General features: G+C 37.5%; 5 protein-coding genes across 8 annotated transcripts; 4 read left to right on the top strand and 1 right to left on the bottom strand.

The window, feature by feature from the left end:
- The first annotated feature begins 7,132 nt into the window (after positions 1–7,132).
- Positions 7,133–8,179, top strand: LOC113032550 (chemokine-like receptor 1). The gene has a single exon (XM_026185531.1). The coding sequence runs from the start codon at positions 7,133–7,135 to the stop codon at positions 8,177–8,179; it is 1,047 nt and encodes a 348-aa protein (XP_026041316.1).
- Positions 8,180–23,327: 15,148 nt separating this feature from the next.
- Positions 23,328–24,304, top strand: LOC113032088 (chemokine-like receptor 1). The gene is given in 2 exon segments (XM_026184750.1): positions 23,328–23,483; positions 23,486–24,304. Coding segments are annotated over 2 exon segments (975 nt in total).
- Positions 24,305–31,790: 7,486 nt separating this feature from the next.
- Positions 31,791–36,996, top strand: LOC113032147 (chemokine-like receptor 1). 2 transcript variants are annotated; one of them, XM_026184841.1, is made up of 3 exons: positions 31,791–31,833; positions 32,487–32,572; positions 35,280–36,996. In XM_026184841.1, the coding sequence occupies exon 3, from the start codon at positions 35,294–35,296 to the stop codon at positions 36,389–36,391; it is 1,098 nt and encodes a 365-aa protein (XP_026040626.1). In that variant the 5' UTR covers positions 31,791–31,833; positions 32,487–32,572; positions 35,280–35,293; the 3' UTR covers positions 36,392–36,996. The 2 variants fall into 2 exon arrangements, with proteins under 2 accessions (XP_026040626.1, XP_026040625.1); XM_026184840.1 differs by lacking the exon at positions 31,791–31,833 and having other exon boundaries at positions 32,356–32,572.
- A 3,938-nt stretch (positions 36,997–40,934) lies between these two features.
- On the top strand, positions 40,935–56,644 carry LOC113032631 (N-formyl peptide receptor 3-like). Its single transcript, XM_026185644.1, has 2 exons — positions 40,935–41,035; positions 55,669–56,644. The coding sequence occupies exons 1-2, from the start codon at positions 40,935–40,937 to the stop codon at positions 56,642–56,644; spliced, it is 1,077 nt and encodes a 358-aa protein (XP_026041429.1).
- On the bottom strand, positions 43,910–53,804 carry LOC113032630 (uncharacterized). Of its 3 annotated transcripts, XM_026185640.1 has the most exons (6): positions 53,494–53,804; positions 51,420–51,471; positions 46,508–47,550; positions 45,478–45,633; positions 45,148–45,243; positions 43,910–45,021 (listed from the first exon to the last, which is right to left on the bottom strand). In XM_026185640.1, exons 3-6 carry the CDS (start codon positions 47,540–47,542, stop codon positions 44,704–44,706), a joined length of 1,605 nt encoding a protein of 534 aa, XP_026041425.1. In that variant the 5' UTR covers positions 47,543–47,550; positions 51,420–51,471; positions 53,494–53,804; the 3' UTR covers positions 43,910–44,703. The 3 variants fall into 3 exon arrangements, with proteins under 3 accessions (XP_026041425.1, XP_026041427.1, XP_026041426.1); XM_026185642.1 differs by lacking the exons at positions 46,508–47,550; positions 53,494–53,804 and having other exon boundaries at positions 51,420–51,675; XM_026185641.1 differs by lacking the exons at positions 51,420–51,471; positions 53,494–53,804 and having other exon boundaries at positions 46,508–50,686.
- Positions 56,645–59,296: the final 2,652 nt, after the last annotated feature.

Below are 59,296 nucleotides of genomic sequence, written 5' to 3'. Positions count from 1 at the left end.
GGAGCGTCCCAGGGATCAGCTGGTCCAGGTTCCAGGGTGTTCAGAGGAGAGAGATCCACCATTAAAGCACGGGCAGGAGGGCAGGCTGAGGAGATGGTGAGTATGTAGTCCTAGGGTTCTAGGCAGACTGGAGAACGGGGTGAAAAAAGAACCAGCTCTGCTAATGAGCACGACGGGTGATGTATCTGGAGAACACTGGAGACAGAGAACACATTAATCCAAGATCCAGGCAGACGGATGCCAAACACAGTGGAGATCAAGTTTACCACTAGTGGTAGCAAGACGAACTGGTGAGGAGTGGCAGGCAGCGCTGGCTTAAAAGCCCTCCAGATGGAGGCCCGGAAATTGGAAGCAGGTTATTAGCTGGCCAACTCAACCCCAGGGAATGGGCAACAGGAACCTGGACCACACCCGACCAGACACTCCCACGGCATATGACACCACACTGCTCAAGGACCCTGGGTCCCTCAGACCAAAGTTAAGCAAATAAGACTGAAAGTGTGGGTTGTACCACTTCTCTTTCTCTGACCAGCTCTGCTGTGAACTATGCCTCAGTCCTACCAGCCTTCACAGCATCTCAGAAGAAGCATTACAGAGATGCACAAAGCTAACAAATCATTTCTAATGTTACGATTGTTCGTCAGGAAAAAAAATTCTACAAATGGACCAGTAACACTACATTGGTGAAATATAAATCAAAAGTAAAAACACAAACTTTGCTACCCACTAAAATCTTTGTTCATGTGTCACTGAGAAAGACCAGTAGGGGAACACCACAAAAGGAAACTCTGCTCTTGAAGGTAAATAAGTACAGTTTGAACAAAAATAGTTAAGTGTTTAAAGTATAAAGCTATGTAAATGGACTACTTATATACTATATTTATTTGTATCAAATCCAAATTACCAGTCATGGTGACGTCACCATAGAAAAATGTTTAAACAATTTATGAATTATTATCTTGAGGACCAGATAAATGTTAGAAAATGAATCAGCACATGAAACATTTACTTCAAACTATTAAGAATTTAAAATTCTGCACATCAGCTGGTTGGAATAGCTCGCAAACTATAAGCGGACATTATACACGTATAAAATCTCACATAGTTCACTCAGGGATTAATGAAATATTCTGATTCTGATTCATTCACATGTTAAGTTCTTTAGGCTCTGTTACTGTAACCCTCAACTGTGATATGAGTTTAGCATACCAGGGATATATTTCCTTTTCTCTAATATTGGCAGTCAGGATAAGCGGTCACATTAAGCTAGTTATTAATTTGCTAAGTTAACCTGGGGTTTCCCCTGGATGTTACATGAGTCAAATGAATTACAATTATAGATGTACCAGTGTACCAGGGTTTGTTCCAAAAAGTGTTCAGCTGCCAAATAGTGATTTCTGTTTGTTTTTATCTGTAATATATTTGCTTATATTCGTAGACTACTCAGCTGTATTTATTAAAGGGTTATGTAAAATTAAAAATACCTGTTTTGCAAGTATCTTCATGACTTGGTGTTTTTGTACATGCATTGTAAACAATCCCATCCGTGTTGGCCACTAAAAATATCTTTATCCTCCTAAGACCCAGCAATAAATTTTTGTCTTATCTCAGGGACATACGTCTGAAACTATCAAGAAGCATTTATGCAATCTATATGAGTAATGCTGTACTGTCAATGGGTCATCCTGGGCTTTCTATTTATGCCACATTTGTGGGGGTGTGGGCAAACAGACCACATGGACTTTCTTTTCAAAATGATGGGGATTGTAACTTCTATATTTTATGGCCACAATGTAGGTTAAGTAATACTTTTTTGCAGCTGTATATGATTATATCGCTGAAACTGTCTTTATCAATTCAATTTCAAATGCACTCAAACTGAAACTGCTTATTTATGTAGTATGAAAGGTGAAACCAGGACAGTGCTGCCCACAGTCAAACAGGTGGTTGTCTAATTACATCACAAGGAAAACAAGAAAGCAGAGCACAAAAACCAGAGGAAAGGTCTCATTTATGAAGATAGCATGAACACCATACAGAAACTGGATTTAAATTGTTCTTTAGCATGAGGCATGAAAACAGGAAAAAGATGCACAACCATCAAACCAAATTACCTTTATGTCTCTGATTAGGGCAGAAATAATAAAGCCTGTTTGAGATAAGGCTGCCACCAAAAAAACAAAAAGCCGCCATAGAGGGAATGACAGACCACACTTCTTGTGGCAGCCTGAGCCCCCAGGACAATCCTGGGCAAAGACCCACACACAGCTGCTATAGCCAGGCAACTTTACAAGCAGACAGTTCAGTGAGCTGTCTGAAGCAATTCACTGCAAACAAATGCTGTGGGCAACTCCTGTGAGCAAAACACTATAAGTGAATACCACTGATAGAGCCCAAAAAAATAATCATGATATTCGGAAATCATATATTATATATTTTATTGGGTTCACTACTTATTTTGGAAAGTAAAAACCTCAGTGATTTAGAGGTTATTAAAATATGTTCAAGCTTGGCAAATTACTTATATATCACATAAATCATAACACACCACTATCACTTTTACTTACTTGAAATCAGATTGACACCAAAAATTGTGGAATTACATACCACTAACAGTTACTTTATTTTACACTCCCCTGATAACAGCAGACACACTGTCACACACCAGTAAGCCAAGAACAGTGACAAAGGTTTAATGGAAGACATAAACATTTATGCAATACAAATTGAGGTGTATACTGCGTGCTCTTCAAAGTTTGCATGAAACTACTCAGCAGTTGTGGCAATTCTGAGCAAAATAAACAGGTTTGTGTGGATTACAATGTGAATTTTTTTTTATCATATAGTAAACAGATTCAGTTACTTTGCACACAAAAGCTAGTAGAAATGTATGCAGTATATGTAAAATCTGTACTTCTACTTAGGTAAAGAACGTTTATTCTTTGTGCACCTCTGGCACTGACTGAAAAATTACAATTTGTCTTGATGAGTTGAGAGATTTAGATGAGACGTGCACCAAAACAGTTGCGAATGTCTGTAGCAGTGAACCATGTAAGAAACTAGTATTCACGAGGGAAACAGAAAAACTTTAGACCCCATCAGCGCACGGACGTCAGAGGAATTTTCCATAGATGCGCTATTTTCTGGAGAACTGATTAGCTAGTGGGCGGTGATTTCATAGCTATTCATCTTTTAACTTCAACATACACTGCCCCGGAGGAAGTTAGATTCCCAGCAAAAGTTACAGTGGTCAGTGGTAACGTAAGAAGTGAATGGCTTTATAAAGCTTAGCAGTGCGGGCTTCTGATCATCAAGACGGAGCACTGATTAGTTAATTAACAGACGGAAGATGAAGACATCGGGTATCTTGGGCTGCTGAGGTAAATACATTTCAATCACTTAAGTTAAAAAAAAAGCTATCGAACTGAAAGAAGGGCATATCACACAAACGCGATTTGCATGATTAACAGAAGCAATTTACTGCAAATTGTGTTAGAATTAATTCTGAAAAAGCAAAACTTATTCTGTGTCTCTTGCGTTTGTGATAGTTGCTGTTATGAGTGTTCACTTATGTTTTTATGGATGGCTCAAAGCTGTGAGCGCACAGTCGTATCTTTGGCTCTTATCCGTAGACCTTCCTCACCATGGATTTTAGATAAGACCCTACATATTTATGAAACTTAATATTACAGGTATTTCTCTGAAACAGGACAGACTATAATTGAATTTGGAGCATCAGAGGGACAGGAAGAATCCCGATACCACAACTTTGTGGATCCACAACAAGATGTGGATCAGAAGAGGCACATCATTATCATATCTTTTGGGACTGCCCTAACTTAAAAAATTACTGGCTGGGAATCCATAAAACTTTGTGTGAGGTTTTTAAGATAAAATTTGACATCAATTTTGTAAATTTGTACTTGGGCTCGGTTGCTGGCTCGGTCCGGGGAGGGGACACAAAACTCTTACAAGCGCTATTAGCAGCCAGCAAAAAATCAATAACCAGAAAGTGGTTAAATCCAACTCCGCCAACACTTGAGGATTGGTTTAATGTGGTTTTCGAAATATTTAAAATGGAAAAATTGACATTCTTTTTTAAAATTCGAAAAGACAAATTCTACAAAATATGGAATAAATGGATTAGCTTTGTGTCCCCCATCCACCCTGAATTTAGGTAAGACCAGCCCTGAATTGGTGTATCTCCCATGTATCGTACAATGTCAGGTTGACCATCAACTTCATAATATGTACCTAATGTAGTCTTTGTAAATAAGTTAAACATGCTGCAAACCACAACTTTGTATGCGTCGTGTACACGACGCATACAAAGTTGTGGTTGCTTCACAGACCGCCAATTTTCTTTTTTAGAGTGACCAGATGGTTTAGAGTCGTGCTTTTAGTCATATTTCTATGCAGCGATTATAACAAAATGAAAGCGCCTCTCCATTTCTTCTCTCGGCAGTGTGCGCACACAGAGTGAATTTCATTGACTTTTTAAATTCTTTCGGGTTTCCACTCCCAACACTGTTTTTTTTTTTTGGTTTTTTTGGTTTTTTTTGGGGGGGGGGGGGGGGGGGGGGTTCAAAGCTGTTTCACTGTAAAATGAATATAAAATGTCAGAGACTGGGCCCTACGTAAATGCTCCGTTTGGAGCTCAAGCTCGGGACGTCTGCACCCATAAGCTGTCATAGTTGATTTGTCGGACAGTGTCGGACAAACTGCATTTAACGATGCGCAAAAACTCCAGCGTCTGTGGTAGTGATGTGCAATACCACTGATTTCCTTTACGATCTAAATTAATCTGAAGTAAAATTCAGTCTGCTATCGGCGAAACTGACCCGATACTGATACTTTGTACAAAAACGTAATGTGTTTGGAAAATCAAAATCAAAAGTATTATATTTCAAACTATACCTTCATAATAAATACAAGACATCTGAGTATTTGGTCTTATTGTTTAATTATGAGGAATATATAAAAGTAATGAACATGAAAATTCTCTATCTAAATTTAGAAAGATTCAATTAACAATCAACATCAAATGTGACTGATTAAAAATAATAGCTCTGAGAAACATTTTATAGATGCATGTTATTATCTATGTTATGCATGAAATATTTTGAGTTGTATTATTTTAAGCCAAAAATGTATTGCAAGTACGCTGTCTATTTTAAAGATACCCAGTCTATATAATCCCCTTGAAATGCTCTACAATTTGAACAATGTATTTTAAAGGATGCGGGGAATTTCCCTCACTTTAACAAATAAACATAACCTAAGTGTATGTGAGTTCAAAAATTCAGCAACAATGCTACGCATCACCAACAGCTTCACACTTTCTCTCTCTGTACCTGGATAGTGCCTGCCTGCCTGCAGCACCAAACAAGTCCACAAGTGATGTTTGTGGAGCATCTGTCCCTCCCCTGATTCAGTTCAGCTTGTCATAAGTTCATCATCATATGTGTTATGATTTACTTTTGTTTGTGTTTGAAGAGGTGTATCTGAAAATTGTCCATTCAGACTCAATGTCCCCAGTCTCCTCCGTAATGCTCTTACAGCTCTGCCAGAAGTGGGAGTTGAAAGCTCGCAGACCGGGGTCTCTGTCATCATTCCCAATGCATTCTCACTCTATTTTCAGGGATGCTAGGTCTTTCCAGCATCCTCCCCAGCCACTTGATTTAACTCACCACCAGGTGGTTATCAGTTGACAGCTCAGCACCTCCACACCTGAGTGTCCAGAACATACGGCTGCAAATCTGATGACACGATTACAAAGTTAATCATCGACCTGTGGCCTAGAGTGTCCTGGTGCCATGTTCACTTATGGACACCCTTATGTTCGAACATGGTGTTTGTTATGGGTAACCTGTGGTTTGCACAGAAGTCCAGTAACAGAACACCACACAAGTTAAATTCTTGCAAGCCGTTCCTCCCAATCGCACCCCGTCATGGGACTCCAAGAAGGCCGGGTCATTTGGGCTATAAGCGCAGACAACAATCAGGATCCATTCCCAGACCTGAAGGTGCAGTGTACAAACCCTCTCTTCCACTTGGAAAAACCCCAATGTATGGCAGCAAGCCGAGCAGATACTAGGATAACCACCCCAGTCTGTCGCCTCTCGTTAAGGGCAACTCCAGACTGAGACAGAGTCCAGCCCCTCTCTAGGAGACTGGTTCCAGAGCCCAAGCCGTGCATTGAAGTGGGCCTGACTATAGAGCCGGTACCTCTCAACTTCGCACACCAACTCAGTGGGATTAAGGCTCCTTCCCCACCAGAGAGTTGACACTCCATGTCCCAATTGTTAGTCTTGGTAGCTGGGGTTCAGTCCACCAGGGTGTACACCTCTGGCCACTGTCGAGCACACTCTGCACCTGACCCTTAGAAAGACATCTATTTGATGAAATGTATTCCCTTATGAACTGTAATCCATTATCATAAATTTAAATGTTACTAGGAAACGATCTGACAAAAGGAGGGTTTAAAGAAGTTACAGTTACAGTTAAATGTTAAGTTTCTATGTCATATGTCAGAAAAGGATCCAGAGTGATGTTAAAGCGGTGGGTGAGTTCTTTTACATTTTGAGAGAAACCAATTGGGTCTAATAATAGATTAAATGCCAGGCTGAAGCTGTCATTTTCAATACATGAATGAATAAAGCACATGAAGTTGACAGCATAAAATAAGGCATTATCTAAAAGGTTTTCATCGAATGGTTTACACAGATAAACTACAGAATAGCACCACTAGGTGTTGTATTAGGAAGTGATACTGTGCTGCAGAGAGAGACAAAAGATGAGAGAGTACATTAGATAACTTAACTGATTTTAATTGTTTACATCAACTCATGAATTGAAATCATCGCTGCTCTTCTTGAGGTTCTTTTGGGCTAATCAGTATTGTAATCTACATCCACTTTAGTACCTCAATCTAAACACTCAACATTATTTGTGTTGTTTTAGCAAAATATGTTTTAAGTGCTCATATCAACAGGATTCCTTTTCTTTGTAATTTGCATTTGACATAAAGTTGTGATGTAAGAGTAATTAGATTGAGTATAAAAACTAAAACTGACTTTAACATACATTAATACTGTTCTTTCTTTATGTTAATACCGCAGGTCTCAAGAAAATGATGGAGGTGACCAACAGTAACTCAACCAGCAACTCTTGCATTCACATCAGTACAACTACTCCTGAGATTCGAAAGTCTCTCATCACTGTGTCTATCATTTTTCACTTCCTGATATTTCTCCTTGGTGTGCTCGGGAATGGACTGGTTATCTGGGTGACTGGGCTAAAGATGAAGAAAACAGTAAACACAGTTTGGTACCTCAACCTTGCTGTGGCCGACTTCATCTTTGTAGCATTTCTACCCCTCAATGTAATAAACCTTGCTTTAGACTTCCACTGGCCTTTTGGCAACTTCATGTGCAAGCTCAACACCATGGTACTTATTCTGAACATGTTTGCCAGTGTCTACATTCTGGTGGTGATTAGTGCAGACAGATGTGTGTCTGTGGTGTGGCCTGTCTGGGCTCAGAACAACCGAAATGTACGTAAGGCCTTGTTTGTGACTCTGGGTGTTTGGGGGGTGGCTTTGATGATCGGCTTTCCATATTCCATCATCATGGACACAGAGCAAGCGTGTGAGAATGAAAACAAAACTCTCTGCTTAAACAGCTACGCTATTTCTGATGACTATAATGCAGAATCTCCCAATATACTGCGACAATTTCGTTATCCACCGATTATCATCGCCCGCTTCCTTGTGCTTTTTGCAGTCCCATTCTCTATCATTGTCTCCTGTAATGCTGTAATAATCCATCATCTCAGAAGAAACCACACACTGGCAAGGAAATCAGGTCGCCCCTTTAAGATCATTGTTGCCATTATCATCACATTTTTTCTGTGCTGGTCTCCCATTTATATTATGGATCTAATTGTGCTGGCGAAAGAAATGGACACTTCAAGTGGTGTCATTGGGATCCCTCTGGCCACCAATTTGGCCTTTCTCAACAGCTGCCTAAATCCACTGCTGTATGTGTTTGTGGGCAAAGATTTTAAGAAAGAAGTCTGCAAATCCATTCTAGCTGCAATGGAGACTGCCTTCCAGGAAGAGGAGAAACGCTCTCAGAGTTATACTAAGTCAGTTAGCACAAATACAACTCAGCTTTGAAAACTGATGTGTAAGGCTGTTAATGACACAAAGAACCATAAGGAAACAATATTACTTCAGAGAAAATCTTTCTAGACCTGTGTTGTTTGAAATATGTGAAAAGGTTTAATAAATATTTATGCCCATTTCACTGATCTTACAATGTTAATTTAATGGAAATGGCTAATGTCATTTGTTTCTTAAGTCATACATTAAGTTTGCATTAAGTTTGTACCATTACAGAGCTGAAAGTGATTGTAAAAGGCCTGGAAAAAAAGAGCGAGTCAGTAATTTCAAAATAAGTATTACATATGTTTCTGTTTCCTGTTCATTTTACTGGTTCTTTTAACCTTTAACAAGTATGATTTGGTTAAGTGGAAAGTGACACTTTAAACACTATCAGTGAGTATAACGTATTTGGTCTGTATGTACATTTACAACAACACCATGTGAATAATTCGATTTTATGGTAATTATTTAGCATAACAGCTTATCTCCTATTAATGTACTGTATAAGATAAATGATATGATGTTACGTTTAACAAAACTGCAGCTTTGTATAATTATTTAGTCTTTAGTTTTATATAGGCATATTCTTATATACAAGTTAAATCAAATGCCATGTCTTCAGTTCCTCTCCTCACATGAATCTCTTCTTATATTTACATTTATTATAAAATATTTACTATTATATAGGACAGGGAGGTTGAACCAAAGTTTCTGGGTTCCAAGATTAACACTATGGCTGTGCTGTTGGGTACAATGAGACTAATACAGTCTGAGGAATTCAAGGAATTTTTTGTCTAAAGATAAACATTTAGTGTCCTAGTTACCATGGTGCTGGCTTAGAGTTTAGTCCTCTTTCTTTAGGTGTCTTTTGGCAACAAAAAGAGCATGTGTTTCCCTCATCTCAGAGTTAATGTTTTTACATTGTAGCCAAGGTTCTTGTGGCATGGCAGTTATGTTTGAAAGAGACATCACCACCAGCATATGGCTCCCATGTACACTCAGCAATGTGCCCATTACCACAAGAAGTACTTACAAATATATACACATCCAAAGTATTGGAGCAAGACACTATAAGGGCCAGATACTGAGATCACCTGACACTGGGTTGAAAGCTGCCAAGCTGACATACCAAGATACTTAGGTACCATTAAGGAAATTACATCATTCTGAGCCATCCAAGCCATAGGTGGTCTTGGAGTCATCGTCTTTTCTGCACTTCTTGAGATCAGCATGTATTCAATAAAATGACCCACGGAAACCACTTTCATGCAGCAGAACCTGATAAAAGAGGATGGGTTAGTCCAAGGGGTCGCTGTGCTCATCTCTAAGAAGGATGTGAAGCACCATAAAACCCAGACCCCTTTATTCTTAATTTAATTTGTAACTTAAATTATCTAAAAACTTGATTGATTACCAGTACTTGCACTATAATAACAAAGCATCAATTCAAATTTTTAAAGGAAAGAAAAAACATAGTATATGTCAGTAACTTGAAGTACTTATTAACTTTAGCATATTTTAGAGCATAGGTGTCAAACTCTGGCCCACGGGCCAAATTTGGCCCGCAGCCTAATTACATTTGGCCCGCGAAGCCATACCAAATTACTATTAGAGCTGGCCTACTGGTATTATACAGCTAATATATATATTGTTTAGTATTAAGCTTTGCTTGTTCCATATTCAGTTTTCCAGCAAAACTTATTTGAGTCCATAAGAAAAGATTCATTCTTATATCTGGAGGAAGTTTTTTTTTTCAATAAATATTAATGTTAGCCCGCGACTTTGTTCCAGTTTTGAATTTTGGCCCACTGTGTATTTGAGTTTGACACTCCTGTTTTAGAGGAATGGAAAATGTGTCATCATGTTACATACAGTTATTTTTTAGTGGATGTGATAATGATTGGTAATTTTGTTGCCCCATATTTGTCTATGTGTTTTGGGGTTTTATTAATATTCTTTGATTTGGTGTCATTCATTGTTTTGGTTCTCTTAGTTGTTTTCTGCTTATGTTATATTTATAGTTTCTATCTTTAGTTTTCTGTCACTGTGCCTTCCCTGTGTTCCAGGTTTCTTGTTTAGTTACTTTAGTCTCCATGATCCGTGTTCCCTTTCTGTCTCCCCAGTCACTCATGTCCCCTTGTCTGTTTCTTTCCTGGTCACAGTCTAAAGCCTGTGTGTCTTTGTTTTTGTCCTCGTGTTTGTTGTGCTTCCTGTTTTGTGTTGACACTCTCTCATCATGTGTTCATTGTGTTCAATTTTGCTTCCACTGCCCTGTTATGTTCAGTTCCTCCTGTGTTCCCCAGCTGCCTCATCTTCCCTGATTATCCTGCTGTGGATTTACAGTGTAAGTTTCCCTTTGTGTCTCACCTTCATCAGAATCAGAATCAGAATCAGAATACTTTATTGATCCCTGGGGGAAATTATTTTTTGTTACAGTGCTCCATTTTAAACCAACAAAACATGTTCCATGTACTTAGTGTTTAGCTGTTTCCCAGTTTTGGTTTTGTTAGTTTATTCTTTGTCTCCCTTTTCTTTGAGTTTGTATTTTATGCAGCCAAAAATAAAAGGCTTGTTTTTTGTTCTACTCCGTCTCCTTAGTCTGCATTTGGGTCCACTCTCTCCTTTCTATGCGGTCTGCCAGTGCAGACCTGACAATATTTAGTCAATTCTTTTGTTGGAGCAATTGAAATTATGATTATATAGCACAAATTTAACAGAAAACACACAGTCACAGTAAAGAAACAGAGTCATTTGTCTTCAACTGTCCCATGTCACCTTTTCTTTATGTCTGATGTCCCTAAAAACTGCAGTCTCCAATCTGTAACAAACCTAGCTAATGGTGAAGCTTATTGATTTTGAGTCTGTGGTTTATGAAATACCTGCATAAACCACAGGAGTTCCTATTACAGACTTTCCAAAAAGTCATTCACAGAATCTCTTAACCTGATAAGAGGAAGCCATGTTTTATTAGACGTTCCGTTCCATTACGTTCCAGTTGTTGGTTTTCTTGAGAACTAATAATCACGTTTGTATTGACTGTCATAAAATGAAGTAAAATGTCATGTCTCATTAGGTTTTAGAGAGAACGTGTCCATCCACCATGTATGCCCTATGAAATTCCGAGTTAACTTCTAAATGTTTACCAAAAACTATAAAAAACTATATTGTGAAAAGGAGACAAATTTGCTTGCTTACGTTAGTATTTTGTTTAATTGAAACTGTAATTATTATCGTTTTTGATTTTGTTCTGTGCCCCGTCTTAATCATCACCACACATTTAAGACGTTTTTTCCTGTTCTTGATGTTGAGTTTATCCAGCATTCAGTATAATCATTTATGTTCGAAGTTATTTGGCATATTTCTGTTTTTATCATTATTATTTTTATTATTATTAAAAGTTACTGGAAAAGAAACTGCCATGGCTCCATCATTATAAGACCACATGAACCTATGTCCAGCAGTTTTTACTGGTATTTGCAGATTGTTTTCTTCTGGCTTAAGCCATGCAGGCGTGCAAATTACTGTTGCCAAACCTTTGCTCAAAGGTAGCTGAGCTGGCTGATTGTTGGGGATCGAGATCACAACTAAAGGTGACTGTTGTTGTGATCTGGTGCTATATTGAAAAAATGAATTCAATAGAATTGAATTGAAACTATGTTAAAAAATAATATAATTCTAAGAAAAACATTATAATAATATGATTTTAATATAAACTGGAGAGACAGTATAGCTAGAAAGAAAGATTGAACAAATAACTGATCAATTTCATCTGATGTAAGCAATTGAAGGACCTAGAGGAATTATTACTTTGGCAAGTACACACTTTGGATTTGTGTTTAGTAACTGGGAGAATTTAAAGTATTTAAACCTGATTGCTGGATTGTCTGATCATAACCTGATACTGAAAATTAGAAGAATTATCTGGAATCCCCCAAATGGAGTAAGAATGCTTCCAAAATGCCATTTAGAAAATTACTTAGGATAATGTGTTACTAGTTGATTTGGATGAATGCAGCCCACATTTTTCCAGACCACAAGAGAATACTACTGATATTTTTTCTATAACGTTTGAATTAGAAATGTATTCCTTTGTTAAATGACAATTTATTGGAATTGATGAAAGAACTGATAAAGGATTGAAACTGATGAAAAATCGAGATAATACACCAGATAATAATTTCTAATTATCCAATAACATAACACGCACTAATAGTACTGACCAGCAGAGGGAGCTGTTTATATGCTAAACATTCCACAAATAACAGACCTCAGTCCTGTCAAGTAAAAATCAGCCCAGAATTGCAACTTCTAAACTTCACCTAAGCAGTAAATCAAGAGTTTATATACACGCGTAATTGTGACAGTTTTGTTCTTACTTCAAACTTATGTAATTTAATGATTCAGTGAAGCCAAATCATTCTGAATCGTCAACATTTTGCAATCTGTTATTGTTATTATTATTAATATATTATTTCCCCGGAGACACTCAATGTGCCTCAAGTAAGAAGAGGTACAGTGAGATTTTTGCTTATCTTTCTATAAATATGAAAGGTTCTAACTCCATTGGTCACATATATATTGGTATACTTCTGCATCTCAAAACAATACAATATCCAGCATGGCTTTCAAAGTTGCTTAAAAATATACTGTATAACAGCAGTGGCAGCAGTAAAGTATTGACAGAACATTTGTCAATGTTAAGGTGACCTGTACTATTGTGCACCCTTCTCCCACTGGTCTGTGGGTGCTTTCCAATTATCCATTTTGCTGAGTAAGGTCCCTAACTTAGAGCTGGAAGTATCTGTGTGGCAGCCATTATAAGAGCTGTTCCAATTTTCCAAATACTAAGTAAAGAAGTAGCCAACAACTATTCATGCAAACAATTAAGATGAGAAACAAAGTTGAGCAGATCATATAAATGTTTATTGTAGCTGTATTTTCCATTCCACGCCATAACCTCCTGATATATTTATAGCTTTTATAAATTTAACAAATGCAGTTTGTTAAATTCACCACACTGCTGGAATAAAATCTGCTTCTTGTTGAATTGCTTCCCTTGATAACGAACGGAGAATGCTATATCAGCTAAAGATTATGATCAATTCAATTCAATTCAATTCAATTTTATTTATATAGCGCCAAATCACAACATAAGTCGCCTCAAGGCGCTCAGTGTTCATTAGTAAAGTCCTTTGTTGTACTGCAGTATTTAGGATTAATTTTTAAAATGAGTACAGGACAGCTAGGATAAGTGATGGTTGGAGTGAATTTTATTGCTGTCATTGAAATCTTTAAGGTCAAATCCTTAACAACAGGAGGAAAGGAATTACACAGGACCCCAGCAGTAAAATATTTTTTTTAAAATCTATTAACTTTATATGATATTTATATTAATTTGATCTTTTTTTCTTATTTTTACATTATGCTCTAAAGTAGTGATGTGACGTTCTGTATCGAGGCTGTATGTCTGTGAAGGTTCTATCGAGGCTTCAAAGCTTGTGTCGAGTAATGGAGGAGGCGTTTCCGCGATGCGTATTTATGGGAGGAGCTGAAAATGATGACGTCCGAAGCCTCGCTGCCCGGCTGTACCACGTGACTGGTTCATGAAGTGGTTCGGACTTTGCCGCGAGCTATGACAGCGATATATAAACCCCTCAGACTCAGAAGAGAATGGAGCCAGCTAAGAAGAGGAGGATGTCCTCCCCTGTGTGGGAACATTTTGATCTTATTCCTCCCAACAAGGTATGTAAATTTCTACAGAAGATGTATTTTCATAATACTGATGGTGCAATACAATTTATGTTAAGCGGCTTTACTTTTGTACAGGGTGAAGTGTTTGCTATGTGCCAGGGAGCTGGGATATAACAACAACATCCATGCTTAGGCACTACAGAGCTTTGCATGAGGGGGAACACCGATTGTGGCGTAAGATCAGGTGAGCCATGAAATGCCATGATAATATAGCATGCAGTAATGTTACTAAATGATATAACAATATTATACAACTGTAATAAGTTACGTGTGTGATATTTATATTTGTGCTTTGTTTTTGTTGTCTTTCCTCAGGAGAACAATCTCAAATAGATGAAGACCTGGTTAGCATGGTGATTGAGGACTCCCAGCCATTTAGCATTGTGGAGGACAAAGGATTCAAAAGATTTGTTAAATCATTAAAGCCTACCTATGTTCACCCCACTAAAAAGGTCATAAAAGCAGTGAAAATTTAGTTTTTACAGAATAAAATGTGAACAGGCAGGACTGAGGCAGTGTGTAGCTGTCCATACCTCAACGTTACAAAAGCACAACCACTGTCCACACCCCAACCACACCTCACCTCACAGTAAATGATCATTCCCATTTTAAGCATTTCCAAATGATCATTTTCCATACTGCCAGTATAAATATACACAGTATACTGCCATCACTACAATATACATGTTTTACACACTCCTTTTGTTGTTGACATTTACAGGCTGTGTGCAAAAGGCCACACTCTTCAAATTCATGCCAACTAATATTTTTACGTCCAGTGGATGTCCTACTAGAGCAAATGAAGCTTCAAGATGCTTTGTGCTGGGGTGAACCAATTGGATGAAAAGCTACAGTGCTTCATGAAGCTTCATCTGCCCATCACTACCTGTAATGCATGACAGCACTAAGCTATAGTTAAAATGGTGGCATAGACTCTGTTTTGCATTGTTTGGTATTTTATATGGGTATATGTTATACTATATTTCTGTTCTTTCTGAGTTACCCGGCCTCCGCTCCAGTCCTTCCTGGTTTGGCTGAAACAGGAGGCTGAGGGTGGAGCTGGTTTAAATGCAGAAGCCAATCAAATGGACTGGACCATCTATTGTGATCATGTAGGGGGAATGGGGTTCTTCTTGAATGATGGTTAGCTGTTATCTCTCTAGTTTTCACCTTTGGTGTATATAATGGTTTATTCATTTGCTATATAACTGGAGCTGTTTCTCATTTGGGAGGTCAGTTTGTTGAGTTATGTTTTGTTAAGTAACTTTTGAGTAGTTTTGTCAAGTTAACTTCTTTTATGGGCCCACTTGGTTCTTAAAAAAAGGTTATTTTTTGTCATTTTGAATTTTTATAATCATCTTGTCCTTTTTGGTATTTAATAAAACCCATTTTTTTTAAAGTTTACATTTGTACCTGTGTGTTCCTGGCTGCTTGGTTTATGGTACACGGAAAGAATCAAGATGAGACACAAAAAGCATAGAATGCATGAACAAGAGGGACCTGTAGTACCGGTTAGCAGACAAACCGGTGGAGAGCAAATGAAGCCGCTGGCCTTAAATACTGCTGGCTGGTAATCCCTGGATTGCCGTCAAATCAAATCAAATCAAATCAAATCACTTTTTATTGTCACATCACATGTGCAGGCACACTGGCACAGCACATGCGAGTGAAATTCTTGTGTGCGAGCCCCACAAGCAACAGAGATGTGCAAACACAACAACACAAACGAGCAAAATACAAGAATGGCCAACCTGAAACTAATAAATATATGTACAATATATAATAGTGTATGCATTTCTGGATGTGTATACTAAATATTTTCCTACGTGTGTGTGTGTGTGTGTGTGTGTATACACATTTTTACAAATTAAATAGTAAAAAAATAAAATAAAATAATAATAATAATAATAATAAAATATATAAAATATACAGAGTTGAATATGTGCAAAACAAGTGGCATTTATATACAGTGTGGAGTGCATAATGTTGAAGTTCCAGTAGTGAAGCTGAGGTGTCTATGACGTGTTCAGCAGTCTGATGGCCTGATGGAAGAAGCTGTCTCTCAGTCTGCTGGTACGGGACCGGATGCTGCAGAACCTCCTTCCTGATGGAAGTAGTCTGAACAGTTTATGGCTGGGGTGACTGGAGTCCTTGATGATCCTCCCCGCTTTCCTCAGGCACCGCTTCCTGTAGATGTCTTGGAGGGAGGGAAGCTCACCTCCAATTATCCGTTCAGAGCACCGCACTACTCGCTGGAGAGCTCTGCAGTTGTAGGCGGTGCTGTTGCCATACCAGGTGGTGATGCATCCAGTGAGGATGCTCTCAATGGCACAGCTGGTAGTCAGTTGAGCCTACCAGCTGCGTTGATGAGAGCCTTGCCCAAAAGGTGGGACTGTGAGTGAAAACAAGGGAAAAAGCAGCCACTTACCCAGCCTATGACAACTGAAGCCTTTCATTGAACTACCAAATAAACAAAATGGTACTCTCTCTCATGGCAGCACTGCTATAATTTTGTTCATATTTAATAAAATAAACATGTAGACATAAGTGGATACATTGGTTTTGACTGCTAGTGAAAATTGTTTTCTTTACAAATAACTCTCTCACTGAACTAACACAGCCAGTCTCTCAACATGCTTGCACTCTCTGCTCATATTGCCTTCATATTAAATACATTTTTGCTTTTTAAAGAATTTATTTTAAGATAACAAACACTCCCTGGATACTCAGCTCAATGACTCAGCTTCACCAACAGTAAAGACAGCTGGAGGAAAAAGAAAACACCAGAAATGGAAAAGTAATATGATAAGTGTGTGTTCATTTCCCATCAAATTCCAGTTTCTCCAATTCATCTGCTGCAAGCTTTGAGTCTTCAGTGAATGACAGGAAAAAGAGCAAGAAGTGCCACCGTTTGGCAAATGAAGTATGCTATCTAGAACAGTTTTTTTTTTTTTTTTTTTACTCAAAAAGAACATTTCAGACTAATTTGGTGATGCATATTATACAAATGCATGTTACAATGAGGTCTGTCTTGTATGACCACTCTTTTGGCTAATTTAACATTTCCAGGCATTAGGAGTGTAAATGTTAGAATCAATTCAACACATTTGTACTTGTCCATGCCACTGCATGTGTTGTGATTGTATTTCTCTCTCTGATGTCCTTGTTTAGAAGCACTGATCTTCAGTCTTTGCTGAAACATTGTACTACATGCAGTTAGGCTCCTTCGCATGCTTGCTGGTTCACCTTGTACTTGAAAGAATACTTACCCGTTGTCTTTGTTTGTGCAGATTCTCTTTGGAATGACTTTCCCTGGAGAGGGATAACTCACTGCCTGTTAGCTTATCAATGTTCATGAGCGAGGTTTTGTGGAGTCATTTGGACCTGTGGGGTTACATTTTAAGCATGTGCATGATTTCTTATCTCTCTCTATGCCATCAGCAGCCCCGAGTCTAAGCTGGGCTCTTGCACTTGCAATTTCAACCTTCTGCAGGTATTCTGTTCTGTCAGCCATCAGCAGCCCCACACCATTGAAGCTCTTATTTCCTTTCTGCATCTTTCAGCCTCCACAGCTCTCTGCTCCCTTGGCCATCTGCAGCGCTGTGCCTTAACCCAAGCTCTACTTCTCTCCTGGCCTTGACATCTTCTGATCGAATGGCACTGGAAGGTGGCCACCAGGCCCAACATTCATGCTGATGCTCCAGACAGTCTGTTACTCAATCCAGCAGACTCGCCTTTAGTCTTGTTCGAGATCCTTTCAGACCTTCCCAGTTTCTCACTCTTCTCTGTGCTTATGCTTGCTATGCCTCTCAGTGCTATGCATTACTCCTAACGTGCAGGCCAGAACTGCCGAGCTTTCTTTCTTTCTTCGGCGCCCTGCTCTAATCCCTTTCACAGCTGAGGTTGCATTCCATCGAGAGGGGCTATCGGAGTCTAACCGCCAAACACCTCTAATTTCTGTTAATCAATAAACCATGTTCATTCTTTCTAGATCTCTCCTTATTGAAATGCTAGTTTTCCATTTAGCTAACTATTACCTTCAGGTGTGTTTAGGCTGTGACTAAGTTATTGTCATTAAACATATTAAACAGTGCAACTATGGTCATTTCATCTACGTCAGCTATTCTGTGATTGTTGAAGGGCTGATCAAGTCATTAGTGTGGAGGGAAAAGAGAAACTGACTCAGGACACAGCCCCGAGGTTCTCTGGTATTGGAGATGGCATGCCATAACATCCTGGGTCTTTCACTTTGGACAGGAGGAAACTGCTAAGGGTTTAGCTTTGGTCTGACATAGGAAACTGTCCATCCATGCATTCATTTTCTTCATCCACTAAATACTATGACATTAAAGTTGAATTAAGATTAAAAATAAGGTTAAAACTAACCCAGCAGTTTTAAGATGCATGTATATAATCTAGTCTTTACATTGCAGTAGGCAGACAAACTTCTTTAAATTTACTAATGATTTAGTAAAATCTAAACGGATGTGAATTTAGTTCAGGGACATCAAAATAAAGCTCACAAGTAAGCTTTAGATGGCAGAGAAATATCTTTGGTCAGTTAAAATCTGATGTGGATGCTCTTCATAGCAGAAACATCCGGAACAGATGGAACAAGCTAAATGGTATGTTCTACTCTATACTATTATGTCTTATTGGTTGTGGGTTTCCTCAAATTGATTTTGTAACTTTACACTGGTCAAAAACCAAAGCGAGACAGCTAACTGTCAAAGTTATATGAGCAAGATTGCAAAACAGGATGTTAGCAGCCCCACACTGGTCCCCTCTCTTCTGCTTGTAGTAAAAATTCTGTTTTTTTATTTATTTATTTATTTTTTTAATTTTAGCTTGTGATGGGTACATTGACTCTTATTTTGTTCTCTTATTTCACCTTTCCTTTGTTCTTTGTTTTTATGCAGTTTAGCTTGACTTATATTAATCTTTCATACTTTGTTCCAGGATTCTTCAAAAGTGGCTTCATCCACACCAACAACAGAGCTTTACTAAAGTTGTGTAATCTTTCTTTGATAATTTCCTGTTTTGATCTTGGAGAATTGTGAAATCATGCTGACATAACTCTGGTCGAAATAATAACATAGGCTTATTTATTAAGATTATATAAGTTAAACCACTGTGTTTAACAGAAAGTGTTGCTTTTGTGTGAGCTCGGGAGGGAAGTGTGGCAGTCCGTGAGCAGGAAGTCCGTGGGGATAGCGAATGGGCCAGATGATGCACCGAGCGATCTAGTTGAGCCGGAGGACAGGCAGGTGGCAGACGCCGAACGCCGGGTCGAAACCTGGACACAAGTAGACGGATTAAACACAGTTCCAACCAGAAGTGAATGCACGCTTTCGTGGAAGTCTAGTTACCACTGTGAGGTGATTAACGGACTGGCGTGGAGCATCCGTCAGCGCCGGGTTAAGTAGCTCTTCATGTAATCACCGCGATGGAGAGCAGGTGTGCCGGTGATGGCTCAGCCCGGGGGTGTGGCTACCCGAGCATCACGCATTCCACAGACACAGGACCACGGACCATGACACTACCTGTGAGAAGCTGGGGACACATCAGCTCAAAATCCACAGTGCAGCTGCTCATGGCGTCCCCATGGCGTCCCCAAGCCTCAGGCCTGGCCATTGATTTCTGGAATATGTTGTCACTGGCATTATTACAATTAAGTAGGGTGGCCCAATTGATAGGATAGTGACTTAAAGTAATTCACAGTAAGGTTCCTGGCATATTTGTAGCTTCTATAAACTGTTTGGTCAATGTTTCGTTTTTAAGACTGTGACTGATTTCGTCCATCTATCTGCAACGTCAAAAACAAAACACCAAAATCAAGCTTATGGTTAAGTTCAATAAAGAGAAATTCTATTCACCTGTCTTGCTGTATGCCTGCTTGTCTATTCTTTACATTATTTCCACTTTCTCACATGGTAAAACTCAGAGCTGACATCATTGCTCAAGTCAAACGATTTTATGCTTGCCTTTTGTGAATCGATCATCTTACATTCTGCATGTCTTAAATCTCAGTGCTTTTCTGTCAAAAAATCTTTTCATTATTGATTATTTAATTTGATTATTTTAGTATTTCATTATAAAATTTTAGTTTCGATAATACTCTTTGTCCTAGTGGATTAAAAAAGGGATCTTGTTACTTTTCAGTCAAATAAGCTTGTTCAACAACTTCAGTCTTAAAATTCACCCGCTCATCTTAGGGATTTATTCAAAATTGAAGGTACACTGAACCAGCATGGCTACCACAGCATTCTGCAATGACACCTGGTTTGCATTTAGTTGGACTATCATTTATTTTTCAACAAGGCAATGACCTTAAGACAATGGCCCCAATCAGAGTGCAGTGCTGTCAACAAAGCAACGGGTGGCTACTTTCAGGAATCTAAAAAATACGACATATTTAGTTATTTATCCATTTTGTGTTTGCTACATAATTCCATATATCTTGCATCATGTAATTGATGTCCCCACTATGTATCTACAATGTAGAAAGTACGAAAAATAAAGAAAAACTTTTAAATGAGAAGGTGTGATCAAACCTTTCACTGATAGTGTGCATGCACATCTGAAAGAAGAGCTTTGAAAAACAGACATTACAAAATGATTTAATTTTGTTGTTTCTTTATGTCATTCTTAAGACAGTGATGGAGACGACCAATGACTCGTTTGATCTAATCGGTACAACTGCAACTGCAACTGCACCTGATATTGGCAATGATATTGGGCTGATAGACAGTTTGGTACCTCAACCTTGCTGTGGCTGACTTCGTCTTTGTATCATTTCTTCCCCTGAGTGTGACATACGTAGCTTCAGGTTTCCTCTGGCCTTTTAGCAACTTCATGTAAAAGCTGAACACCACCATCAGCTTTCTGAACATGTTTGCCAGTGTCTACGTTCTGGTGGTGATCAGTATGGACTGATCATCAGTATGGACTGATGATCCATACTGTGTTTGTGATGTGGCTCAGAACTACCAAAATGTACACAAAGCATCCTGTGTGAGTCTGTGTGTGTCCCTGATTCGTGCCACCACATCATGATTTGCTTTAGAGATATAAAGATATATGAGTCAGCGTCGGCGATGACCCTAAACCCTAACCATTACCTTTATTTTTTGGAGAAAATGTCATTTTTGATGCATGTTAGTAGGAATCGTTACATTCTTTGCTGACAACGCAACAATTTAGAAAAAGCAAAACTTCGCGTAGGGTTAGATTCCTCAACAATGATGGCTCAGAACACACAGGCTTAAATATTACATTAAAAGTAACTGTGGTTGTGAAAACCAATTCTGGTGAGGCAGAGTGTGTAGGATGAACGTCATCCTGTGAGATCATAGAATATTTTAGAAATATTGCATTAAAAAGAAAAGCAAACTGACATTATTACGGGAAATCCTTCACATTTGTCCAAATCTGGTTTTGATCTGTTTGCAAAGGTTTATTTCAACAAATCTTTTTTTTTTAAGTTTAGCTTCAATCTAAATTCTTATGTTTCCACTAGAATCCGACCTTGATGCTGTTCATGTTTTAGTCACACGTTACTTTTTGAAGACACACAAGGTGTGTCAAACTTGTTTCACTACAGCGCCGTCTTTCACAGCTAATAAAGAGACTTCATTTAGATTAGAAAACAGGATGCTGACAGAAAACCTCTACGGTAGCCACTGGAAAATACAGATGATCTCATTTTGGTTTCAGACTTTTTCTGAAAGCCAAATTCAGCAGCGGTTTTTTTTCTCAGAATGGGTTTATATATAATCAATGTGTCACAGTTTGATCAGTGATTCTTCTGGAGTGGATTCATCAACAACCAACAACAGAGCTTTACTAAAGGTAAACAATATTTATTATTTTGCTGCTGTAAAATTGTCAATAATACTTTTTTTTTTTTGGTTTCACTCTGTCAGACATAATTGCTCAACTTCTTCTGAATCTGTCTGAAACCTCACCTTATCATCCAACAATAGTGTTAAAAATATGACGTATGTAACTGCCTACAAATGCCATATTTTGCACATATTCACGTTAAAGTACAGAGGGTGACACTAATTAATCTTTATTAAAAAAGTCACCCTGTGATTCTTAATTATTTTAGCTAACTGAGCGCTGACTTCTCATGGTTGTCAGTCAACACAAAGCAACAAAACTGACAAAGTTATAGATGCTGCTTCATGAGTGATACATCATGGCAGACAAAGAAATACAAAATGTCCATGACCTCATTTTCTTACACCTCTCACAGACTGATAGCGTCATTAGTGACTTTCAGTTCGTATATGTTAATAGGAATAATAAAGTAACAACAAATCGTCCTCTTTTTAGAAGTATAAGTCATGAACCTATCAAAACCAAACATAAAACTATCTAAACTACCTCTTTATGTGAATTATTAGTCTGCAAAACAACAGCTGTGCATCAAGAGTTAACATATGTTATAAATGTAGACAACAGTTAATCTGTGTATATAGGTCAAACACAACTTGAGCTTTTTAGTCAAATACTTAACATAGTGACACCATTGAATATGCTATCCCAGTGTATATATGTCATAAAAAAAAACACTACCTGCCATCTTTAGTAGGCTTGATTACTGTAACAGCATCTTTACAGGTCTACCTAAAAAATCAGTCAGACAACTACAGCTCATTCGGAACTGCTGCTCGAGTCCTCACTAAGACCAAAGAAGTGGACCACATCAGCTCAGCTCAGAGGTCTTTACACTGGCTGCCTGTGCATTTGAATAAAGCACCAAATCCACACTGTTTTATTTTTAAGCTTAAACTTCAAAACTTACATTTTAACTACTGGTTTTATCTACTTTTCCTCCCCCCCCCCCCCCCCCCCCTCCCTTCCCTTATATAGTCTCGTAAATGTATTATCTTCACTCTTTAATTCTTCCTTTTACTTAACTCATTACTACTGAAGTCTAGAACTAATTCATTTTCTAAATCTGTAAATGAATTAGTCACTGTTCATGCTCTTCTATCAAGAAATAATCTATACCAAAACAGCCAACTACAATTTTTTTCACATGTTCTGCTTTCATAGCCTTGATTATACCTGAGATATCTGACTTACAAGTGACCCTTCACTGCTAAATGCAGTCAGTGTTTAATTGAAGCAGTTAGTGTTTAAGATTTGTTTACAACTAACTAGACATTAAGTAGCAATTTAAAAAATAACTGAGTATCATTCAATGCAATTAGTTATAACAGAAAGAAAAAAATTGAAAGATGAATTTTACATAATGCATTTATATATTCATTTTTTTTGTGATACCACTGCAGGTCCCAAGGCAGTGATAGAGATTACCACTAGATCTTTTCATCAATTCAACACAACTGCTGCACCTGTTTACCAGTATGCTGAGTTGAGACATTCTCTGAACACCATGTCTATGGTTGTGTACTCCCTGGCTTTTGTCCTCGGTGTGCTCGGGAATGGAGTGGTTATCTGGGTGACCGGGTTCAAGATGAAGAAAACTGTTAACACAGTTTGGTTCCTCAACCTTGCTGTGGCTGACTTCCTCTTCACTGCGTTTTTGCCCTGAGTGTGACTTACACAGCTTTGGATTTCCACTGGCCTTTTGGCAAGTTCATGTGCAAGCTGAACACCACTATCAGCTTTCTGAACATGTTTGCCAGTGTCTACATTCTGGTGGTGATCAGTGTGGACAGATGTGTGTCTGTGGTGTGGCCCGTCTGGGCTCAGAACCACCGAAATGTACGCAGAGCATCCTATGTGAGTCTGTGTGTTTGGGTGGTGGCTTTGATTCTCAGTGCTCCATACTTCATCTTCAGGGACGTCGGACCATCGTACCACAATAAGGATATCATCAACTGCTTCAACAACTATGCTCTTTCTGGTGACGAGGACACATATAATGAGACTCATCAGGCCATGATTATCACGCGTTTCCTATTGGGATTTGTTGTGCCCTTTACTGTCATTGTCTCCTGTTATGCTGTTATAATCCATCGTCTCAGAAGAAACCGCACACTGGCCAATCAGTCAAGTCGCCCCTTTAAGATCATCGCTGCCATTATCATCACTTTCTTTCTGTGCTGGGCTCCCTTTCACATCATGGGTCTAATTGAGATGGCAAATCACATGCCAGAATATTCAAGTGAGATATTAGATGATATCACCATAATTGGGTTACCAATAGCCACCAGTATGGCCTTTCTCAACAGCTGCCTGAATCCACTGCTGTATGTGTTCATGGGCCAGGATTTTAAGAGTCAAGTCCACAAATCTATCCACAACATCTTGGAGACTGCCTTCCAGGAAGAAGTTCCTCGCTCTTATATCTATACAAATGCAACCACTCAGAACAATAAGAAGTTAGAGTCTGACACACAGTTGTAATGCGATTAAAGAGATAAATACATTGTACTGTACATAGTGACTTTAACTGTGTCTAACAAATTACCTTTTCTTTAAATTCATGGATCCTCTCAAATTATAGAGTTCATCTCTTAAGATTTAATAATATTAATTAATTAATTTTAGGAATGTTGATCAAAAGCATTCTCTTTTTTAACTATATTATATATTATTACTGTGATATTGTACAGCAAGTTAACATTTCTGGGGGCATTTGAAACACTTTGGAATGCTAAAATATTTTAGTGTAACTTCTTAACATTCTTAATCAAAAAACAAAATAATGCAATGCCTATTACGCACAGTATTCTCCATATGTACCAAAAACAAGTGAGAAACACATAAAAAGTGACAAACAGGAGCAACTTGATATATCCATCTATACTACCTGCGATTGTCTCAGTCCCTGTATCTTTTGCCCAAGTTTTTATTTTCGCAATAATTTTTGTATTTGTGTTTATTTATATTGGGTTTTGTACTTTTATTTACAAATTGTGGAAATGGATTGTTTTCTTTCTGGTTGTCTCAGTTTTGTGTTTATGTTTTCTTATTTTTACTTATTTTAGAACCTAGTTTTCTCTGTGTCCAAAGTAGAGATGCAGTACCATTTTGTGTCGATCCATCCATCATCCATCTCTTCCGTTATCCTTTCAGGGTCGCGGGGCGCTGGACCTAGCTGTCATAGGCGAAGCGGGTACACCCTGAGTCGCCATTCTGTGCAGCTAACCATAGGAAGACAACCATTCAGCACTCACATTCACACTCATTTGATAACAATTACCTATCCCAAGCTGCATGTCCGGGAGGAAAGTACCCGAGAAACCACGGCACACGGGGAGACATAACTCCACATCAGAAAGACCCCGGCTGATTGGTGAATGAACTCGGCTTCTTGCTGTGCGGACAGTGCTAACACGTGCACGGCTGCCTAATATATATAGAATCCGATTAATAGTGTATTTTTACTAATAAATTCTTGGATTTTGTATAAGTTATACCAGTAAAGAACAAACTAAAGCTATTGTGTTATGCTGTTGCATAACTATTTATAGTCAGCAATACGATCAATCGTATAAACGTAAACAATCTCTTTCTGGATTTAAAAGTATTCAGCAGAAATATACTAATTAATAGGATTCCACCAAAAAAAATAGGACACCCCCCCCCTCCGCTTCGGAGCTTAATCGACATTATCAACTTAATTTATGCACGGTAAAGAAATTCACAAAATCAATTATTTTTCCACATAATTAATAGATTCAACATTTTTCACAGAACTGCAGTGAAGAGGTACTGTCCAAAGGAAAAAGTACTATACTTACTAGAGTTATTAGACTTAAAGTTACTATTACGTTGGACTTCTATACATTTTACAAGAGATTAAAACTTTGGTGTAGATCAGAAATATTTATAAAAGCTAGCTATTTAATAGACCACTTCATGTTTCTGTGACCGCCCCTTCCCGTAATGCCTCTGCCCTGCAAACTTTGCTAGACCCGCCCCTGCACAGTTACCAGCTGTCAATAAATTCTAACAACAGCTTATCAAGCTTAAACGTGCTGCTGTTGTTTAGCAGCTGGTTTCCTCGTTCTGGCGCAAAGTTGATCAAAAACAAACAAGAGACGGGAGCCGATCAGCTGATCATTGATCAGTTTCATGATTGAAGTAGCAGCAGGAGAGGGAGGGGGAGAGAAGAGGCAGTCACTCCATATATCGGTTGTTAAGCTTAACGTGGGAATGCTTTAGAAACATTCAGAGATGAACGTAAACACTTGCTTTACTTCTCTCTGGGATAACTTCCTCGGAGATGAAATGCTGGTTTGGTAGTGAGGCTTCAAATGCTCAACCAAACCACCGACAGGTCTTGCACTTGCATGACGCATACAGCTCCCACGTGCTAAGGTTATGAGCTGAGTTACGCCATGTCGCAAGTTTTCTGAGGTGCTTTTGTGATATTTAATGGATCGGATTAATTTTTTTATTTCTCTCTGATATCCGATCCAGTAATTTAGGTCAGTATCAGACCGATACCGATACGTAATATTGGATCGGTCCATCTCTGGTCCAAAATTTGTTCATTAATTGTAAGTTTATCCTGTCTCTCCTATTTTTACCTTCCTAATTTCAGAACTCTGTGTTGTCTCTGTGTTTCTTGTCTTCTTCCTGCTTCATTTTGATAGTTTTTGTGCCTTCTGGTTTTCAGTTCAGCCCCCCACCCCCACCGATTATCCCCTTACTGTTGGCATATAACTGCGTTTTCTTTCCAGCGGTCTTCCTTGTCCCCCCCTTACTCCTTTATTGGGAACTTGCTGGTTACTTTGCTGTTTCACGGAATGGACTTTGTTTCCCTGGACTCTTTTATTCGGTCTATGTCAGCCTGCCTTTGAGTCTATCTGCGTCCCACCTGCGAAACATGAGAGTGGTGCTTCATTAGTTCTGATGGTGCTTCATTGGTAGTATCGTTTGTCACAGATGTCTCTCCTGCCTTAGGTGCCACATTTTTCTTTTGTACAGCTGACTCACATCAGCAATTAAAGGTATTTAAAGGCAGAGAAAGGTGAGTAAGCTCTGGTGCCAGAGTGCCATGTGACGGGTTTTATCTAGTGAGCTGTGTGAGTGTTTGGTGGTTGCAGCTAGTGAGCTGAATCTTGTGATTGTTTGCTCCTGCTTGGTGGAGAGGAGTGTGTTTGATTACTAACCCTTTTCTGACTTACTTTTCAGTTTACTGGCCGACGCTTGAGTTTTGTTTTGTTTCTTTAAATGGTGATAGTGACTTGTCCATCTCTTTTAGTTGAGTTATTAATAGAAACTTTAATAAAACTCTTTAATTTAATCATTTTGCCTCTCTGTCTCCTTTTTCCGACCCGGACACTTTTTGTTACTCTCCCTAATCGCCTGGACCCTTTTAGGGGAACATAACAGCTAGTTCTACAACTCATTTGATGAGAAATCATTAAAATCACAGAAAACACATTACATATACCAGCAGAGGGAGCTGTTTTATATAAATGCTTCAGTGTTAAAGGGCAGCAGTCTAAAGAGGAAAACTGCCTTCGGGTGGCTCTGATTTATATACAAAAGGTAGATACGGGAGATGTGAGTTCTGCTTCCTTTATTTCACTTTGTTAAACAGAATTTCCGTATTTATCCTTTATGCTCATGTACACATTCTTTTATCTTTTTCTCCACAATTATCTCGTAACAAAAACCACAACATCAAATCACACTGTTAACCCACGTGGTTACTTTGTTTTCTGTCTATGAATATACAAAATAACTGCGTTATCGCACAGAGTCCTTTACAAAAACGTTTCTGAGTAGTATCATTAACACTCTGATCAGTTTGCTTTGAATCCTTTTCTATATATCTTAATCAGCAATTAGTTACTGATTACTTTTTTCAAGTAACTTGACCAACACTGCTCCCCACTTATCTGTAAGTGATCATGCACCTGTTCTTGGAGCAACTTCAGTGTTTGCCAGTAATGAGCAAAACAAGGCTTTGAGGAAAAAAATGACACATTCAAAGCCGTTGTGCAAAAGTTTCAAAACAATCTGAAACCAAGCTTGACAGTGACACCTACTGGCCACTTTTGCTATTGTCACATCTTGATAATACTCCACTGTGAAATAATGATCCATTGCATTGCTAGCAATACAGAATTCTCAAGAATGATTTATTATTATTATTATTATTATTAAATATACCAGAGAATCAACAATTGTGATTAATGCATGTTTTGGAGAAATACCCATAAAAACAAGGAAGGAAAAATGCTGAGACTGTTAAAGAAAAGTTGTGACTGTAACATACACATGTATTCTGGGATCTGGCAGCATATTGTATTGACTAGCAACTAGATGTGAAATAAACAAATTCCCCATGTTTTTCGATATCCCAGGACTGTGGACTTCTCAGTGTCAAGCAGTGTGCACACCCAGAAGTCCTGTACAATTCGTAACTAAAATGATATATTCAAAACAGAAAATACTTGTGATTGGCTATCAATGGAGAGAGGCCATGGTTTAAACTTTAGCCCTCCCTGGTTAGTCCTGTCTGTACCTTGCTGCGGTATCACAAATACAGGAGCACCATCCTCCCATAACCCCCACACATTCCTAAGGCAGCCGCTCCTTGGTTATGCTCTGTGTTAGTGTCAGGGTGTACCAGTCTACCTTCAACACCCCCCTTCACACCAAGGAGTTGCACTGAAACTGCACTGAAATGTGTTTCTAATAGTGTCTCATGTGTAAGTAGGTTTTGCATGGCCGCTTGAAAAACCTCTTCAAAAATAGATAAGGCAAGAAATATATAACTACTACTCAAACATATATAACAAAACACCTATTATCTAGTTTGCACATAAATCGGACTGGAAACTTGTTGAATAGGGGATTAATCAAAACCTGAGAGTTCAAAGTTCTTCGTAAAGTAAACAAGTGAAAAGAAAAGGTTACATATCCATGTGACTATGAGAAGGGAATTCATACAGGCTAAACTAACTTGCACACACACATAAATACAGACATGCAAAACAACATGGATCAAGAAGCCACATGTATTGAGTAACTGTGGTAGTTCATGATATAGTTTTGGTTTTGGTTGAACTCTGTAAGACCTAGTGGATAAGAAATGGGCATTTTGTTTCTTTATTTCATTCTTATTTGATGGGAATCATAATTTAGTTTTACATTCATTAACGTACATTTGCTCAGCTGCTACACGGTGATTATTGGACTGAACTTTCTCACCCAACTCTGGGCAGCGACAACTATTATGATACACATAACAAATGCCACTTTGAGTGAAAGGACAGGCAGTTACACTTCCATTTTTATTAAAAACACATTTTTTAAAAAGAAAACAAATAACTGCATTGTCTTATTTTTGTTTCTAATAGTTTTATGAATACCACCTTCTCATGGTTCAACTCCACACAGAAAGGGCCTCGGTCACACAGTCGATCTGAAAACAGGACTCTCTTGCTGTGAGGCAACAGTGTTAACCATCATGCTACCCCATATTTCAAAACTGTTATTTCCTGAAACCTTTGGTGTTCCTTTTTCATGTTTATTTCCAAACTGAAAGTCACAGTGACATCTGTGAGATATGTTACCACTATTAGGATCAGCACACAAATGTTTATATTCTTTTTTTTTGCCTGTCCTGTTTGGATCTTTAGCCATCAGAATTGTTGTCTGAAGGCTAAGAAAGATGCCAAGCGATTTATTTTACCAATTGCATCATCATGGCCTTGCCATATTGGTCCATTTGATTGACCTTTATTATAATTATGCATTTATTTGATTTGATATTTGGTTGTTACAGACGGGACAGACATGACTGGGGATAGGAGAGGGAGAAAGAATGAAAGAATGAGAGGGAGAGATGAGATGGTGAGAAAGGGGGGAAGAAAAAAAAAGAAAAACAAACAAAACACCTGGATCACCTGTATGGGGATAAGAAAAAATAGAAGAGAAAACAAACAAAAAAGAGCAACATACTAAATACAACACCATCACAATAAACTAGTTAACAGTAGATAACAGTAGATACTAAATATTGCATGTTATTGTGCAGTACGCAAGATTGACAGCGCACAATGTGCTTTGACGTAGCAGCCAAGAAGGGTGTAGTTTGTGTCTGTGAACACCCGTGTGTACACCTGTGTGCACACGGGTGTGGATCAGCACGCTTGTTTATATTCTAATTTTTCCGTGCCTCTCATGAATCGTAAAATTCCATGAACTCTATGAATCAACATGTCTTTACTTGCGGTCAAGGAAAGTAAATAATCATTAGTGAGCTATAATTATTAGTGATCTGTATGCTTGGGCGGAGGTTTTAATTTTCTAGAGATATTAATTTATGATAACTTAATTTATGATAAGCGACATTTTACTATTCATGACAAAAATTGGTTGTTGTTGTTGTTGTTTTTATTTAAGGGCAGCAACAGAAAAGTTGGGACAGGGTAACAAAAGGCTGGAAAGTAAGTCATTCTAAAAAGAAACCGCTTGAGGAAACATTTTGCAACTAATTGGGTTAACTGGCAACAAGTCAGTAACAAGACTGAGACAAGATTACCTTAAATAGGCAGAAGAAGTAAAGATGGGCAAATGAAAAAAAAAAGGCTATATCAATAAACTGTGGAATGATCTCAGAAATTACGAAGACTATGAATAAACTTAAAAATGGGCTTTAAAAAAAGTTTTGATTTTTGTGAGCAAAATGCTCTCATGACTCATCGAGTGAAAACTACTAGCCAGCCAATCGGTGACATGCAGTCTGACAACGTCACAATTTAGTACCTGGTCAGATCGCTTGGAACCCCAGCCGAGCAGGTTCTAAAAATGTACCTGGTATCAGGTTCCTAGGCCTAATGGAAAAACCTGAAAACCATGGTGAACCATGTCAAGTCAATCTGAGTAGGTACTAATAAAATTGTATTGTACCAGAGTCTACTCTAAATGTTTGTCAGTGACTTTCTGCTCTACTTTGATTGTTGTGTCTTTTTTGTAGTTTTACTTTCCCTGTCATATTGGGTTTGGGTTAGTTTTCATGTCATACTGAATACTGCCTGCTTGTGTTTGACTTTATATTTCTTGGATTGCTTCATATATACACTACCAGTCATTAGTTTGAACAAACTTTCTCATGTAATTCGTTATTTTCACTTTCTACATTGTAGATACACACTGAAGACATTAAATATATGATAAATAAATTGATAAATATGTCTTATATTTTAGATTACTCAAAGCAGCCACTCTTTGCTTTATTGACAGTGCTGTGAACTCTTGGTCTACTCTCAATGCGCTTCATGATGAACTCCATCAGTTGTGTTGTGCAGAAGTCAGGTTGGTACACAGCTGATAGTCCTAAAATCTATTGAATCCAAAATAATGAATCACAAAATCATAACAAACTCAGCAGCTTTGGTATATATTTTATATTACCATATAATTTAAACTTATTTATGAACACTTGACAAAATGTTTTTAGTTGTTTTTGTGAATAACATTTCGATCAATAACATATTTTTAGCTTAACTGCTTTCCCACTCATATTGTAGGTCTACAGTTTACATTCTGATCACAACACATAAGGTGTTTCCACAAGCAGTTTTACAATTCCTTGTAATGTCATGGAATTATTCCATGACATGAAAAAATACAAGAAGTGGACAGTTGACTTTTAGAGTAAGAAGTAGAGTTAAACAAGACTGCAAAACAGGATGTTGATAGACAGGGAAAAACAGTTTTCATCCTGATTTCTGTTGCTCAATGCTCGATTTTCTTCTGTTGTTGGTCCCTTTAGTTATCCACCTCCTCTGCACATCTTAAAACCATCTCAGCCTCACCCCCTTAACTTTATCTCCAAATCAGTAAACCTGAGCCAACCTAACAACCTCTTCCTTTGAAAACCTTTCCGTACTTCCACACCAGCGGATTCATTAAACACCTTGTTCTTTCTCTGCCCAATTCAGTTGTACTTTCCTAGAGATCTGGTAAGTCTTTCCTTTATGCTTTATAACATTTAAAGACTTTTTATAGGTGGTGACTTTATAGAGGTAATAATTATTCTGTAACCCACATCTGTAACCTAATTCAGTGTGAATGCTCTTGAGTAAAAACAAGGAAAGAAAGAAAGAAACCCATTAGGAATGTAGGTACAATGAGCTGAAAGGTTCATGTTTTACAATCTGTACTGTTTTATAATATATGCCACTGACTGTGGAGATACCTTGGTTTTCCTCAGATTGTTTCATAGCACAGCTGCCTTAGAGCACTGGTTCTCAAGCTGTGGTATGTGAGCTCCCTCTAGTGGTATTAGGATTTGACAAGTGATAATACCACTTGTCAAATCCTGTTTATGACAGTTAAAATAAATAACATTTATATAAGAAATAAAATTGTCTCGTGTGAACTGTATGTGGTGTACTGCTGTACTTTAATGTCGGTCATAAGGGTGGTACTTCAAGAGCCATATATGTCATGAGGTGATACTCATTGTGAAAGGTATGAGAACCACTGCCATGCTGAAGACAATGCAACAGTGCTGTCTCTCATTTTTTCTTTCTCTTTCATTTGTCTGCAAACTTTTGCAAACTTCCGTTGGATCTGCCTTGTTATAAATGGCAAAATACGACCCACAAATTAGTCTCAGTTATAATAACCTGTCAGAGTTTGATGAGGCATTCATCTGCAGAAGATTCTTCAACAACCAACAAGAGAGCTTTACTAAAGGTATGCCGTCTTTGTTACTTTGCTGTTGTACGATTGTAAAATCATCATGTATTTACTTTTTAATAGATAAACCTCTGACACTTAAGACTTTCCCAGTTTTTAATTACTAAGTCACTCATGATTAATACATTTTCAAGATTCCGCCCCCAAAAATTCAGTTCCCTAAATATCTATATGCATGCATGAATGGATGGAATATATATTTATACATATATAAAAAAAATTAAAAAGAAGGAAATTCATTTTTTACACTATTGCATAACGTAGAAACACTGACTGCTGGGATAGTTATTCACTGGAAGTGTAGTGTTAAATAATCAAATAGGCTAATTTCTTAAAATTAAGTTAAACCACTGAACTTAAGAGACAGCATTACTTTCATGAGGGTAGTGACTTTTAAAGTAATTGCCGGTAAGGTTCTTTGCACAGTTATAACTTCTTTGACCTCTTTATTCGTCAAAATGTGTTGACTAATACATCTAAACCAAGCTGCAGGCAGACATAAATGTAGGCAGCCAAATATAGCATGGTGCAAGCAGTTAGAGTAACTGCAGAAGTTTGTTATCATCTGTCAGACCTAGAGGTTAAGTAAAGGTCTTTTTCACTGAAGAAAAACAAGCAGTAATTTAATTTGGGGTTTTTTCCAATTCCATTGACATAGTGTTGCTCAACAACTGCACAGTGAGTATTAAAGTCCACATTCTCACCCAAACCCACACAGCCATCATGACCATTATGATGGATGTAATTGCCCAACGTTTAGTACATCAAATGGACGATTAGGTAAACCTGTGATTGGATTGTCAAAAACCCTTTAATAGTTATTTTATTTAGTAAACTGAGAAACCACTTTTCATGGGTCAGTCAACAAGTGGCCAACAAAGCTGAAAAATATCACCTATCATTTAAATGATCTTTTTTAATTGAGCATATTAAGTTTAATTGAGCATATTAAATACACATAGTTTAGTCTAGGTTGTATTAATGTGTCACAGTTTGTTCTGATATTCTTCTACTGCACATCAACCCACACCTGACAGAAGAGCCATACATATTTTCTTCTTCTTAAGTGTCTTATTGGATGGCATTGGCGTTTAGACTAGATGCCCTCTCTCTCACACAGTCCAGCAACTCATTTGGTGTTTTCTTCCTTCGGTCTTGTATTCTGCCAGTGACGGTTTCTCGCCTTCTGCCTTGTCTTTGTTCCCTTCAATCTTTTCCAGATTTAATTCCAATTGTCCTTTTTCAGTACTTGTCCCAGAGAGTCTTCCTTGTCTCTCTGATGTTTTATTTAATGATCTTTTGGTGTGTGCGCATTTTAAAACCTCTTCATTAGTCGGTCGTTCTTTGCTTCCATACATGAAGATAGGTGTGATGTAGACATCTAGGACTCTCTTTCTTGTCTTGAAGGAAATTTGTCAATCAACTGTAGTCCTTGCAGAGGTAGCTTTCTTTCCTTTTGCAATCCAAATCTTGATTTTACGTAACAATCTTCATTACTCACAGTAATACCCAAATATTTAAACTTATTGCCTTGTTGTGTGGAATTCTTTAGTATGATGTTGCACTATATTGTCTTTCTTTTTGGAAATGATCATTGTCTAAGTTTACTTGAGATTCAAGAAAATGAATGTGGGACTTAATGTCCGTCCCACTTCTTCACTCTTCTTATATACAATAAGTATTTGTTTTCTGTAGATGTTGAATTGATTACAGTGTCGTCTGCACATCTCAGGTTATTAATGAGGTGCCCATCAACCACAATGCCTGGCACTCCTTTAATCTCGCAAGATATAATCACTGTATAGAGGAAACAGATCAGCTGACAACACACAACTTTGCCCTACACCACTTCTGAGTTTGACAAATTTCGAAACCAGAAGTGAAAATTTCTTTGTCACTTTTGATTGCCACAGTTTGTTCCAAGTGCATGTTCTTCATAATAGGTCTTTTTTTGCCATTGTTCAGAACTAATAATAACTATTAGATTTTTGTAGCTGATAGTGCTGAAGGCTTTCATGTCATCAATAAAACATGAGTACAGATATTTTTGAAGTTTAACTGCTTTTTCTGGGACGCTTATCAATATAGCATTTGTTGTTCCTTTGCGTTCTACAAGTCTGAATTGTTTTTCTTCTAATTCTGTTTCAATCAGTTCCAACAAATAAAAATTTATACTTTTTTTTTGAGGACTGCAAATTTTAAGAATAATTTAAGTTTTTCTGAAGTTCTTGGTCAGATATTTATTTTTTCGTGTTTGCGTTCAATTGTTGGGAAATTACGGTGACATACTCTTTTAGTGTTGTAACATCATTGCTGATTTGGACACTCTTCAGTTTCCTGATAACTGTGACTACATGCATACATTATGCTCAGCAGCCAGTTAAGAATTTTCATATCACATTGTGAATGTTGCTGCCACAGTAGTGCAATCATGAACTGAAGTAGCCATTAACACTGAATGGATGGATTATAATCTAATTTGAGCTGAAAACAGTGCTCTCAACTACAAGTGATGACCTTCACTGCTAAATGCATTTTATTTGCTGTTCATTTTGAGCCTTTATTGTCTAAGATTCATAACTAACTATAAATTAAACATTAATTTAAGAGTAATTAATTTATATTTCTGTGCAATATGTGAAGACAGAATTATTATCAATATCAAAAATGACTTTTACATAAATTCATGTTTTTTTCTATGCAGATCTGAAGACATTGATGAAGATGACCAACAACTCTTTCGATCAAATTAATACAACTGCTGCACCTGATAAAAATGACTCTGTGTATGGTGACAAGTATGATGGGCTGAAACAGTCTCTCAACACAATGTCTGTAATCCTTTATTCCGTGGCCTTTGTCCTCGGCGTGCTCGGGAATGGAGTGGTTATCTGGGTGACCGGGTTCAAGATGAAGAAAACTGTTAACACAGTTTGGTACCTCAACCTTGCTGTGGCTGACTTCCTCTTCACTGCATTTCTTCCCCTGAGTGTGACTTACACAGCTTCAGGTTTCCACTGGCCTTTTGGCAAGTTCATGTGCAAGCTGAACACCACCATCAGCTTTCTGAACATGTTTGCCAGTGTCTACATTCTGGTGGTGATCAGTGTGGACAGATGTGTGTCTGTGGTGTGGCCTATCTGGGCTCAGAACCACCGAAATGTACGCAAAGCATCCTATGTGAGTCTGTGTGTTTGGGTGGTTGCTTTGATTCTCAGTGCTCCATACTTCATCTTCAGGGACACTGAGAAAATGTCTGAAAACCAAATCCTCTGTTTCAGCAACTATGCTCTTTCTGATAACTATACAGCACCATCTGTGATTCAGTTTCGTCATCTAGCCATGACTATCACTCGTCTCTTCCTGGGATTTGCAGTTCCCTTCACTGTCATTGTGTCCTGTTATGCTGTCCTAATCCATCATCTGAGGAGAAACCGCACCATGGCCAGCCAATCAACACGCACGTTTAAAATTGTCACTGCTGTTATTGTCACTTTTTTCCTGTGTTGGGCTCCCTTTTACATAATTGGTGTAATTGAACTAGTGAAATTCACGTCTGCTACTCAGAGCAACACATTAGATCTTGTCATAGGTGTCGGGATGCCTCTGGCCACCAGTCTGGCCTTTCTCAACAGTTGCTTCAATCCACTGCTGTATGTGTTCATGGGCCATGATTTTAAGGACAAAGTCCGCAAATCCATCCGAAATGTTTTGGAGACTGTCTTCCAGGAAGAGGAGACACGCACTCGCACTTACACAGGGTCAGTGGTCACCAGTCAAAGCAAAAATAGCTCAGATTTGAATACTGAGGTATAAGAAACCAAATAATTAAACTGTAAATGGCAGACAATTGTGACAACTATCTTAAAAATGATTCTAAATGTTTCAAAAATATCTTAAAATGCTTTGGGGCTTTTTTACTAGCCATAGCATTAATCTGATACATGACTGCATGAATCTATGAATCACAGCAGTCCATTCAGGTTACTTTTTTATAGAACTAAAAGCAGTTATACAATGTTATTGCTTCCATTATTGTTGCCTTTTTTCTGGGCTGGACTCCCTGTCATTCAGCTGATAGTATTTATTCCACCAAATGAAAAAATTCACTATGCCATTCAATTGGGATCTTTGTTGCCAAAAATTTGGTCGTTCTTCACTGCTGCTTGAATCCACTGCTGTATGTCTTCTTGAGACAAGATTTTAAGGCTGAAATACAAAAATCCATCCTGAATGTGCTGGAGAGCCTTCCAGGAAGAGGAGACACACTCTCCCAGTGACATGAAGTCAGTGAACACCAGGCAGAGCAGAGAGAAGTCAGATTAGATTACTGAGGTATAAGGCTGTATATGAGGTACATAAACATGTTAAAACCTTTAATAGAAAATTTCTTTGAGACTTTTTACTAGCTGTAAACATGACTCCAGAGTAAATCTTTATAAATCTTTATAAACCTTTAATGAATGAAATTTTGTTTAATTTTGTTCCAATAAACAAAATTTCAAATAAACCCCGCTCATAAAATTATGGAAACAGCTAATGGTACAAATGGTACTGTGATGTATTATTTCTGTGCTGTGTTGTTTTTCTTGCCTCTTTGGCTCACAGCTCTGCATTAACTTTGTGCTATTATTATTATTTTTTTTTTTTTTTTTTTTTGCTTTAACTAACTCATGAAGTCTGCCATTCATTTCCATGTATTAATAATCCGTGTTATGTTTTATGTTAATATATTATTATGAGCTGACCACCATTGAGTTTTCATGTAAACATTTACATTTTATATTAAATATTTGACATTCCTACAGTTCCATTAGTAACATATATGTCTATATCAGACAATCTCACTGATAGTTTCTCTCTTTTAAAGTTTTTTAACCCCAGGGACGTCAATAAATAGTGACAGTAGTGATCCTCATTTATTCACTGTTCCTGTATTGTTTTATTCGCTGAACAAAAAGTATTTAATTTACTTACATACATTTTATTTTATTTATTTATCAGCCATGGTGTGAAAAACAGTATGGGCCATTATCACAAGAGGTTATTGTCTTAGTTTGTTAAAGTTCTCTATTCCCATTCTGGTCAAATTTGGTTTCATCGTTTGTTTACAGTACAGTTACAGAGCCAAGTGACAACAAATCAAAAGACTGCTGCCTGTCAGTGGCCAAGAGCAGCCTGTATTCAGTTTGAATACTGTTATGAATTGAAACAGAACAGTTTATAACTTTATTAGTTTGTAAATAGTGTTTCACTGTTCTATTTAACTTTTGGTGACAGTAGAAAGACTGAATCAGGGGATCGTGTGGGAGAGAAAGGGAGAAAGCTGGATGAAGATGGCAAAGAGAGAGAGTGCAACAGAAATAAGTAAAAGCAGACATGTAGTCAAAGTCAGCAAAAAATTTAAAAGCCATGATCACTTCCATCTAGTTCATATTCATTGATGATGATGTCACATAACTGTATTCTAGGCAGTGTGTTACACTGATATCTAATGCTCAGCTGCAGGGGAAGAGTGGGGCAGTGGGTTGTCAGGGGAAGCTGGTAGACACAGCATATGACAATTGTCTAATCATGCCCCACCACCCACCCCCAGCACAAGAGAAATAATGGTGCAGCTGAGCTGAGTGACAGAGCAAGCTGAGCAGTAAAGTAAACATGAATATTGCAGTCTGACAGCACACTGTAAATAAAACAATTGAACTAATCACAAATCTGTGAGTGTGTGTATTGTACCCCCCCTTCTAAGAAGTGTTAAAGTATACTTTAATACTTCTTAGTGTTTTTTAATTTTTAAGCTAAAAATAAAATAAATAAAAATTCAAAATGTAATACTGAGAAAACTGTGGTGGAATATGACTTGAAAATATATTGAATTAAATGGGGTTTTATACTTTAACATTGAAAGACAGCAAGAAAGAACAAAGTTTTGCTTTTGATCAGATCTGCTGTGGATTATTATAAATTTTCCTATAATATGTGTAGAGATGCATACACATAACAGCATTCAGTTGAAATATGAGCACTTTAAATATAAAGTAGCATACATACCTTGAAAAACTAAATTTTAGTTTTTAAACTCATCTTGATTTTGTAGAGAAGGTGATCAGGCTGTTTCTTCATCACCTGAGACCAGCTACACTGGATCATCACCAGCTTGTATCTTTATCCCTTTTTCACTCAGTGAAGTCTTTCTCTTTTCATGTGCACTGGTAACCAAAGCGTGTGATATTTGAAATAACCTGCTCGCCTTCTCGCACACCCCATACTAGTAAGGCAAACTCACATACAGGCTCAGGGGGACGGGGTGAATCTATATACAAAGATGAGATATTAACACTAAGAACACAAAGGAATACTCTGAATAATACAAGCTAGGCTATATTAAGTAATGTAATGTATGGCACCATGCAGACATGTGGAGAGCATGCAAACTATACACAGCAAGGTCCTGGTCACACGGTGGATTAGAACACAGCATTTTCTTGCTGTGAGGCAACAGTGTTGACCACCATGCTGCCCAGTATTTCAAAACCTTTGGTGTTCTCTTTTCATGTTTGTGTCTAAATCAAAAGTCAGAGTGACACACTGTTAGGATCAACACACAAATGTTTATGTTTACATCTTTCTGTGCCTCTCATACATCGTAAACTTTATTAACAGTATCAACAAATCTTTACTTGCTGGCAAGTGAACTCTGGCATGTCTCCACCGCGTTACTGTAATCTGATTACTTTTTTCAAGTAACGAGTAAAGTAAGGGATTACTATTGCAAAAACGGTAATTAGATTACCGTTACTTTCCCGTAGGAACGCTGCATTACTGCGTTACTAAAACCGTGATTTGCTGTGGGGCATGGCCGGGCAGGCAGGATTATCTAAAAGAAGTATCCATGCACCATGACGAAGGGGTGTTATTCCCTGTACATATAGAAAATATAATGGAGTGGAGAGATATTTAAGTTTTAAGTTAAATTTACTTTAAAGAAAATTGAAGAAATTAGGTATTGTTAGGCTGTGTTATTGTCAATAAGCAATGCCACACGGTGTATATCTCATGGTCCCAAACTTCTTTCAAAACTTAACATTGACCAAGCACAAGAAGAACATTGATGACTGTAAGAGTTAACAAGAAATTTCAAGCAAGATGGCAAAACAGGATGCGGAAATTTTTCGCTATAACAAGTTGCATGGTACATTAATGACAACACAACAATCGTTTTTCTGTCTCTGTCTCTTTAGAGCGGCTGAGAATTTCTCACAGTTTTTGAAAACTTTGAGTGGATATGCGTTGTTGAGGGTGATCACATATTCCCTTTTTCAAAAAGAGTGAAAAGATTTTCGCAAAGGAATAAAAACATAACAACATAAACATGTCAGTCTGCCCCAGGGCAGCTGTGGCTACAACTGTAGCTTGCCTCCACCAGTGTATGAATGTGTGTGTGAATGGGTGGATGACTGTAAAGCACTTTGGGGTCCCTAGGGGGGACCAGTAAAAGCGCTATACAAATACAGGCCATTTACCATTTACCATAAAAAAATCAAAGGATGACAATATCCATATGAAATACATAAACCAATTTACATAAAGACTGATAAAGGATACTTTGTTGGATATTAGAATTTTGTCATAGAAAGTTAATGACAATCAGTTTTTGAAAAGGGCTAAAGGTACCTTTGAAAAAAAAACACAAAAACAATGGCAACAAAAAGAACTATGCAGAATAGTGATAAAAAGAGCTGTATCCAAACCAGGAATATATGCAAATATTTTCTTATTGTTTTGGCAGCATCTAACTGCAGACATCAGTGACACTCATCAAGGTTGTATATTGTGGTATATGAGTGCTTATAAAATATTTAAAATGTTTACAAAATAGGCTTTCTAAATTTTTGGTCATCAACTTGTTTTCATACTTGCATTTTAATGCTTGTGTCTATGTTGTGAAATTACACCGACATGCTGTACAGGAGGACAAACAAAGAGAAAGTGTACATGTTTTTATTTTCTTACTCAAAGATGACTTCAGTAATATCATACGTCACTGTTTTAACACTGTCCCCACATGTCCCACACATGTAAATCACTTCGTAGCACACTCCTGTATTGCTATTTTTCATCTCAAGAGTGAAAAATTCGGGTTTTCTGAATTTTGGTATTTTATGTCATTAATTTATGCTAAATTTTACTCTTCTTTGCTTCTTTCTTAGCTCCACAGTATGAAGGCCTAGACAACTTTCAGTGCCTAAATCTGTGCTCATATAGAAAATCTCTACTCTGCAAGCATTACAGTAGAAATATTAAAGATTTACATACATTTGTATTGTTTCTTTATATCATCTTCACTGGTCTCAAGACTATGATGGATATAACAATTAACTCTTTCAGTCAAATCAATATAACTGCTGAACCTGATCCAAATGGCTCTGTGTATGCTGAGTTGTTTCAGTCTCTCACCAACATCCGTATTGTTGTTTTCTCCCTGGGCTCTTGCCTTGCGTGCTCTGGAATCAAGTGGATATCTGAGTGACCACGATCAAGATGAAGAAAACAGTCAATACATTTCAGTACCTCAACCTTGCTGTAGCTGACTTCTTCTTTGCAAGATCTCTACCCCTGAGTGTGATACACCATAAATATGGTCTATATGAACACATTTGTCATGGTCTACATTCTAGTGATCAGTGTGGAAATGAATCACAGTTTAGTGCACTTTACAGTGATTTCACCAGAATGTGGAGTGGACAGGTTTTAGTTGAGATACATGGAACGCATTATGAGTTTGCATATTGAGAAGCAGCTTCAGATGCACAAAACCGGGTTGGCCATAGACTCTATTTCACATGGTCCAACTGGGAGAGTACTCCCAATTACTGAGTAGAGAACCAAACCTTCTGGCCTTTGGTGTAAGTTGGTGCAGGGGTTCTGTTGCGATCGGCATACCCACTGCAATCAAGGAGACAACTAGGAGAAATTAGCACATGGATGCAGTTTCCCGTTACTGAGAGAGGACTGCTCTTATATCAGAGTCTGAGGCATCCACTTCGATGATAAATTAGCAGTTAATATCAGGCTGGGACAGGACTGGAGTGGTGGCGAAACATTTCTTCAGGAGATCAAACACTGACTACGCTGAAGGATTCCACTGGAAAGAGACTAGTGATGTGCGATACCACTGATTTCCTTTCCAATCCGATACCAACTAAAATTCAGGGTGGTATCGACGATACTGATCCGATACCGATACTCTGTACAAAAACGTAATGTTTTATTGTATTTCATAATACAATATATAATTGTATTATGAAATTGTAATGAGAATATAGTAATATAGTTTCATAATGATCAGGACATCAGACTACTTGTTCTCATTGCTTAATAATGCAGAATTATCATACAGAAATAAAAAACCTGAAGTTGTGCACTATTTGAGCATGTTGCCTGCCTGCAGTACTAAAGGACTCCGCGAGAGACGTCTGTCTCGCCCTGGTAGCACCTGTCCCTGTCCTCCTCTTCAGTTTGTCTCAACATAAGCTCATATTCTGTGACATGATTTACTCTGAGGTGTTTGACGAGGTTAGTGCTGTTGCCACCACACCTCACTGTCTTGCCACATGTATCGCAAACCGCGTCTTGACTGTTTGTGGAGGTAAAATACGTCCACACATGACTCTGTTTACGCTCAGCCATTGTTGTGAGTGCGCACGCCAGGGGCTGCGACACATTTATACAGCCGTATTTCGCACATGACTATGAAAGGCGTAAGAGGAAGTAGTTCCTTCCAATTCGAATGATATAGTTTGTTTCCACTGCTTTCCTGTTAATGAAAAACTAAAAATTTACCCCAAAGTACTAAAATATCAATATTTTAATATGAGAATCGATTCTAGAACATAAATTACTGGTATCGGAAGAATCGATATTTCAAAATCGATCCGCACACCACTAAAAGAAACTTTTGGAGAGGTTAGATGTGTTAAGAGTAAGGCCATTTTGCTGAAATTGCCGATGAAACAGCGATACAAGCTAGCAAAACTCTGGAAACATTGGAGATGCATGTGGTTAGATGGACTGGCAAGTCTACAACTACCTCACTTTTGCAGGCTCTGGTTTGAGGTTGCCTTTCTCTACTCTGTAGCACAAGAAGGAAGCTGTGTCAATGTGAAATTCATATTTTTTTCTATTTACAAAAAGTTTATTCCCCAACAAACATTGTAGCACTTGCCTGGCGTGGGTTTCATGTTCTTGGGCTGATTTCAAAAAGATAAGCATGTAGACGAAGACAAAACGATTAATGAAGTCCTGGAGGACGTTATTCACGAGGGACTGAAACACAGAGGGGACATTCGAAAGACCAAAAGGTATCACCAGATACTCAAAATGGCAGAGGTGAGGCTGGCTGAGTTCGTCTTCCTGGTGGAGGTATTCATCCACTCATCCACTTCCTTTACTCTTACCAGATGGTAAGTATTCTGCATGTCCAGTTTACTGAAGATGGTTGCTCCCTGTAATAACTCAAAAGGAGATGTGAACAAATGCAATGTTTTCTACGCAGGGTCTGATGGTCTTGCCTTTCTTCTCAATGATAATAAACTGCCAGTGGAGGACAGCATTTGTGCACAACAGTAGCACTTTAGCACCAAGCGTCAATGATGTAAACACACACTTCCCCACCATGAGTCTTAACTTAAGGCTCAGTTGGTGCGGTAGCTTGTTAACCCAGCTAGCTGAATGACAGAGTCCAAGACTTATTGAAAACACAGCGGTCCCTCACCTTTGTGGTTCATAAAAGTATGTGGTATATTTTGTGATCTAGTGAGCAATCATTGGCAATAATAACTAATTGAATTACCTAATAGGTGGCCTAATAGGCTTGCCCCACTTCTCTCACATTGCTTCCGGTGCCTCCTCTACTGGGTACTGCTAATCTTTGAAGTAATGCACACACCTCTACACTGAAAAAAATGTTTTGTTCAATTTACTAAATTTTTTTATGACAAGTGGTTGCACGAAATAAATTTGTTTGAATCCAGAAATATTTTTTAAGTTAACAGAATTTAATTTAAGCGAGTAAAGCCAACATATATTTTTTAAGCTACTTTAACTTAACTGTTGTGGATACGACTTAGTCAAATAATATTAGTAATTCCAACTAAGGTTGTGTTAAGTGTACCAGAATAATTTGTTTCCTTTAAACTTATGTCCCTAAGTTATATTCAAATCAATAAAATTGTTAATTTCTCTCTATTTCAATTAAGTTAAGTTTACTTAAAAAATATTGCTTACCCTGATTTGTAGTTCTTTTTAATAACGCCAATAATGAAAACTACAAAATTCTTTCACATCATTTATTAATGCAAAATTTGTTGCAAACAGAATAAGAATCCACATGTAAGGGAAATTGCTGTAATTTGTATAATGCAAATTACAAAACTTTTGCCTATGAACTAATAGCTTTAAAAAGCTCTATTCAAATAAAACAGAAACAACAGACAAGAGAAATGTTAACCAATGTTTCTCTTCCTCTAACAAAGAATAAAACACTGCCAGCGGTATAAAGTATCACAATTACAAACTGATGCATCCACAAACTAACCAAAGTTTCAGACTTGCTGTTCTGCGATCCATATTTAGAAATTGCATTTTAATAAAGTAATTAAACTTAAAACTAAACTTGTGTTTTCCTTACTGCTTTCCATTCTAGTCCTTCCTTGAGGATTCTGAATGTTTTACATGTTTTCTGACCTAACATACTTGCTTCAAAACAATAGTCTTAAAGTGTTACCAGTGTGCTGCAGTGTGGTAATCATGCATATATTTTTTGTTTGTTTGTTTGTTTTTTAAATCAGGTGAGTTAACACCGATTATAGGGCAGCAGCTATCAAGGACCGGAATAAAGAAAAATTGCTTCGGTAAACTGAATAATTACAAAGTTGCTCTTCAAGCTACTCAAATGTACCAAACGTGAAACATTCATTATTGAAAGTGAAAATGTTCAATCAAAACATAACACAGAACGTGAGAACGAATGATGGTTATACAAATATTTCACTCCTATTCACAAGAGCACCAGTCATTGGTAATTTACATAACAAAATGTAAATGAATGTGTGGTTTTAGAAATCTTCCTATCCAGTAGCAATTTTGTTCTTCAGCCCAAGGACTTTGGGGGAGAGCTTTTCCCCATCCAATCCCATCAACACTTTCTGAATGAATTCATAATAGTGCCTCAATTCCTTGGGGTAGGCTAGGTTTAGTGCATAGATTACTCCAAGCATCAATGCACAAGCTTGGGCCGGAGATCCAATGTTGTCCATGACTATCTCCCCTTCAACAAATATTCCAATGTCATCATAATGTCCATTTTGTCCATCCTCCTTGTTGATGACATAAATGCCCATGGTGTGCTTCTTTAGGCCTCTCTGGATGTCATCTCCTTCAATGTCCTAAACATTTAATAAAAAGGTAAAAGAAAAACAATTAACTCTACAATTAAATTCCAATCTAGTCGTTTGTGTGTGTGTAAATATCTAAGAAGTGTGTGTATAGATGACTTGCTAACAATGACTTACCAAGTACTCCCGAATAAGGCTTCCGTCCTCTTCACCAAGGTAGAGGCAAAGTGCCCTGAGAACTGCTTCCCTTTTCACTTTAACATCACTTTCAGCCTGTTTAAAGAGAGTTGCTGATTAAACCAATTTGGAAAAAAGAACAATGTCTGACATTCGCAATAAGTAAATTTTATCACAAGTCAGTTCAAACATAGTAAATAAAATTTATATATGAAAATTTCAAAATTTAGATTGCTTGGCCGGTCACCTAAAATGGCTTATTTGACTCACCAGTGACTTGCCACTTAAGACAAATTAAATCCAAATAGAATTTGCAATATTCAGATTTACCTCTTGCATGATCTGCAAGTGGTGGGCAAGTTTCTGCCCAGAAACACCGCCCTTCTTCTGGAAAACTGTCATCAGCTGAGGTGTAATTCTGTCTAACTGTGCCGCGAAGGTCGTCTCCAGTTGAAGTGTTGTAATACGCTGGAATTCAGCATTTACCTGTATCACACACACAGAGAAAAAAAAAAAAAGAAGACTGGTGCTTAATCATTGGTATGGTTATTTTGTTATTTCTTCATTAAATGCTACAATGTAATTGCCATCACTTCATAAAGCATGATTAGCATATGGGTTAGTATACAGTGCATAAAGGATGTTACTACTGTTAATCAAAGAAGAAATGAATGGCATCAGTCCATTTAGCGGGTTTAAAGGGTTTTAAAAAGCAGATATTTGTCTGTTTCAGGTGGTTGGCAACACATTTTCCTGTGCTCTTTGTCCGCTGGTGGGAGTGTCTCACCTGTGAGGTCAGCACCTCTTGGTGGTGAGAGATCTTAGGGGTTTTAACTTGACCCATTTATTTTTTTATCTTATGAGCAACAAAGTTTGTTCATCACATTTTTAATTTACATTTGTTTAGCACATGCTTTTAACAATCTGAGGCTAACTAAAAACTAATAGCTAAATGAAAGGTTTTAGGTTAATTCACAATTGATAATCTGATTTCACTCTATTAATTACTGAGATGATTAATCAATCATTTCAATAATCAAACTCACTATAAAATAGTTTGGGCCCTATATGTAGTGCAAACTTACTTAAACAATCAAATATTTTTTATTTATAAGAAAAATCAAAAATTTATTTTATTCATGTTTCTACACTTTAAGTCACTTGTGTTTTTCATACACAACTTGTATTTTAAGTGCTGCTCAAATAAATACTCTGTACGGTACACAGGTCAATCACTATAAATGCCAGCCTCTTTATACCTATATTAGGGATCGTCTTAATCCAAGTGGCCCAGATTAATTAATGTATAACATAAGGAATTACTGAAAAGAACACTCAGCAAAAAAAAGCATGCCTTTACCTCATTAATCTGGAAAAGTGCAGGCCACCTAGCTTTAAACTCCCCAGCAGTTGGACTTCCCTGCACCACCTCTTGTCTACGGTAGGAAAATGTTCTTGACATCTTCTGTCTTACATCTGAGGCACCGTTTCTTCGTCTGATGTCGGTCAAAAGCTCAACCCTGATGTTTTCTAGACTGTCATCCGTTTCGCCAGCTGGGTGTAATGGACAAAAATTGACCTCAGCCTTTTTAGGTTTCTTAACATTTTTGGCTGGGAGGCAATCATCACTGGATTTGTTTTTCAAAGCATTTATAGTCACTTCAGGACAGCCAATGTTGCGCATCTTTGTCCTGTAATTAGCCATCTTATATTTCAGGCTAATCATCCAGCCATAGTAACCTGTGGCAGATGGCTCTCGCAGACAAGGAAATTTTTTGATCAGTGCCCCTGCAACTTCATCTATTTGGTAATTTTGAGGATAAGCAGTAAACTGAAAAATCGCCTCAGCTAGCGTCTCTAAGATGTCAGATTTAACACCTGGAGTAATCTTGAGCCGAGTTCCAGTTTCTCTGAAGGTCTCATTTCCACGCTGAAGTTGCACCTCTACATTGAATGAAAATCGAGGAATAGTAAACTCGCGAGGCCATGCACATGATCTCAGCTCACTGTCTGACTGTGGTAGAATTATGGTGCTGTCTGAGTTGGATGAAGACGATGAGAGACTGGAGTTTCTTTGAATACTTTCAGGACTTGCAGAGGAGTCAAGACTGCATGTGGGATACTGCTTTGACAAAGATGCACTTGTATCCAGATTTGCCATGTACACAAGTTTGATTGTACTTCGGTCTTGAATGTCTTGCATTGATGTTATGTTCATAAACTCATTATTGAAGTCAGGATCCATGAATTGAATACGAAAGTCTCTTTCAATTCCAAATGCTTGGCAAATTGTGCTCTGAAGATCAGTCAAAGTTCTTGGCATCCCAGATGGAACGTCAAGTCTCCTAAAATCATCATCTGCCACGATGACTCTCAACTTCAGCTGCTCTGCCATTCTTCAATCTGATTTTTAAAGACATTAGGAGAAAAAAAAAAGTTAAAATACTTTGCATTGAATAATTTTATTAGGGAGCACAAGAGTGCAGAACTGCAACACAGGTTTTACGGGTAAAATGCAGTTTATTTAATTTTATTCTATAGCTTCCTACTGGGTTTTTTGCATACGTCAGCCACAATCCTCAAAAAGTGTCACTTTGCTTTTAGTGGTATGTGTTGCAATTCATCCTTTATCAAAATGTTTTGAGCATCATCAATGATGTTTTTTTAAGACACATGACAACATGAGGCATGTTTGGTCAAAAGAACTCAAATGTAATGGAAAAAAAAATATTACCCTTGTGGGAAGTATCCAATATTTATTAAAAATAAGCTAAACATTTGTGGTACCCCTCCTGTTGCCATGAAGATAACTGCAACTGAACACATGCAACTGAACACATGCAATTGAAGACAACATTTACTACCTTCTATATGAATGAATCTTTTAAGTATGACCATTCGCCGGCCTCCAATCCTGTAATCTGCCAAGGGGTACTGGTCTACCAAGGCACCAAGATCAACGAGGGAGATGTGTGATGTGGGAAAAAGTTCAAAACCTCTAAAATGCTCCCTATACCAGGCACCCATCTCTTTGACAATGAAGCTCAGGTTTTCCTCCACAACAACCATTTGGACAACTTCTGCAAATTCAGGCAATCCAGCAGAGGAGCCATAAACTACAATCATGCCAGGCCTGTAGTTTGTTCCATTCACAGAAGCATTCTTTGTGAGCTGAATATGGGTAATATCAGGGAATTTAATCTTCAAGTCTCGCTGTACATCATGATGCAGAATGTCAACAGAGACAGTAGAAACAGCTGAGACAGTTAGGCTCGGCCTTACAGTTGTGACAGACTCCAAGTGGTATGCCATCATGAACTGATGTTTCACTGCCAGTGACAGTAGCACATTTTTAAAGCACCGTGTGTGACGAACAACCTGTTTGAAAAAACTGTGCTTTGCCTCGAACCTCATGGTCCACATGCCAACAAGTGGCCCAAAGAATTTAATCATCTGTGGATAATGCTCCACAAAATGATGTTTTGGTAACAGCTTCAGTCCTGGAAACAGCTCTTTCAACCTACATCTGTGGTCAGAGACTCTAGACTCAAGGAAAGCAATTGATTGTTCTGTGTGTACTGGTGCAACAACTAGTTCAACAATGTCCTTTAGGTCCAAAATTACCTGCCAAGCTGTTTCATCTGGAGGTACCAAGTGTCCTACAAACAATGGAAGGAATCGTAAGAGACTCCAATTTTCATGAGCATTTCCTCCAATGCTTTTGTTCTGCATGAAAGTCCTGGGAATAGCATGAGGGCGATTACTCTTGTCTGCCCATTTGTAGGGAAATGTCAGAATGGACTCATTGAGGCTGTCAAGTGTAAAATATTTTTTCAAAATTAAGATATTTAGGCAGTATGCCAACTCAACTGGTAATATGCCCTCAAATATGTCATGTGCAATATCTGGAGGATATCCACTGCAAACACTGAAATGGGAGAGATGTGCAGAGAAAACACACCGTCTTTTAACACCGTGACATGGTTTTGCATTACTCTGTGCAGAACTTACATGCATTTCATGTGTCTCTTTGCTTCTCAGAGTAAACACACCTGAACTAACCTCTGTTTCTTGAATATCAGATCTTTTGGCCTCACAAAATCTGCAAAAGTATTCACCTGAAAAACTCTCAATAAATCCAGAAATACTGTGTGCTCCTAAATTATCTGCTATGACACACTGTATTGTGCCCCTGACAAATTCTCCAAGATGTGCAATAAAAATCCCTTGACTTTCCAAAGTAACAAGATCACTCAACAAGGGCTCTAGAATCTTTTCATATCCATATGTCTTTACATCTTCAGACTTGCAGAGTAAAGCCAGATAAATGGAAGTCAGTGATGAATGGCAAGCAGGTGGTAAATTGCTAAGAGTCCAATATATGGCACAAATTTTGTGCTTTTTACGGGAAGTGCCAAGTGGATTGCAAATCTCAAAATCGTCAATATACAAATTCAGTAAAACTCGCAATTCACCTGCTGATAAAAAACTGTTTTCTTTGAAAAACAACCCCTCCCTAAAAGACCTGTAAATCACTTCTTCCCCACTTTGTTCTGTTATGCGACTACCATCCAAAACCTTAGCAAGAAGGTGGCAATCACTGAAAAGCTGCTGTAAAACCTTTAAAACTGGAACATACTGAAATGTTCTTTTATTTTTTTCATCCAACACATACTCTACAGGCTCTACAACTTTAAAATTTTCCTTGTAGAAATTTTTGCGCTTAAAGGATGTTGCTAGGGGACAACCTTTACCTACCGATTTATACACAGGATTAGATGTACACAGTGCAGATGCAAGTTCTTCAATGACTGACTGGTCTATTTGCAAGCTGTGACTGTTCAATGTGTCTTGGATAACTTTTGCTGCCGTACACAAAGATGCTGTGCCCAACAAATACTGAAGTTCCTCCAAAAGTTCATCAACTGCAGCACTTGGAACGTGAAAAATATTTTCTAGTTTTAATAACACTGCCGCAAGTTTTAGCTGAACTACGTCTTCATGATCATTTGATGTCTCTAAATCAACAGGCTGTTCGTCACCCCACAATTCCTCAGCATTTGAAGCATCATGCTCTGCAGTTTCAGTTGCAAAAGATCCTCTGACAATATCCTCTTTGAAGTCTACCAGCGAGTGTAAACTGTGCTTGCGACTTTTGTGTGACTTAAAGGTACTGTAAATATTTGATTTGTAGTCACAACCTTTAAACATACATGTTACTGTCTCATTGTTTTTTAAATGACGGCTAATGTGCACAAAATATTCACGCTCTGTTCCTAATTCACTACAACAACATAACTGACAGGAAAAAGTTGTAAATTTGTCAGAGTGCTCTGGGGTATTGCTATGATTCCTTGACAAGTGTGTCAGAAGTGAATTCCAAGTCTTTAAAAGACATGGACACTCAGGATATAGGCACTTAATGTGATGGCCACGCCCAAAATGACTATGTTTCAGTCTATAGTGCTTAAGAAGTTCTGATCGTCTAGAAACTTCTGCACTGCAGTCTTTACACTTCCACATAAACTGGACATACAACAAAGAGAGAAAATTTGAAACAAAAACAAAAAACACACTTAGTACTTTACACAAAGAAAACTTTAGCTGTGGTTAACCTACAAGAATGGATGCATCTTAGAAGTATGCTTGTAGGCTGTATTATCTAGAGCATTCTTTTCCCAACTCTGTTGCTTGAGGATGCCCATCCTGCATATTTTTGATGTTTCTCTGCTTCAGTGCACCCTGACATATTAACTGTGTCAGTGACAGACTTGTGCACAACTTGAAGAAATTAGGCTAAACATTAGTTCAAATCAGTGTGGCGATGCAAGGAGGCATCTAAAAAAATGCAGAACAGAGATCTTTGAGGAACAGGGTTGGGAAACACTGATCTAGAGTGCACCTAAAATCTGATCAGGTTAGAAAGCAATACCATAACAGTGCCAATTGAACAATCAAATAAAAGGAAAAAATAAAAACTAATATGTTACAGCCAGCAACTTTCATGTTCAACTTTAAATAATTTTCTCTAAAGGATGGGAACTGTTGGCAACACATGGAATCAGTGTTCTACGCCCTAGTCTTTTAAAAACAAAACAAAAAAACTGTACAAAATATAGAGGCATCTTATCTTAAACTATATTAATCATATGTAATAATTGATATTAATTAATATCAATATTAATAATCACAAGAACCCTTAAGATGAGATAGATAAACTTGTCAATGCAATACTGTCGTGATAAATATGTAAGGAATTTTCATGTACTTACCAAAATAACACAGTTTCCTTGAATAAACAATAACACATAAGGGGAAGAAAATCTGCCAGAAAAGGAACACAAATACAAAAAATTTAAATGAGGACTTTAGAAAGACAAACAATTACCATTTCCAAGCTACTTCATGATACTGCCTTGTAAAAAAACAAATCTTACTTGTGCCTCTGTAAAAACTACAGATGGCACGATACCACTTTTTTTTATGTCCGATACCGATATCATAACTTTGATTATCTGCCGATGTGAATCCGATATAGTGTATTTTATAATAAATAAAACTGGGTTTTTTAAATAAATATTTTGCTGCATTTTGTATAAGTTCATACTCAGTTTAAAAAAAACATTAAAACTATTCTGTTATACCTGTATGCAAAAAATACACTGCACCCAAAATATTTTATACTTCAGCAATACTGATCAACCTAAAAAACTTACACCATCCTCCTTATTCAGGTATTCTAAACAGTACATAGAAATATTAAACAACCTAACTAATAGGGCTGCCAACTCCCAGCAAAAATATTAGGAAACCACCCCCCCACCCTCTGCCTCATAATGCTTAATTGACGTAATCTACTTTAATGCACAGAAACAATTATTTTCCTACAATAATTAGATTCAACATTTTTCTTCAATACAGTTGCAGACAGCGCAGATGGTACCTTCCCAAAGGAAAAAGTGCTATATGAACTACTATTACTAGGGTATATATTAGACTTAATATTTACTACATACAATAATGGATTTCTATACATTTAATCAGATCACCACTTTGCTTGTAAGATTTAGATAATTATTTATTAAAAGCTAGACATTTTAAATGAGAATAAGAAAGAAAATCATTTATGTCCCCCTTTCCTTGTTAATGCCCTCACCATATATACAAACTGATATCATGACCAGCAGCTATTACGGCTGTGCCTTCAGAAAACACAAGCGGATACTAGAAAGTAATATTAAAAAAATTCTAGCAACAGCTGATCAAGCTTAAAAGTGCTGCTGTTGTTTATCTGCCGTTTTCCACTTTCTAGCGCAAACTGGGCGATTAACAAACAAGAGAGGCAGGACTAGCGACAGAAAAGCCGATCAGCTGATAATCGATCAGTTTCATGATTGAAGTAGCAACAGGAGAGGGAGGGGGGAGAATGAGGGAAGAAGTTTTAGCTGTTCAGCATGAAGACACCGAATAACTCCAGCTTTGTGTCTTTTTTTCATTCTAGCTGAAGTATAAAACAAATCGCTTCCTTTCCCCCTCAATACAAAACTCTGACAGCCAGTCCAGCTGTGGCTCCATAAATCGGTTGTTAAGCTCAGCATGGAAATACTATGCAAACATAAAGAGATGAACTTACACACTTGCTTTACTTCTCTGTGTTAGTTTTCTCTGAGATTAAATGCAGCGGTTTGGAAGCAGGTAGCGAGGCTTCAAATGCTAAACCAGACCGCTGACAGGTCTCGCACTCAACAGCTCTATCAAGTGAAGCAACTTCTTTTCTGAGTTAATTTCAGTCCTGACAAACATCACTCTCAGTGCCTTTTGAGCTCACATTATTGACAACCACTGAGTTATTCTCCTCCACAGTTTTCAACCATTATTTGTTTCTGCACAAAAGACGTTGTGCAACGCCAATCCTACTTATTTATTTCCTACTGCACCCCTGACTGTGCAGGTGCGTTCAGAAGCCCCCTCCCCCGCCCGACTATTCCTTAATGCCAATGTTGTGGCGGGAGGGACGATTTCTCAATTTAAAACTGCAGGCGACTGTACAGTGAACTTTACAGCTAACTACAGAGAAATTGCCTCGTTCCATAATTTGTTAGTACAACGTGTGCCACCAGAACTAAGCTAAAAACATGACAATTTAACGTAGCAGTTTTAAATTACTCTTTTAATAGAGCAGTAGCTAATAGAGCACATAGCTAGCTTAGGTCAAATCACGACAAAGTTCAGAGGCGTACAACTACTTAGACTTCTTTCTCCATGTGCACACGTCTTAAAGACTCAACATGCTTTGACTGAGGTAAAAAAAAATAAAACCAAAACGACCGGAAAAGGTTTACTTACCAAAGCTAGTCCACCTTTACACGAAGTTGTGTGATTAACTTGAGCCCGCTTGCAGCACACAAAACGTCTGCTTTTAGTCCGCGCGCAAAATGGTGGCCTGTCCTAACACATGCGCAAAATGGCCCAGCAGGAGGCTATGAAAAACATACTTAAGCATTTTGAGCTACATTTAATTAACTAAAATTAATTGGATTATAACGCAGGGAATGTATTCTGGAGTTACTCGAATTATATATGTAGACAGGAATTACTCATTTGAATTAAAAAGATATACCAAAATAAAATATGCTATATCTAAAAGGAGCCAATATCACTTTTTTCAGTGTAGGCAAGGTAACAGCACCCTGACTGCCATTAGATAATGTAATGAAATTGTTCACTGCCCATTGTCCACTTAGTCCTGCATTTCTCCTGGTGAGTGACGGTCCCTACATTTTAAATAAATATCTGTTCTTTCTAGTTTTCCATTTTCAAAGTAGGGTTATTATTTTTGCTTTAACAAAAAGCTAAGAGAGAGAAGCAAAAAGAGAAGAGAGTCATTGTTTCCCCACCTGCTGAACCCACTTTGACCCCCGACTGTACATATTTTCCTGTTCAGAGGCAAAGTCACCTCCTACAATATTTTTTTAAAATTCCCCTCTCGCCTATGCGGGCAGTCTGTCCTTCAAGCTCGGCACATTGTTTTCCCATTAAGGTCTGATGTGTTTTCAAAGTGTCCCTTTAATTCTTTGAACACTGTAAAAGTTAAGACAGAAATAAACTAAGAATCAAGAGAAAGAATAAATGAGATAAATGTAAGGGCAAAAATGGCAACTTTCAGAGTAAATACAAAAGCTGACCAAGCTTGCAAAACAGGATGCTGATAACAGAGCTATACTGGTGGCACACTATATTTTAGATTTTAGACATCTTTTGCTCTCTCTCTCTCTCCCTCTCGCTCTCTCTCAATTTCTTTCTTTGTGGGCAGTGACGTCTTACCTCACATATATTAACCTGGCATTTTTCTGCATTGCATTCATCAACAACCAACAAGGGAGCTTCCCTAAAGGTAAATGATCTTTGATATTTTCCTTTTGTAAGTTTGTAAAATCATCACATATTTGCTATGCAGGAATAGACTGACCCTGGTATTTACATAATACAATAAGATAATTTATTAAAATTAAGCAAACAAGCTAAGCTGTTGCATTTAAGAGAGAGCACTGCTTTGATGAGAATTCTTGAAGTAATTGTTTTCTGTCATATTATAACTTGTTTCTCACACAGTGATCGTGCGTATGTTTTTCTGTCTGTTTCTAATTGTTGTAAAAAACGCTTTGCTGTATTAAGGTGTATTCAAACCAAACACGAAGGTCATTACAGTTCTCCTCATTACATAAACATAAAAAGTCTTTAATTACAACTGACATGAAATTGCACTGGGCAACATGAACAGAGGGGAATCTGCCTTTGTGGCAAAATATTTCAACTTCTGAAAAAGGCTGCTGGTTCATGAAAATCATCATCTATGGATTTATTTTTACATATATGCACCACTCATTGAATAGATTAAAATAGCATAGTTTGAATGAGCTTAAATATTTTGCTTCACAATAAGTGCTGCTTTTTAAGATTACTTCATTTAAAATCATTTAAGAGACTTTATCAAACCTTTTGTCACTAAATTTTGTTCTTTTTTTCATCCTTGTGTCTAATTGTTACATAAATCAAAGGTCAGACAAAAACACCTCCTTATTTTCCTGCACCTTTTATTGATAATTTCAGTAACTTCATGAGTTACTGTGTTAACAACAAGCATGTCCCTGTTATACCCACTTTGTTGTAAAACTTATTCATCTTGAGATACAATATCTTATTTTAAAAATTGCTTTAATTGATTAGTTCATCTCTTAAATTCACTTTGAAATTTCTTCATTTCCTTCTTGGCTTATCACTTGTGAAATCTAGACCTTAATCTGCCTTAACAGCTTAACAGCTCTACTCAAGCAGAAATCTAAAAGATTAGGAAAATTAAAGATTACTTTACATACATTCATACAGACCCTGATGTCTCTTTTCTGTTCTTTTTGTTTTCTTGATATTACAGGTTTCTTGATAAACAATAATGGAGATGGCCAGTCTAATCAATACAACTGCTGCACCTGATCTAAACGATTCTTGGGTTGACTTGTTTTCGTCTCTTACCACCGTGGCTGTTGTTGTTTTCTCCCTGGTGTCTCTCCTCGGTGTGCTCGGGAATGGACTGGTTATCTGGGTGACCGGGTTCAGGATGAAGAAAACTGTTAACACAATTTGGTACCTCCACATTGCTGTGGCTGACTTCATCTTTGCAGCGTTTCTAGCCCTTAGAGCAACATCCCTGGCTTTGCAGTTTCACTGGCCCTTTGGCAATTTCATGTGCAAGCTGTGCGGCACTCTAATCATTCTAAACTTGTATGCCAGTGTCTACATTATGGTGGTGATCAGTGTGGACAGATGTGTGTCTGTGGTGTGGCCTGTCTGGGCTCAGAACCACCGAAATGTACGCAGTGCAACCTATGTTAGTCTGTGTGTTTGGATGTTGGCTTTGATTGTCAACATTCAACATTATTTTTACATGGACACAAAGAAAGAAACTGAAAACACAACTTACTGCTCCAACATCGGTTTTTTTGAAAAAGCAACACCAACTGTCATTCAGACCATTGTTATCACCCACTTCCTTCTCGGATTTGCAGTCCCCTTAACTGTCATTGTCTCTTGTTATGCTGTCATCATCCATCGTCTCAGGAGAAACCACAGCCTGGCCAGCCAATCAAGTCGCCCCTTTAAAGTTATCACTTCCATTATTGTTGCCTTTTTTCTGTGCTTGGCTCCCTATTACATCATTGATCTTATTCAGCTGGTGATATTTAAGGCACCAAATGCAACATTTCACTTTGCCTTTGTAATTGTGTCGAATGTCGCCTCGAATTTGATGGTTCTTCACTGCTGCCTGAATCCACTGCTGTATGTCTTCTTAAGACAAGATTTTAAGGCTGAAGTCCGAAAATCCATCCTGAATGTGCTGGAGAGTGCCTTGAAGGAAGAGAAAAAACACTCTGCCAGTGACATGAAGTCAGTGAACACCAGGCAGAGCAGAGAAAAGTCAGATTTGATTACTGAGGTATAAGGCTGTATATGAGATTAATAAACATGTTAAAACCTTTGATTGAAAAATTTGGGGGACTTTTTACCAGCTGTAAATATAACGGCAGATTAAATTTTTATAAGGTTTAATAAAATTATGTGCTTATGAAATGAATCTAAAAATGAATCTAATGGAAACAGCTAATTGTTTAAATGGTGCTGTGATGGTTTATTTCTTCACTGTATTGTTTTTCCTGACTACATTAACTTTGTGCCATCATTATTATTATTATTATTGTTGTTGTTGTTGTTGTTGTTGTTGTTGTTGTTGTTGTTGTTGTTGTTGTTGTTGTTGTTGTGTGATTATAACAATGTTACTTCCCAGAAGAAGAACCAGTCAGCAAAATCAAAATCAGTATTACTTTTGTGTCCAGTTCACTTTGTAAAACACAAACAATACCAGGCAAATTTAGTTGACGGGACATGACAGCTCCCACAGATGCCATCTTAGATAAGCATGGATTGGGCAGTTAAAACATACTTTAAGGATAATTCATTCACACAGCCTGCCATTTATTTCCATGTGTTAATAAACAGTGTGTAATGTTGATGTCTTATTGTAAGATGACTTCTTCTTACCAATATCATGCAAAAATTTATATTATATATTAGATATTTGACCTTCCTACAGTTCAGTGTATTCATTATTATAATATAAGATCATTATATCATTATCATGATATTATGATGCCAAACAGTCTCACAGATTCTTATTCTTCTGCTTTTGCTCTTTAAAAGTTTTTTTAACCCAATAAATAATGACAACTGTGATCATTCTTGTAATCACTGTTCCTGTGTTGTTTTACAAATAAACTGATATGTGTATCAGTAGTATTTACTGAAAAAATCATCAAACATTGGATAATAATAATCACTTTTAAAAATAAATAATGTAGGATTATCTAGGTGAATAAATATTATATTTATGTATCAGCCGAATTGTGAAAAAAACTTTACAATACTTAACCGTGTGAAATAAAGTATAAACAAGTGTGTGATGCTAAATATTAAGCAGTTGTGAGATACGTAACAATGAGGTATATTTGTATTAAAGATTATTAAATTCCAACACTTGGCCTTATGTGTGAGTATAATATGGTGAATGCTGAAATCCTTCCAAGGTGGGGAATTCCCAGACTGGGAGACCGGGTGCTGATCAGACCAGCTTGACAGCAGTTTAGGTCGAAGGTCGAGCCACTTGGGTTCATGCCAGCTATTGCAAGAAGATTCCACAAACACAGTAATAACCCAAAGGGTGAAAAGATTTCCACATTGACGCTGAAGAAGACAACAATGGTGTACGACGTGCTCTGCCCTTTCAACCTATGGCTCCACTGGAACAAAAGAGTGAGAGGTGAAAGAGTTTGTGTATAAATACACAGACAATACACATATGCTTTCAATTATGTAATTTAAGTGATCTAGGTAGCTTTGTACGTGCTTTGGAATTTGTACGTGTTTTGGAGTTTGTACGTGCTTTGTCTCTAGGGGCACGGTATATATTTATATATAAACATATATAAATAAAACCACAGGGTTTTTTTAACATTAGTCATTTCTTTTGTGCATAATTTTATATTGGTGTTGATAATAAATTAATTAAAGCAACAAAACAACACTGTAAAAAATCAAACTTGCAGTTGTTGAGCTTACAGTCATTTCTTTCACAATTCAACAATAAAAGTTCAGTTGGCCCATAAACTCAAATACATTAAGGGTTTCAACTAATCATTTAACGTTTTGGAGCAAAAGTTGGTCTCAGATGAAATTTATTGCTGGCAAAATGAATGAATTCAAGTTTTACATGAGTTGAAGCTATTGGCGCCTTTCTGTGTTCTCTACTTTGCGCTTTTGCAAGGACTGAAAGCCACCTGGCCGTCTGCCCTAAAAGAAAAAAAATCCAATCAAGGCCTGACCAATAGATCAACCGAGACTAACTAAATGTTTTGAAATTAAGCTCTTTTAACCAAATTTGAAAACAATGTGATTTTTATATAATGTACCTTTAAAAGTTTTCTTCTATTTTTTTTTTTTTTTTTTTTTTTTTGCTTTGTAGATTTGTGCGGAATTCTCACGCATTACCACCAAGGATCTCATGGGGACCTTCATGACTGCCCTCGACACTTACTCACTTCGGCTGATTAAGCTGTATCGAATTAGAAAAGCTGCTTTCCGCAATGACATGGATTCCCTGTTGCAGAAGTTTGATGAACAGGTAATATATAAAAATGTATTTGTGTCTGGTTTATGAGGAACCTGAAGTTCCCACTGTAACGAAAGATACTTTATTAAATATTTACTAAATTGATGTAAAAATTGTTAGTTTTCAAAAAGTGTGTCCTGAATGGGATTATAAGCTAACAAGCAGCGCTGTGTTTGGCAGATTGCAGGTCATGACAGACAGTTCAACTCTCATCCCACTCATGGCACTTTTTGTTATAAATGTTGTAATAAGTGTGCTACATTTGTTGCACATCAAAATTACTTAAAAAATAAATAAATAAAAAAAACTGACAAAAACATGACCAATTATCTGTAATAACTCATTTCAACATCTTATTTCTTAAGGCTGTATTTTGAGCAACAACACTTAATGTGTTTTAAAAACAAAATGGTAGGTTTATAAATGAGACTG

Source organism: Astatotilapia calliptera, chromosome 11 (genome assembly GCF_900246225.1).
Source record: "Astatotilapia calliptera chromosome 11, fAstCal1.2, whole genome shotgun sequence".
NCBI classification, from domain to species: domain Eukaryota; kingdom Metazoa; phylum Chordata; class Actinopteri; order Cichliformes; family Cichlidae; genus Astatotilapia; species Astatotilapia calliptera.
This window is presented reverse-complemented; position numbering and strand designations above follow the sequence as displayed.

What these genes read in the sequence shown, in the direction of transcription:
- LOC113032630 (XM_026185640.1), bottom strand. Translation starts at nt 47,542, where the DNA reads ATGGCAGAGCAGCTGAAGTTGAGAGTCATCGTGGCAGATGATGATTTT. An exon ending in CACTTTTCCAGATTAATGAG is followed by an intron (nt 45,634 to 46,507) that starts GTAAAGGCATGC and finishes TGTGTGATACAG; the next exon opens with GTAAATGCTGAATTCCAGCG. An exon ending in GCCTTATTCGGGAGTACTTG is followed by an intron (nt 45,022 to 45,147) that starts GTAAGTCATTGT and finishes TTAAATGTTTAG; the next exon opens with GACATTGAAGGAGATGACAT.
- LOC113032147 (XM_026184840.1), top strand. Translation starts at nt 32,461, where the DNA reads ATGGCAAAATACGACCCACAAATTAGTCTCAGTTATAATAACCTGTCA. An exon ending in ACAAGAGAGCTTTACTAAAG is followed by an intron (nt 32,573 to 35,279) that starts GTATGCCGTCTT and finishes TTTTCTATGCAG; the next exon opens with ATCTGAAGACATTGATGAAG.
- LOC113032631 (XM_026185644.1), top strand. Translation starts at nt 40,935, where the DNA reads ATGATGGATATAACAATTAACTCTTTCAGTCAAATCAATATAACTGCT. An exon ending in TTGTTTCAGTCTCTCACCAA is followed by an intron (nt 41,036 to 55,668) that starts CATCCGTATTGT and finishes TGACTTGTTTTC; the next exon opens with GTCTCTTACCACCGTGGCTG.
- LOC113032550 (XM_026185531.1), top strand. Translation starts at nt 7,133, where the DNA reads ATGATGGAGGTGACCAACAGTAACTCAACCAGCAACTCTTGCATTCAC.